Here is a 72,089-nt window from a genome sequence, read left to right as displayed (position 1 = left end):
AGTGAAGCAGATAGGGACCAGCATTGGAGAGAATATTGTCTCATGTCTAAAGTAAATTTCAGCAAATGATGTCAGTGTGGCTCGTTCCACCATTGCTGATCTCTCCAAGGTTAACCTAACAGTGAGCAGCCAGTTATGAACCACATCCTTTCAGGGGGGACGGTACTGACAAAATTTCATTTCTGAGTGGGAGGAATCCGTCAAAGTGTATCTGGTTAGGAGGGGCATTGAGGTATCTGAACAGACAGAGGAAGTATTGAACAAGCTGCGAGGGAGGGCGAGTGATGTTGTGAAAGTTGGGCTACGTAGCAAACCATCTTTAAACTTACAGTCAGACCCTCGACCCATTTTTGACATACTTAAACAACACTTCAGTGATAGTGTGACTTCTTTTATGCCCCTAGCTGACTTTTATGACACCAAGCCATTCCCCACTGAGACTGCTGTCGACTACTGGATTCGGCTTAACATAGCCATTGACACTGCTGTTGAGGGACTGAGAAGACAAGACACTTGACAACCCCTCCCGTGAAGTAACGGTCATGTTCATCACTCACTGTCCTGATCCTGAACTGTTGCTAGTCTTCAGCTGCAAGCCGCTTGAGGACTGGACAACCACTGATGTTCAAGTCCGGCTGGATGAACATCACCGTAAGAAGCGTCTCCAGAAGCGTCAGTCAACACGCCCAGTCAGTGGCTTTCAATCCGCCCAGGCAGCGGATGTTCTGCACAGCCATGTCCAAACAGCAGAGAGCCGTCCTGCTCCTCAACCAACTGCAGCTGGTAGGCCCTTTCCAAGTGATGGTCAGTCTCTTGAGCATGTTATCACTCTCCTGGAGCGCTTGTTAAAGCAAGAGTCCTCTCAGCGTTCCAGGCCGCCGAGACCCAGAAATGACAATCACACCAGGTTTAGGGGTCCGTGTGTCATTTGTGGCAGCAACGACCATGACACTGTGTCCCACTGTCGGACTGAACGGCAGTGACTTGTTCTGTTACCCCTGGTCCTGACTCACCTGCTGTTCGATCTGGCGCCCCTACACAGCAGGAAAACTAGCTGGCCCATGCAAGGAGGGGACTTGTGGAGGGCCAGACAAAAAGTCCCCAATTGATGATGTTGACCGTGAATCTGTTTACTCTCAGTTCTGTGCCTCAACAGATTGCAAATCCACAGTGGTATTTCAAAACACACAGAGACTGGCTGCAACACATCACCTTTTCTACACTGGTGTGACCATCCAAGATGCTCAGGAGCTGCGTGCCATGCTAGACAGCGGCTCGATGGCCTGTTCTCTGAGTTCACGTGTGCTTCCTTTACTGGAAAAGGCCAACATTGTTTCTCCTGATTCTATCTCTCCCACATCGGTTGTTCTGATTGGATGTGGAGGGTTGAGGACGTCCCCCGTCGGAGTGTGTGGGCTTCAGATGAAGGTGTTTGACTGTCTCATCTCGGTTCCCACACTTATTGTGGATGGTCAAAGCGATGACTTGATTCTTGGAAGCAACGTCATAAAACATCTCATTCGGGCGCTGAAGACTTCTGGAGATTTTTGGGAGAAAGTTTCACTTTCAGGTCAAGCGTCAAGTGATGAGGAGGCCCTGATGCAGATGTTGGCCACTGTGGAGAAATGGAGGGGCGATGAGATTCCTGACAAGGTGGGCACAGTTAAACTTAAACATGCTGTGACCCTGGAGCCCTTGAAAGAACATTTGGTGTGGGGTCGTCTGCCTCACCATAAGTGCCTCTCGGCTGGCAGCACAGTCATTGTGGAGCCAAGTGATTCACGTACAGTGCCAAAGACAGTTATGGTGGGATGCATTGTGACGCCATTGTGGGGAGATGGATGGATTCCAGTGAGAGTCATTAACCCTTCCAATAAGCCAGTGACTTTGAGACGCAACTGCAAGATTGCTGACGTGTTCCCCTGTGTGGCGCTTGAGGACTTTGACACTGACTACCTGTATGAAAAAGACCAAACTGACAACGTGAAATGCAATGTGACTAAGACTGTTGACCAAGCTGACACCGGCAGTGAGAAGAGTCTGACTGTTGACTCGGTGCATTCCAAACACAGACCTGGCAGCTCTGTGCTCCACGACTTAGGACTGCAGGACATTGACGTTGACTCAAGTGACCTGTCCCCATTCTGGAAGGTGAAACTGGTTGATCTGTTGGCCAAGTATGAGTCCATCTTTTCCCGCCACAGCTTGGACTGTGGAAAGGCCAAAGACTTTGTCCATCGGATTCGACTGAGTGACAGCAAACCCTTCAGACTGCCTTATCGTCGTCTGTCTCCTTCACACTATGAGAAATTGAGAATGGCTTTGAATGAAATGGAGGAACAAGAGATCACGAGGAAGTCTGCAAGTGAGTACGCGTCACCGCTTGTTCTTGTTTGGAAAAAGAACGGAGATCTGCGGCTTTGCACAGACTTTCGCTGGCTGAACGCATGCACTGTGAAGGATGCGCATCCCTTGCCACACCAGGCAGATGCTTTGGCTGCGCTTGGGGGGAACGCTTCCTTCTCAACCATGGACTTGACCTCTGGCTACTACAATGTGGACTTCCACATTGTATGAGGAGGATAAGATGTTCACCGCATTCACATCTCCTTTTGGACTGTACGAGTACAACAGGCTTCCGCAGGGACTATGCAACAGCCCAGCCACGTTCATGAGGATGATGATGGCCATCTTCGGTGATCAAAACTTCTTGAGCCTGTTGTGTTACCTTGATGACATCCTTGTCAGTGTTGTTGTTTGAAGGCCATGTGCTTATGTTTTGTTTTTGTGTCAGCCTATAGTTTCCACCCCCGAGTTCCATCTCCAACCACGCCCCTCTCCCCAGGCTCAGATGTGGGGAATTCCGGTGATCACCAGTGACGGACTTAAATACCCCAGCTGTCCTCCGGCGCGTTGTCAGTCCGTCCGGTTACCAGTCTGGTCACGTAAGTCTGAACACCAATTCAGTGAAGATCATTACCTATTTTGTTTTCTGTGTCTTCAGTTTGAGTGCGGTCGAGTTTCCCTCCCGACTCCGAAGGCTACCTGTCCCGGCCTCGGTTGAGCTTCCCTCCCGACTCCGGTGGAGATTATAGGAGTGACTTTAGTTTGCTGGACAGTTAGTCTTTGTTTTTTGTTGGCTCATTCTGTGACTCCTCCTGCACCGTTAAAATAAAGTCTTGGCTTGGGTAACCCTGCTGTGTGCGTGCGTTTGGGTCCACTAACTACACTACCACATAACAGAACGGACTGACCATGTCGGACCCAGCCGCCGCAGCAGATTTTCTTTCTGCGGATCAGCTGCAGAGGGCGATGGCCAACCAGGGCGCGCTCCTCGGGCAACACCATCAGGTTCTGCGGGACCTAGCGGACTCGCAGCGATCTATCGGGGCCCAGGTAGCGGAGATAGCAGGCCTGCTGCAGGACTTCACGCTACGCCATTCTCCTCCCTCGGAGCCGGCCCCTGAGGACGCATCCAGCACCTGTGAGTCCTTTGTTCCCTCACCGGTGCCCTATAATGGAGCGTCCGGGGAGTGTAGAGGGTTCATGCTCCAGTGTGGATTTGTTTTTAACCAGCAACCCCGCACCTTTGCTTCGGACAATGCGAAGGTGGCCTTTACGGTGGGGTTGCTGCACGGCAAGGCGCTGGTCTGGGCGGAGGCTTGGCTCAACAGGCGCAGCCCAAACCCTACGAGCTCTTCTCGGAGGAATTCAGGCGGGTATTCGACCACCCAGTTTACACCAGGGACGTTGTTCAGCGCCTGCTCAGTCTTCGTCAGGGTTCCACCAGCGCAGCGGAGTACACAGTGCACTTCCAGATTCTGGCCACGGAGTCCGGTTGGGCCAAGGAGGCGCTTAAGGGGATATATCGCCACAGCCTTTCGGATCTGTTGAAGGATGAGCTCGCAGTCCGGGAGGAGCCAGAGTCATTAGAGGAGCTCTACACTCTGTCCATCAATATGGATAACCGTATCCGGGAACGCCGCCGGGAGAGGAACTTCCGGCCGTCCAATCCGGTGCGTTAGTTGGCTTTCCGCCCCAGCCTTCATTTCCCGAGCCCGTCCGGACGGTACAGCTCTGCGCGCCCCCGTTCTCCTACCTCGGCCCCTCCCCCTTTCGAGCCGGAGGAGCCGATGAAGCTCGGGGGGACTAATCTCTCTCTGGAGGAGAGAGAGCGACGCATCCTCTCAGGAAGCTGTCTGTACTGTGGTGAGTCGGGACACCGCTGGGCCGTCTGCTCTGTTCGACCAAGAGAGAGAGAGCCAGTAAGAGTGGGGATGCTGGTGAGCGATTCAGAGAGAATTCCCCCTTCTAAGCCTCGTGCACTGTTTCCTGTCACCCTGAGTTTATCTTCTGGGCCTGTGCACCTGTCGGCACTCATTGATTCAGGGGCTGAAGAGAACTTTTTGGACACTGGTGTTTATTAGGAGTAATGGGATTCCCGTGGAAGCGTTGGAGTGCGCTCAGCTAGTGAGCGCACTGGATGGCAGTTCACTGGCAGAGATAACACACCAGACTCAGCCAATTTCCCTGCTCGTGTCCGGTAATCACAGCCAGAAGACCCGGTTCTACGTGTTTCCTACCCCTCAGACACCCCTGGTCCTGGGACTTCCCTGTCTTAAGGATCATAATCCACAAATCGATTGGGCTGGGGGTAAGATCACCGGCTGGAGCTCCACCTGTCACTCTCGCTGCCTCAGATCTGCGGTCCCCCGGCAAGCTCCTCCCCCCAGCAGACCTGACACCGGTCCTTGCCTCTCCGCCGTGCCCCGGGAATATTTGGATTTGGGAGAGGCATTCAGCAAGGAGCGGGCTCTTTCACCAATCCCTACTGGTATCCATCCACCAATCCCTCCTGGTATCCATCCACCAACCCCTACTGGTATCCATCCACAAATCCCTCCTGGTATCCATCCACCAATACTGCACGCTCATTCTAAGCAGGTTTTGACTCCATAGTGTGTTCATAGAGTGGCAATCCAGACAGATTGGTGTTTGACATTTTTCTGTTGAAGTTTTAGACAAAAAAAAGTAAAGTATGTGGAATTATTTTATAGTATCTTTAAACACGGCGGACTATAAAGGTTAGTATATATAGTAATGGGTATGATTAGCATGTAGTATGGAATCTTGTTCAAAGCAAAAATTCCAAAACATGATTGGCTCTAACTTCTCAAAACATTTGTTTATTGGGAAGAAACAAGACTTGAATAAACATTCCAATAAAAACGTGTTTATGTCTAGTCACGGTCTGGAAATTGTGATGGACATGTTTTAATTTGTATTGAGAATTTGTAATTCAAGCCATAATATAAACAAGAAAATGATTAGGTAAAAATAAATCATGAGCCGCAGCCTTAATTTGAATAAATGCACACTCCCTTTCTCAGAGGTTAAAACACACACACACTCACACAGACCCAGTGTGTTTCACACACCATTTCGAGAATATGTAAGAGGACGTTGTGGAGCTGATCAATGTGGCCAACACACAGTATCACTGTCAGCTCTCTGTGTATTTCAGTGTGTGACACTATTCACCGCATGTGAGGAGCGAAAAGCTGAGCAGTGCTCATTGTTAGGATTTTTCAAAGAAGTCTCTTGTTCCGGCTGGTCAATGATTTTTGAACACCTCGTCACCATTGTGTGGAGGGACCACAGTTCCAGAAAGTAGGTCATTATTTCCTCGGCGCTCCGTTCCGCACGCCGCTCCATCTCTTAAACATCATCCTCCCACGAAAGCCGCAGCCGTCCCTGTGTACAATATGACTAAAGCATCTCAGATCAAGTGAAGGATGACAAAAGGCAGGAAAACAAGGAGGATGTTTCACTCCAACATACCAAGGGAGCTGCTTTGTTTACCTGTGTGGGCTTATTACTCCATGGTAGCTGAGGCATAGAAACAACACCAGGCCCAGTAAAGCACACAAGTTGTGCTTTATTCTTGACGAGCATCCTCCTCCTCGCTGTTTTTTTGAAATGTGTAATTAATGCGTGCAGTTTGTTTACACATACGTTTATTTATCCGCTCTTCTGCCTCGTGTATTCGTTTTCATTCCCTCTGAATTGTCTGGAGGTTTGAATAATTGAAGTGATTTGTATTCTCTTAAAGGCGATAAAGGAAGGGCCCGGGGGAACGGCTGAGATTGAAAATACACAAGGCCCTAAAGTTTATCTCCAGCCGCCTCCTTAAACACCTCTTTTACTGTTTAAATATGTCTTATGAGTTTTTAATATGGAGGGAAACAAAGGGGAGAGAGTAAAGGATTGTAACTGGCATGTTTTTCAAGAGCCCAGATGATAAAAAGGAATAATAAACATTTGTTTTAAAAATAATCCTTGAACCCTAAATATAGACACTGCTATTTTTTTGATGTAGTAAGCTGTATATCGTTGACTGCCTGCAAGCCTCTCCCTAAATGTTGGCGGAGAAAGTATTATTCAAATGTTGCCTGGAGCCTTGGCAGCGTTTGAAAGGTTAAACAGCACTTTAAACGTAGGCTGTCCAAATGTTAAAAGCACAAAATGATTGCTGGTGCAGCCTGCTTATGTAAGGCACAAAAAACAGACGAGTGCCCACACAAACAGGCGAGAGCTGGGAGTGTAGACAGTGATGTGTTCCAGCCTCTGACAAAGGTAATCACATTACACCTCCTGTGTAATCCTTGAGTAGAGACGTGTCTGAAGTATGGATACTCATTTATACAACAATAAACAACAGCTGCTTAACCAGCTTAAGATTTACGTTTCTCTTTTCATCGAGCAGTAGCTAGATATGTGTTAGCCAACGCAACAGTTAGCTTGTCGTAGCGGCCCTGAAGGACCCGTACTGGGACTCAATCTCAGGTTAGTGGAGTGTTATGGTTTGTGTTGCTTAATTTTTCGTTTAACAGAAGAAAGTAGAGATGAGTAGCCAACTAGTGTAGTACTAATACTCATTTTATTCATACAGCACTTTTTAAGCTTAAGCCCGAACCCCCCGGGGGGGGCTGTCGATACAGTTTACCATATACCATCGAAACAAATGCACTCATCATGAACGAATATAATGACGTCGCACACCAAATGAAACTGCAGAACCTGAGCTACAAGGATATGTAAGCCGTTTGTACACTCTAACACAGGGATTCCCAAAGTGGGGTGCGCACACCCCTGGGGGTGCGCGAGCTGCCTCTAGGGGGTGCGCGAGAGGAAAAGTGTAATGGCGGTCTGATGGTGTAATAATATTAAATATAAAAAAAAAATGTAATTTTAATTTAAAAACTGTCAGGTGGGACATCTGAAGCTATCAGTCGTAAAAGAGGAGAGGGACAGAGAGAGAGAGAGGCATCGGAGGCGAGGGGAACGGAGAGGTGCGTTGAGGAGAGACCGGGAGAAGAAATCGAGCCAGAGTCAGAGGAAGATGAGACAGAGGAGACCGAAAAGGAGGAAGGGATAGCACAGACAAATCGGGAGCACATCGGCCCATCGCGGAGTCAAGGTGAAAAAAGAGGAAACGAGAGTCAGCATCAGAGTCTCATTCATGTGTTGGGTCTATAAATGACGCACTACGGGCTTCATATCTGGTTACAGAATAGCGAGAAAGGGGCTACCGCACACAATCGCCGAAGACGTGAGCTTGCCAGCTGCCAGAGAGATGGTGGACTGTATGATTGGGGAGAAAGAAGCAAAAAAGTTGGACATGATCCCGGTGTCCAACAACACTGTGTCTCGCCGCATCGATGCTTTGTCCGAAGACATCCTGGCTTCATTAGTCGGTCATTAATTGTAAATGAAATGTGATAATCTGCCTCTGAGCCTGTGCGTGTGTGCTCGCATCCGTATTGCTCTTTAAAAGTGACGCCTTGTGTCACTGAAAGTTATTGAAACTTTGTTGCAGTGTTTCAGGGCGTTTTCACACCTTCAGTTCGTTTGCTTTGTTGCAGTTGCTCCTTTGTTCGGTTTGTGTTCACACTGCAACATTTAACAGCGGACAAAATCTTGTAAACAAATGCCACGCGCGAGCAAACTGCTCTCTCATTGGTCAGATTCTTATGCGGCTATGAAGGCTTAAAAGGCTCTGTTGCTTCTTTTTTTTTTTTTTTTATTAAGGGGGGGGGAGGTGCGCGAACCCGGTCGGGATGTAGAAGGGGGTGCGCGGCCTAAAAAGTTTGGGAACCGCTGCTCTAACACTATCACAATCCATCTAGCGCCCCCTAGGCAAACCACTCGCCACATTTCTGGCTCTACCGCTGTGCTATTTCATGCAGTACACACACATGATAGCTCAAAAGAAAGCAGACAACCTACGGATTCCGCACATATAAGTCATATTCCGCAAACACCGAGATATGAGCCACCAAACACCAGCAACACAAATCGCTTTATCGATTATGATCAGAAAATGCACCTTACTTTTGCAATAATACCCCGCATTTTCACCATAATATATGTTCAACAGATATCCTGTGTGTCACTCAAATCATTCTGTCAATTTCCGTGGCTTCAGGGGGACCAGGGGTGGGATTTCACTTTCAGCATATCAGATTGTACGCCTCACAGTTCATGGCACGTTGTTGATGGTGACCGGCTAACAGTGCTGTCAATCTTTTCCACGTTGGTATAGCTCAATTCTATTGGCTCTGACGTGTCGAAACCTAATCAAATTAACTAGAGTTTATTCTGTGATCCGTCTTCACTCTGGTATGAAACTCCAGTCAGTCAGTCCGATCGGCTGCAGTGTCCAATCACATAACTGATGAACAATGAGGGGGCGTGTCGGCCATTAAAAGACTTCCTGGAAGTCTGTTCTCGTGGTTCCTTGCTCATGGCTCCTCCGAGGTCCCTCCTCCACCCTCCATCCTCCGAGCTACATTAGAGCTTTGGGCCGGCCGTCAATATGGCGGTGCAGAAACAACTTCCGGTTCAAGCGAGGAGCGAGGAAACAACACTTAAGAGACTTGAGAGGTACCCACAGACAGGGCTCAGAGATGTTTCTGGCTTTCAAAATAAAGCTAAAACTGCTGCATTTGGATGTATTGAACACCATTAGTGATATGCAAGTGAAATATATAGTTTGGTAGATGAGACAATTCAAACAGCACACATGGTGCCAAAATTACCATTTTGGAGACCTCGCCTGAACTCTCTGTACTAAAACCTCTCTAATTTTGTTCTGTTTCACTTTATCAAACTTTGCAGAGCAACTGTTCACATATTGTGCTATGATTTCCGAGAGGTTTTAGACTTGCAGCTGCATTATTTTTTTAGGCAAATCTGAAGATTTTTCATTTGTGCTGTGTGCCATCTTCGTTTACTCTTAACCAGTAACATATATACTGATATTTACACATCTAAACAAATCTCACAAGTGTTCCCTTTATTATAACAACAAAATTATTCAAATAGACCTTGTCGTTGTAGATATACAGTATTTTTAGTATGTGCATGCATACTAAAAAATAGGTCCGTTTTTAAAAGTGCTTTCCGTATTCAAAGATTTTACAGAATTTAAATTTAAGAATAAGAACAAGAGCACATGTCTCCAGCAGCACTGAACCCTCACATTAAATGGTGCAAAATAAGAGAAATAACTCAATCAATGATTTGAGTCACCAGTCGCTATGATCTGTAATATTCTTCTCACCTGAACATTACATCATGAGTGTAGTGATGACTCTGAACACCAACACAGGTCACTTATTATAGCTTGTTCAAAGAAAGGAAGATTAAAAACATTGAAAGTAATTTATTACCTCAGTAAACATTGTAAACATGATTTTATGGTCTCAATCTCTAGTTTCAAGTCTTCTTCAATACAGCATGATGTTCATTCAGTAAATGATGGTCCATTTAGAGTCAAACAGACCATAAAGCAGGGGATGCTTTAGGGCGGGGCTACACAGTGATTGGCACTTCTGGTGCAAAATCCAAGATGGCGACGGTCAAATTATTGAACTCGAGGCTTCAAAACTGTGTTCCACAAACCAATGTGTGACTTAGTGACTATGACCACTTCTAACATACGGCCTATGGTAGGACCTTATAAGTGTTTACTTCTGCTTTCTCCTTTTCGAACATATTCATTTTATTTATTTGTTTAATTTATTTTAAATTCTTTTCACTGGTTATTCTTGTTTTGTTTCCTTCAAATTTTTTACATGTTCAAAATAAAAATACAATGTCTTTTGCTGACATCATGCCTGCTGCCACAACCGTCACATGGAAGTCATGCCGGCACTTGCTGCTGCTGCTGCCATTCAGCATTTTAGAAGCCCCACCCCCACCCCAGCATCCACCTGGTCTACGTACTCCTCTCAGTTGTCATCTTCACGATCACTCGCTGCTGTGCTGATCTTTGTGCTTCATGAGTGGAGTGACGAGGTCAGAGCAGAGATGCCAAATGTCAACACTCTACATAATCTACATCCCAATAGTAATCTTTTCCACATGATTTCGCTCTCTAATTTGGAACTAAGTGGCCGAGCCTAAAGCCCTGAAAGCATCCCCAGAGGGTGGGCCTACGTACTTTACAAAACATAAAGTGGAAGTCTGAACTTATGTTGAATCGTTTGTACAAGGAACCATAATAAAATACCAACGACGCTGTAATGGCACATTTTACAGCTTGATAATGATGAACATGATTTTCATGTTAGCTGTAAAATGTACAGTAATGTAAAATGCATTGAGCATTGAATCCAAAGAGAATGTGGGAAAATTGCTCGTGCTTTGAGAACACAACAAAAACGCTGATGCAAGGCTGTATGCAAGGCATACATAAGGAGGATGCCAGAGCATTGTGACAATGAAGCATCTCCCATTGATTTTACAGGCAACATTCCCTTTGGATGGCCGCCATGCAGCCTGGCTGTAACCCTGCGGACGCATCACAGAGCCGGCTGTCTTATTCTGCTCTCCTCTGTGAAGCTGATGAAGCACATTTGGTCCGAATAAAAGACAGAACTGCCACCACTGGGACCATTGGGATGAGTAAGGTCGTTCCCTGTGTGCTCCCCCCTGGATAATCCTACCCACAATTCATAGCCTAATGGGACACGTAAAATATTACAGCACCATGATTTCTACAGTTTCTGGCAGCCACTGCTTCCCTCTTTTTTTGGATCCTGTCTCTCCCTTGTCAACTGCCAATCAGGAACATAAAAACGTTATATTTAGAATATTAACAATGTTTAGCCAATAAGCTGTCAGTGATTCGAATGCGCAACAATTTTATGAGAAATAATGAAATTATAAAATAGCTAAAACTTTGTGATTCTGTTTAGGCCAGCCCTGACGTCCCACCACTGGCATCTCTGATCATTTCTGTTTCTTTTTTATCATCAGTGGTTTTATACATCAGGATATACCTGAACAAATTGTCAGGAAGCCTTGAGTGGCAACACATATTGTTTTATCTCTTACTCGATACTCCAGACATATAACCCTCTTGTGATTTGATTGTAAAGGTTGTAAGTCACCTCAGGTCCAATATGGATATGGAACATTTGATGTTCGTACTACTTGACTCAACGGCAGCCTCTCATACAGTAGATCACTCTGTTGTTTTAGGGAGACTTCACAATCTGATGGGTCTCTTTGGTACAATTTTTGATTGGTTCAAATCTCATCTTACAGATAGAGAATGTTTTTGTAAGTATGAAGGAATGTTCCATTAAAAGCTATAAAATGACTTTTGGTGTTGTTCAAGGTTCACTTCAAGGTCCTTCACTTTCAACTTTACATGCTGTCACTTGAAAACGTCACCAGGAGCCATGACACAGATGTCTATAACTATGCTGATGACCCACAGCTGTATATTATATATCTATACGTCAGAACTAAACCCCATGGTGAGGTTGGTACTGTGGGAAGTGTGTTACATTTCATATGTATGAAAATGACGAATAAAATCAGGTCTGACTGATAGATAGGATGCCGGGTTGCTATTTTGGCATCCGGTCGATTTTCTCCACTTGCTGTGAGCAAATCTGGCAAGAATACACACTGATAATCTACTATAAACAATATAAATGATATATTATATGAAATAAAAGATCTCATTCTGTTGAAATATGCATCCCACGCTTTTGACTTCTCTCATCTCTCTCTCTGCTGTTCTCCTGGAGTTTCAATTCCCCCGGTTCCCCTCCCACATCATCAAATTTCAAAATCCATCCACCAAATTTGTTAGAATTAGCCCTGTGTCACTGCTGTTTGTGATTGTGGTTTTTAAATGATGTACTTAACACAAGCAGACAGAGATACGTCCCATAGAAAACAGCAGAGGAGCAGAATTGCTTGTTGATCGTCGCTGAGGAATGCACTCGTGGTGTGAAGATAACTGCTCAAGCAACAGTCCAGTGTGAACCTGCCGTTACTTGGTTTAAGTCACTGCATCTCCCAACAGGGTTAGCAACACCACGGCTGCATTTCAAACTGCATGCAGGTTCTTTTAGCACAACAGTAGTAATCGGAGCAGCTAATATTTCTTGGTAGCGAGAGCGACAAGCCAGTAGACGGCTGGGTGCACACAGAGTTTCTGCTCGCTCCACCCTCAGTGAAACACAGAGATCAGAGCAGAGGAAGGAGGAGAGAAACTAGTGCAACAGTTCAGTAACTAAACGTGAAGACTCACACTGAGCAGAAACCAAACCAAACTCCTGCTTATGTTCGGTCACTGCATCGATGCAGAGTCGATCACAACGCACCTCAGAATGCAGACATTCCCACACCTCGATCTTCTACCACAGCGGTTTGGATCGGAATCAGCCTCAGTTTCATGTTGGAAACCAACACACACACACACACACTTGCAGACAAATGGAACGACACACGCACACGCTTGAACGATAGCTTACCTGCAGTGCAGCTTTTTATTGAGCAACACGGTTTCAGTCATCCTGGTTTCTAATGATGAGCACTCTATCGAAGAGAGGAATAAACAGACACCACAGATGGTGTTGACTAACTCTGCTGATGATGGTGTGTATTTCTGCGTGTATGTGCCCACACTCATGAGCCCTGATCTACAGTGACACAGTGTTTTTTGCTGCTTTCATCTCAGATCCATCACAGTAAACAGGACAAATTAGACCCTCACATTTCACAGACTTTCACATTTCAGCTGTGTTTGTTTGATTTGCTTCACAGTGTTTTTCACTGGCACCGCTCCCAGCAGGCAGCCGGGGAGCAACAGGCACCTGGCACCACTTATGGAGTCTCTAAATGTATTTACAGCTAGCCCGCCAGTTGTTACAGTAATGTGGTTCTATTGTGTCGGACCCCGGGAGGTTCAGCGGCACATGTAGCTCTTCTGAGGCCTTTCTGTTGCCGTAAAATGGAAAGGTGTGGAAATTAATAAAGTTACAATTTTACTGGAACTGCATCGATCAGTAGGGACTGTGTGTGGTCATGTGGCCTTTAACAAAACACTCATTGATGTCCATCCAATGAGGAGGTGCCCTTTAGTGAGACACTGAACCCCAAGTTGATCCCTGCGCTCTACAGCAGCCCACTGCTTCTGACCATTAGGATGTGTGAAATGCAAATGTCATATTTCATGTATGCAGATGACAATTGAAATAAAGTTTCTTACCACACGATTCAAATGGGTCTTGTTTTGTATTCATAGACGTTTTACAGGCAGGATTTAGAAAATGGCCCAACCGGGCAACATTTCTTGGGCATTGAATTTTCCGCCCCAGATTGCCGTGGGTGTCAACCAATCAGGGACCACCGGGAAAATCCAAACATATTCCAAAGACACACACACACACACACCATCGGGCTGGGAAAGGTATGCCTCTCGACACACAACGATTCACGACAATAAGTGAAATAGCAGGTTATATATGCAACATAATATATTTATATTCCTTTTGTGAACATGTTTTAATCAAGTAGACTGCACTTATTCACAGAGAATGGTGAATGTACTAGTTTCTCTCGCGTCAATTTCAATCGCTTCAATTGAAAATTGAAATTATTGTAATTGCGTTTGATCACCTCCAAAAAAGGAATATATTCAATAGTTATGTAAGAATTCTGAAATGGGTGTATGCAAGGTCAAAGCACCAGCTCTAATTTGCCCTGTTCACTGCGTGCCATGTTTAGTTTACTTCAGTGAACAATTCAAAATATCTCGTATTTTCAATTTTAAATATACTTGCTGTTTTTAGTCCTTTGAGAAGATAAGTTTGATGTTAAGTTTTAGGCCTAGATATAACAATGTGTTAGTACCAGTGGCGGGCCGTCAGGGCCTGCAAGGCCTTCTCTGCTGGCCTAAACAGAATCACAAAGCTATATCTATTTTATAATTTAATATTTTTTCTTAAATACACTACATGTATTATAATTTATAAAAATATTTTTCCAATTATCTTATTTTCTCATTGCACAGCTACTGTCTTCCTCAGTTGCTCTGCTTACAGTACAGCTTGTTTTAAGTAGAGCTTTTATCCAATCAGATCTCACCTCTGTGTCTCTAGGTAAGAAGAGAGCCAGAGGCCTGCAGAGTCTCAAGTGCATCCAGTGCAGATTGAACTAAATGGAGACGATATTGTTGATTGTCATATTCTTCAACCAATCAGAGCTTTAGTTTGACATGTTGGGCGTATTCTTTGACTTTGACGTGTCAGAGCCTGCGAGCTGGCCTATAATGACGTCAGCATTAGTGCAGCTCAGTGTCCATGTGTAGCTCTGCCGCAAAACTTAACAGCAGAGGCCGATGGGTAGTGAATCACATCACGTGATGCAGCTCAGCCAATCAAATATGGGCATTCTGACCCGAGTAAGATGTACCACACCATGACACAGGAGACTGAGACGACATTGCAGAGCAGTACGTTCAACGTTCAAGTTGAGAAAGTAAAATCCTATCATAATCTCTTTGGGTCGTGGCTTGTCATCAAGGAATGACAGTGGATCACACAGCAAGACCAGCTGAGAACATTATATTTTCCTGAATTTAGGCTTTTGCATTTACTAAATGCTTGAGCGTTATTCAAATGACTCGTACCGAACGGTTTAATACCAAGATGTACATAGTTACAGCCTTACAAATGAATAATAACTGTGGTGCCATAATGTGGTTATATGGTGATATTTCAGCTGCAGGACAGCAGTGAAGGCCCAGGTATAAAATGCACGGCCAGCCACTGGTTAGTACAGAAATCTCTGTCAATGCAAATTAGTTTTTTTACATTGGTATTACGGTAAATGACAAATAATGTGTTGAATCAACATGATTTTTTTTAAATAAACTAATGTCAATAAAATATTTTGGTTTGACGAAAAAAGCAAAATGATGTCAGTTGGCATGTGGGACTGATGTACACATTCAAATCAAGTAAATTCAAAGGATTTTTTATTTAGTGTGCTAATCAGGTTAGTATGAATGCCTACTGTCCACAGAGGATGCATTTGTGTGGTGTTGTTGACCCCAGGCAAAGACAGTGGACAGTGAAGGCGTATAAGCAGTATAATAAGAAAAGGAAATGGAATGGTTCAGTGTTTTAGATATTGCATAACGCACCTATAATGCTGAACCTTATGACCTCATGACATGATACGTAGAGATCTTTCATGATTTGTTGAACAGATCAAAGGACTGATGAAAACCTATCCGTCCGTCCATCTTTATATTTATTTTTGGAAGCCTGCAATTTTCAGTGTGTGGACTACTTTCCCTTTAATGACCCCCTGACCTTTCCTCGTTTGTGTCACTGATAAAAGACAAACCTTCAAATCTAACAGGGAGACAGACGTGACATTTGACGAGCAATTTAGCTGGTGCTTTTAGGGAGGAAAAGAGTGTAGTAAAAAAACATTTCCAGACAAGGATAGGATGGAATGTATTAATCCCCAAAGGAGATTTTTTTAGATGGGCCTCTCTTTTATGTGCCTACAATACGTCCACAGCAGTACGTTGCTCCTGTGCTGGTACTCCGGTCTGTTTCTCCAAACTCCATCTACTGTAGTAATACAGTCACTATGGACAAGAACCTCATACAACCACACTTCAAAAGACCCAAACTATCCCTTTAAGGATAGTTTGATCTGATCGGCACCGTGCATGTACTACATGAAAGAGAGGCTCTGTCAGAGGCCTTGAGAGACATGGAGTGAGAAATGAGGAATTAATTTCCAAGGCACCAAATCATTAGCAGCAGGCAGTTCTTCATGAATTAATAAACACAACAACGTGTTGCAAGTTTGAATTAAATTACAAACTAGGTCAACAGTGCATCCCAGATAATTAGACCTGCACAACAATAGATTATCAAATATTTCAGTGTAATTTAATCAAGAGCTCTTTGGCATGTCAGACGGAGGTTGATAAATGTCTCTATCTTTCTTTAATGTTGACAAAGTGGGTCAGGTGGGAGCTCATGATAATGTATCAAATGTCAGATAGGATTTCAACATATCACATCGTAATTTGGGGCAGTTGAGTTTGTTTTTGTGACTGATTTGTATCAGGTAATATATAGCCACAGAAAGACTAACAATTTGTTAGTTTGCTCACAAACTAGCTGACCTCTCTATCCTGTATGTGGCTCTCAGCCTTAAGCCTATTGGATCCTACTGAAGACATGGATCTTTACAAACACCTCACCAATGTATAGTTTATATTTAAGAAAAGGCTCAGTAGAACTGCAGGACATTGCAGTTTTCATGACACGTCACTCAAACAGGAGGAATCCGTGCTTTTGTTGGGGACTTTTTTTCCACGAGTGGTGCTCTAGTGACTATATTGTGGTAGCAGGACAGTATTTCTGGGATCGAGACCAAATAAACTGCAGTTTGTGTGGAACACGTCACACAGTGCATCAGTGGGGCTCATGGAAGGGATTTAATGGAGCTCTATAGCACAGTGGAATGATGTATGAAAAGAGCAACAACAAAAACAATTCTCTGGGCAGATAATATGGTCGACATCTTCACATTAAAAATGTAACATGAGGAAGTTCAGCATCCTTCTGCACAACGGGCCTGATGGATAAACTAAATCTCTCTGGGAGAAAAACAAAGATCCTTTTGCGCACCATGGGCCAAGAGAAAATTGTGGACAGTTGTATCGTATCAGATTTGGAAGTGGCTGGATTGGATAGTGGGTCGTACTGCAAAATGCCAGACATCTTTACTCAACATAAAATGCCCGTGAACAGGAGTAACATCCCACAACAGCAACACCTGCACAAATGGCCTCATTTGAAACAAATCCACCTGCCCGAGATAGACGCAGATGTGGTGCTCTTGATAGGCATGAATGTGCCCAGAGCTTTGGAACCACTCAAAGTCATCCGGAGTGTGGACAAAGGGCCATACGCCATCAAGACAATGAATGGACCACTTGGTGGAGAATGCTGTGATGGAGCTGTGAGTCATCCTGCGGTGACTATCAACAGGATTTCTGCTGTAACTCTCGACGAACTCTGGAAACAGCAATTCAAAGGCGACTTACAGACAGGGCCGTCGAGGGAGGACTGTAAGTTCTTGGAGACGGCCAACAAGACTGAAACTTTTGGACTGCCACTACAGCATTGCTTTACCTCTAAAGAACAGAGAGACGAGCATGCCTAACAACTGTGAGACTGCAGAACAGCCTGCCCATAACCACGATCTGCCTTCATCAGGAGTCTGTTGAATCCCGATTACCGTACCTTGACGACATGACTTTGATTGACTTGACTTGACTCGAGTGATGGTAAAGATCACTCTCAACGCTAGGCTAAGTGCTAGAAACCTCTGGCCTAGAGAAGAAAGAAGACTTTTTTGTTGTTGCTTTTTACCTTGGACTATTCTACATTGAAATGTGTATTCTCTTGCACATAAAATGCATTTGTAATAATTAGGGGCCGGAATGTAGGGGCCAGATGTGGCCTGTGTCATTTTGTATGCTCTTTTTTGTCACTTCCGGTACACTTCCAGTGATTGAGTCACGTGGTGCTGGGAATAGTCACAATGGGGGTTTATCAGCTGTCAGAATCAGACTAGGGGAAGGATTGTAAGGAGAGGGGGTGAGAGAGGGAGCCTTATTTTTTGTTGAGCATTATTTCACGTTATTCACATTAGTACTGTCATTATCTGAGTTATAATTGTATGTTATCTGGAATCAACGTTTATTTGTTGCCCACGAAATAAACACTCCAAACTCATCCACGGGATTCCGGAAATCATTTAACGTTACAGCCAACGCGTCCGCAAGTATAGATCTCCCCCACTTAGCCTCTCGGTGACTAAAAGGAAAATTGCCGCAAGTCACCTACATTGTCAACAAAAACAACGGAATTACAAGTACAACGAAACTTACGGAGCCACGTCACTTTCGGCATTGATGAACCAGACGCGGAGGATCGTGATTGCCGTGTCGATCCTTCACGTTGCTCCTGACAGCTGTGCTGGCTGCCCGACAAGACCGCGAGCTGAACGGTGGTATGTAACCTGCGTTTTCTACTGTGTGCGGCTTTTGGAACACAGTTTGAATCGGTTACTGCCGCATGTCGAAGTGGCGTATTGTTACCCTTTCTGTGCGGGGTTGCCGCTGCGTGGATTAACGTACCTTGTGTTTGGAGCCTTGAAACAGACTGTGGCGCGCTGTGGTCTCGGCACATTGGCGCTAATACGGCGCCTTCATTCCAGTGCAGTCCAGTTGAGGATGCTGGCTTCAAATTGAATTTCTACTGTGCCGGTCATTGCCTTGGTTGTTGAAATGAGCGCCTCAAGGACTGGTTCGATGGTTGGCACATGGAAAGAAGAAGATAAGAAGTCTCTATCTGGTCAATATGATGTTCAGGATGAAATATTTCTATGTGACAGCATATCAAACCACAGCAGCAGGAAACGCACTTCAAAATCAAACGTTTCCACAACATCATCTGCACGTCTCAGAGCAGAGGCTGAAATGGCTGCTGTGCTCGCCCGTCGAAGGTTACTGACTGAAAAGCACGCTCTCGAGGAACAGGAAGAGCAAATAAGAAAACGTAAAGTTTCTACAGTTTGAAGCAGACATTGCTGCAGACATTGCTGCATCCATGGCGAAAGTCAACGTTTTACGAGCCTCTGGATCTGGTGTGTGGAGTGCTGCTTCCCAGAGATCAAACGGCATGGAATCATATTTCGAAAAACAGATGAAAACTTTCAAAGTGCTTAATATTGCAGAGACTATGCAGAGACTTTCATACCACATACTATTGGAAGGAGTGGAAACGGAGAACCATCAACTGGAAATGCTGAGTCACATTTGGGAGCGACAAGACCAAAGGAAGCAGTTAATGCTGTACATGTCCACCAGGAGGCACCAGAGCTCATAAGACAGAGCACATTTCCAATTGCCACAGCTCATCCAGTACCTGATCACAGAGATGTCCATACACCCTCGTTCATGAACAGCAGTAATAATCCGAATCAGTTAATGTCTATAATGGAAAAACAAAATGAAATAACTGCAACGCTGGTGCATCAACAACGTCCGTCATCGCTGCCTAAGAGAGAGATCCAAACGTTTGATGGAGATCCTCTGCAGTACCATGCTTTCATGCAAACTTTTGAGCAAATAATTGAGGGAAGGACTGATAATGCGGAAGATCGCCTGCACTTCTTGGAACAGTACACCAGAGGGCAACCAAAGGAGCTTGTCAGAAGCTGTCAACACACGACTGATGGCACTGGATATGGAAAGGCAAAAGCCTTGCTGCATGAACACTTTGGAAATGAGTTCATGATAGCATCTGCCTATTTGGACAAGGTCGCGTCATGGCAAACAATTGTGTCAGAGGACGGCAAGGCTTTACAGGCATACGGCCTGTTTTTGCGTGGATGTTGCAACGCCATGGAGGAGGTTCACAGTCTGTGCGACTTAAACACACCTGCTAATATGCTCACTGTGATAAGAAGATTGCCCTACAAGCTCAGGGACAAATGGAGAACGGTGGCCTGTGACATCCAGGAAAAGCATCGCCGAAGAGCTACGTTCATTGATATTGTGGTTTTGATTGAGCGTCAAGTAAAGATTTTAACAGATCCTGTATTTGGAAACATACAAGATGTTCCAAAGATAATGGTGCACAAAGAAGACAACAGAGCAAAACCTTCACCACTCTCGAGGGCTAAAGGAAGTAGCTTTGTCACTACAGTTGAAAGAAAGACCATGTCGGAGAACACTGTTGTAGATGGACACTCACCTGAAAGGACTTGCCTGTATTGCAAAGGTGGACACATGCTGGAGTTGTGCGCTTTATTGGAGAAGAGGGCACACAGTGAGAAGATCGATTTCCTGAAAACGAATGGACTTTGTTTTGGCTGCTTGTGTACTGGGCACATCAGCAAGGACTGCAGGAAACATCTGTCTTGCGAAACATGTGGTTTAAGACACCCTAGTATGCTTCACATCCATCCTGAGGAAAGAGGAGCATGTCCGGATAAAGGCAAGAGCAACTTTGAGTGTACAGTGGACAGTTCTTTGATTGCAGTCCAAACCAGCGGTCTCACTGGGGCCGGTGAACAGAACTGTAAGCTAGCTATCGTACCAGTAAAGGTCAAATCTACGAAAGGTCAAAGGACAGTGGAAACCAATGCCTTCTTGGACCAAGGAAGTTCAGCATCCTTCTGCACAACGGGCCTGATGGATAAACTAAATCTCTCTGGGAGAAAAACAAAGATCCTTTTGCGCACCATGGGCCAAGAGAAAATTGTGGACAGTTGTATCGTATCAGATTTGGAAGTGGCTGGATTGGATAGTGGGTCGTACTGCAAAATGCCAGACATCTTTACTCAACATAAAATGCCCGTGAACAGGAGTAACATCCCACAACAGCAACACCTGCACAAATGGCCTCATTTGAAACAAATCCACCTGCCCGAGATAGACGCAGATGTGGTGCTCTTGATAGGCATGAATGTGCCCAGAGCTTTGGAACCACTCAAAGTCATCCGGAGTGTGGACAAAGGGCCATACGCCATCAAGACAATGAATGGACCACTTGGTGGAGAATGCTGTGATGGAGCTGTGAGTCATCCTGCGGTGACTATCAACAGGATTTCTGCTGTAACTCTCGACGAACTCTGGAAACAGCAATTCAAAGGCGACTTACAGACAGGGCCGTCGAGGGAGGACTGTAAGTTCTTGGAGACGGCCAACAAGACTGAAACTTTTGGACTGCCACTACAGCATTGCTTTACCTCTAAAGAACAGAGAGACGAGCATGCCTAACAACTGTGAGACTGCAGAACAGCCTGCCCATAACCACGATCTGCCTTCATCAGGAGTCTGTTGAATCCCGATTACCGTACCTTGACGACATGACTTTGATTGACTTGACTTGACTCGAGTGATGGTAAAGATCACTCTCAACGCTAGGCTAAGTGCTAGAAACCTCTGGCCTAGAGAAGAAAGAAGACTTTTTTGTTGTTGCTTTTTACCTTGGACTATTCTACATTGAAATGTGTATTCTCTTGCACATAAAATGCATTTGTAATTATTACTACACAGAAGGTAATAATTAGGGGCCGGAATGTAGGGGCCAGATGTGGCCTGTGTCATTTTGTATGCTCTTTTTTGTCACTTCCGGTACACTTCCAGTGATTGAGTCACGTGGTGCTGGGAATAGTCACAATGGGGGTTTATCAGCTGTCAGAATCAGACTAGGGGAAGGATTGTAAGGAGAGGGGGTGAGAGAGGGAGCCTTATTTTTTGTTGAGCATTATTTCACGTTATTCACATTAGTACTGTCATTATCTGAGTTATAATTGTATGTTATCTGGAATCAACGTTTATTTGTTGCCCACGAAATAAACACTCCAAACTCATCCACGGGATTCCGGAAATCATTTAACGTTACAGCCAACGCGTCCGCAAGTATAGATCTCCCCCACTTAGCCTCTCGGTGACTAAAAGGAAAATTGCCGCAAGTCACCTACAATGAAGATGTAGGCTTTTATTCCTGTGACCGATCATCAGACAGCCAGCAGCATGATGGGTAGTGGTAGTAGCCTCAGGTTAGCTGGGTTAGCTTAGCTTCCATCTGGGCTCTCCTCCCTGTCTCCTCTCGGCCAGTTTGGTGGCGTTTGGTCCGGCAGGTCTAGCTGGTTGGTCGGCCGTGATCGTCTTAAGGGCCGCTGCACCTTCTCAGATGTTGGGTGTATTCAGTCATATGCCATAAGTGCTCCAGTAATAAACACCAAAAAACATAAAATGAAGACAAAAAACAGTGAGAGTGACATTGAGAGTGAGACAAAGGAAACACACTTGGCCTGTCTTTGAACCACAAGAAGGTAATAATGTAATCAGCCTCACTCACATCATGCTGGTTATTGTGAAATAGTGTGTGGCAGTGTATGTATGTATGGGTGTGTGTGCACATTTCACTGTGTGTGTATGGGGGTTTGGTTAGCTCAGTAAGAATGGTAACTAAATAAGGCTCAATAAAACTGCTTGGCAAGTGCACATTTACCTGCTCTGCTTTGATAAATGCCACGGCTGGCTGCGGAAAATTGGCTGCAAAGGACAGGGTGACTAATTCCCTTGCAAAATGTTGTAAGGGATTTTGTGTGCCTGTGCATGTGTGTTTGTGTGAGTGTGTGTGTGTGTGCGTGAAGGACTTACAGGTTGTTTGAATGAAAATGAGAACTGTTCAATAATACATAAGGCTGTCTGCAGAACACGATTACCAAAGAATATGTTTTATGAAAGCCCCCATAAATGGTGGCGCTGGATATTTGCACGCCACCATATATTTTACAGATTTGACAAATTGCAGACAGGAGTCGATATTGCATTTGGGTTTCACGCTTGGCCGCTTAATGTATTCCCTCAATTCAGAAAACATTGAAAAGCGGCTTGGAGGAAATATTAGGCGCATTTTTTTCATGACATTACATTATTCTGCTGGTTTGTAATCTATGACATCACTAAACATTATGAGTTCCCTTACAGCAGGATATGGATATGAAACTGCAGGTTAGCCTTCTCGCCTGGCATGTAAACCTGATACCTTCCTGTCCTGTTAATCCACACACCACTCTCATGTGCTCAGTTAAAACAGCTTGCTTGTCTTTTTTTCTTTCAAGCTGTAGTCACTGTACAGAACCGTATGTGTTGTGTGACTCTGCTGTTTCTCTGCTGAATTTCCTCACCCGGTGCAAAAAACTCTTCCAGTTCCTCAGGAGACACATCCGTCGCCTGGGAACGTCACGAACAGAAGAGAAAAAGTCTTCCTAATCCCGCCCTTATATCCGTTTGAAACTCCTCCCCTTCCGTCTATCCCAATTCCTATTGGCTAACTTCCAGGAGTGTAATCGCCTGTCTGTCTTTCAGTCCCTGCTCACTTAACACATTCAATGACTGTCAGTTATTGCTTAATCCCGCTATGATAATCCTTCAGTATAAAAGATAATCCTTTTGCAATTTTGGCAAAAGCTTCATGTCTCTAGTTCTACTTTTAGCTTCGAATCCGAAAACACTTTATGCTTATCTTAATTATGCATTTCCAAAACACTTATGATTATGACTAATTATGAATTCTTAAATATGAATCATTAAATACTTTTATTATAACTACTAAACACACAGTTCTACACTCAAATTTCCTACAATACAGACACAACGCCTCTCTTCAGCCTTTCAAACCCACATGGCCGTCAGCGATGAGCCTTTTGTCAACACTGAGAAGGAAAATGGATGAAAACTAAACAAAGAAAGGTGGGGACACTTATTTTGTAGGCAGCAAGGTAAGACAAGTATACCCAACAACGTGTGCAGGAAGAAGAGAACATTTCGTCAATACGAGTTAAAGTGAAGTCTTTGTTTGACAAACTAAGTTAGCAGACACTAAGCGCTGACAATATTCACAACTTGGATACATTATTTAGAAAAAAAGAAGTTGTTTATTTTGATTGGTGGACTAAAGGATTATAAATAATTGCGGAATGGACGCATATTCAGACTTAATGACCTCTTCAAAGGTAGTCACCACTGAATGTATCTCTCTTGTTTACAATGCCGGTAAATCTTAATAAATAAAACTTTGGTGCTCATGGTTTCTGATAAATTGAATTGTGGAGGATCAAACCGATGTAAAGGTGTGGAGCATGTCCTTATTGACAGAGGTTACAGGGAGTCTAACTGAGACCTAAACTTGTAGCAACCCCCAGCAAGTAAAAGGGATCGGCTTTCATTTGATGTTTTGTTCTCAGCCTTTGACAAGGATTGCTTTTAGTTGCATTTTTCACTCATTATAGGTTACAGATTTGTAGTTCTTTGAGTGGAATTTCAACCTCGTTCTTTTTAATCGTCTGCTGAGCTCTCTGAGGCTACAGTCACCTGTCACCATTTTTGATAATTAATTACAGTTCCATGCAGGGCTGTAGTCAAGACCAATGTAATCAAGTCCAAGACCAGGTCCAGTCGAGTCCAAGTCAAGAACGGTTGAGACCAAGTCAATACCGAGTCCAAGGCAGAGTCCTGTTGAAGACCATAGTGTCCAATGCTAATATATTGATTAAAGAGTTAGATGGACAGAACTATTATATCAATAAATAATATTGATCTATCTTCTAATATCAATCTATTCATAGGATTTAGGTTTTAGGACCATACTTTTTGTTTTCATGGTTCATGTTTGTAGAATCAGGCAATGTTCAGTACAACTGTTCCCAAATCAGCAGCCAGGAACAACTTTTTCTCATTAGCCAAGACCAAGACCAGTGGCAGATTTCATAAAAGTCTGATGAGTCTGACTGTAAAAAGAGTGGATTTACCTTGAACTGGCCTCAGTATTCATCCCTAAATGCTTTTGTCAAAGCACAACAAGTTTCATGCTATAGAGTTATTTAAAATGGTCAATACACTGAAGTAAATAAACAGGTTCTGGGTTTCATTCAAACACTTTGAATGAACTTTTAATGAAAAGTATGCTTGAAAGTCATTGTCATGATGTTGAAGCGCTCTGTACACAGTATGTAGAATAGTTAAAAGTGTAAAGAGTAAAGAAACTTTAAAAGTGTAAAGAGTAAATCAACTGAAAGGATTCTACATGAGATAGCTTAGTGATGTCATTGTCATGACAACAGAGCCAGCAATGAAGTCAGAATTCAGGGTAAATAAACTCTTTCAGATCATATAGAGTCAGACTAATCACATCTCAACACTACAGTAACATTCACCCAAATAGTTTGAGAAGCCTTTATTTAAATAAATAACATCATGAATAGATAATGATATAATGAATCATTACATACAAATAATTCAGTGCTTGTTTGCCCATTGACAGTTTATTCACGTTCAATTGTGGAAAATTGGCAGAAATGTGACTTTATCATAGTTATATATTATGTTCATTATTTATAATAATTGTTTGTTTCTTTAATTTAGCTCTCCTTAAATGAATCACTGGAGCAAACACATTTGAAAAGCCGCAACTTTTACTTTGAAGGCGAGCAGTTTTTGTTTACAGCTCTCAACTTCCTTTCCTCAATTTTTTCATGATTAAAGTTGCTTAAAGGAACAAGCTGAAGTTTTGGTGCGTGGAATTGCATTGCACGTTCATTCAATGATACAATAACACATGGAAAGAGTTAACCGCGTTCAGGCAGCATCCGCTATCGAACATCGAACTCACACAATCAGAATACATTTACATGAACACAAGCAGACCAATGACATGAGGTAATACCCCAAAACTACTATTGTTCATTATACAACGTGAACAATCGCAAATAATTATACTTCGTGCACGGACCCTTCTCAAAGGGAACTGCATTATATCTGGGTTATATTTAAGTATTAATGTGTGGTTTTTGACTTCTATATCTAGAGTTCAAATGAAAAGCCCATCTACCTGAGACTGTTAATGCTTTCAGGGGCCGCCTACAGAGCGGCTGACTGTAAACTGCTTTAAGAAAAGTAATGAAATTGAAGGTGTGCGTTTGTAGTGACTTAGCCTTGGGTGTTAAATAGCTTTGGCTGAAGGAAGTTGCACGGACTCAAGGTTGCAGGTACCAGTGAGTTTATCCTTGAGCAATAGTCTGGTCTCAGAGAACATTTATCAATGTCTAGTGTTTCTCCCGTTTCTCCTCTTTGGGCTCAAGGGAAGTATGTACTGCTGTCTGTGCTTTGGTTCATTTGTTTGTAGATTTGTTTACATTTTCAGGTTTGGGGCAGATATTGTAAAGGGTAAAATATATATATATATACGTATATGTATATCTACATTGTTCATGGAGAGCATCTGAAATGTATTTGTCTGGGTTTGAGATACCTGTGTCTGAGATTCTACTTCCACTCGAATGCTATGATGGTAAATGGAATATCTGCAGGAATTACAGCAAAGAAAAACTAAAGGAAAAAGTGTAACTGCAATATCTTCTTCCAGGATAATCAACACTGTAATCACTTTCTTAGAACTACTTTCTTCAGCAGAAATATACACTATGAAATATGTCAATATGATATGGTCATTTTGGTGAAGCCATCTGAGAGAATAATATGAGGCTGGAACCTTAATTATCAAAACTCAGCTGATTATAGGTAGGATTGTGTCACGGGAGTTCACAGTTAGGACCCAATAGCAAGACCACAGGAGACAGAAGTTGATATAAACAGGTTTTATTTAGCCTGAATGAAGAGGACAGGAAGGTGTGGAGCCCGTGGTCCGACACCAGAGAGTAGGCAGATCGACGGTGTGAGTCCCGTGGCTCGACACCGGAGGGCTGGCAGCTTGACGGCGGGTGTAGTCCGTTTAACACAAAGGAGGGCAGAGCGGCGGTGTGTAATCCATTGAACACAAGGAGAGCAGCGGATGCCACAGGGTTGAAGCGGGTGAAAGACGGTACGACCTGACAACCCCAGACTGCAGGACCAGAGTTTATATCGTGTCAGGGGAATCGTTAGTGGGACCTGAGTCTGATGTGTCAGGCTGCAGGAGGTGATTAGCTGAAGTAGCTGCAGCTGTGTGGCCATGGGAGGTGTCTGGTCTGACAGGGATCATGACAGTACACCCCCTCAAGGAACGGATTCCAGACGTACACCGTCCAGAACAACAAACAAGGGTGGGCGGAGGGGGTCTGGAGGAGGGATGTCCCAGCAGATACAAAGCCAACCAGGGTGGGCGGAGGGGGTCCGGAGGATGGGTGACTGGATCTGACCGGCCACGGGGCCACAGAAGAGGTTCGGCCACAGGTGCTCCGGCGGAACTTGCTTCGGGCACGGGTGCTCCGGCGGATGGCCGGGCTGGCGCCGGACACGGGTGCTCCAGTGGACGGCCGGGCGGGCAGAAGGGCTCCGGACACAGGTGCTCCGGCGGACGGCCGGACGGGCAGAAGGGCTCCGGACACGGGTGCTCCGGCGGAAGGCCGGACTGTCGAACTTGCTTCCGACACGGGTGCTCAGGCGGGCTGGAATTGGACTCTCTGAGTCGGGGCTCCGGGGGAATAGGATGCTGGTCCAGCGGTGGCAGGCACTGGAGGTCGCTGCTGCTCCAAGACAGCAACTGAAGGTCGATGCTGCTCCGAGGCGGCAACTGGAGGTCGATGCTGCTCCGAGGCGGCAACTGGAGGTCGATGCTGCTCCGAGGCGGCAACTGGAGGTCGATGCTGCTCCGAGGCAGCAACTGGATGTCGATTCTGTTCCGAGGCGGCAACTGGAGGTCGATGCTGCGCCGAGGCAGCAACTGGAGGTCGATGCTGCTCCGAGGCAGCAACTGGAGGTCGCTGCTGCTCTGGGACGGCAGCGGCCGGGGCTGGAGGTCGCTGTTGCTCTGGGACGGCGGCAGGGTCTGGGAGAGGCTGTGGCTCGGAGGTGACGGGGGCGGCCGGGACTGGAAGTCGCCGCTGTTCGGAGATGGCGGCAGCTGGGACTGGAGGTCGCTGCTGTTCGGCGGCGGCCGGGACTGGAGGTCGCCGCTGTTCGGCGGCGGCCGGGACTGGTGAAAGCTGTGGCGCAGAGGCGGCAGGAACAGGAGCTGGCTACGGCGCAGAGGCGGAAGGAACAGGAGCTGGCTGCGGCACAGAGGCGGCAGGAACAGGAGCTGACTGGAATGACGTCCGACTACGGGGAGCCGGAGTCGGCCGGGCCACAGAGTGTTCCGCTACACTTGCTTGGCACCGTCTCCGGCTGAGCAGGTGCTTAGCCATATAATCAGAGTCCACCAGAGGGTCAAAAACCCTCATCAGATCCTCCACAAAGTCCACATAACACACATTATTAGGCCGATCAAAACCTAATGTTCTCGCGGCCCAGTCCAAAGCCCTTCCTCGCAGTAATCCAACCACGTTTCTGCTGGTGTGAGTTTCAGCCCTGACACCTCAGGAAGCCTTCAGCTGTTGGTGCTCTGCAGCAGTGTGTAGGGCAGCAGTGGAGCTGCTATGTTGGTCACACATGGCTGTGTTTCCTTGTTGGGGTTTTATTTCCTCGAAAATGCCAAAGAACATGTCACAGCTAACCTTTTCGGTAAATGCATGTGTATGTGTGTGCACTTCCCAGCAGCTTTCCGCAAAACAACAAGCTTTTTGTGCAGCTACCCTCTGGGAATTGAACAGAGCAAACGAAGGCTGCTTTAGCGAACTTAGCGAAGTGAACTTTGGCCTCTCATCCAGGTCTACAAGAACATCTTTTGCGATTCGTTACATTTGTTTTCTCAAACTGGTTTTATCCTCAGGAAATTAAGGCTTTTGTTCAAATTGCACATCTTTATTTTTTGTGACATTTTCTTTGTGACAAAATACACACTCTTTCATCTATGAATAATTTTCTAATGCAATTTGATTGGAGAAGCAACAATTGAAGCCATTATAACAAAAGCATAGGGAAATTAATTGAAGTAAGAACTGAATGCAGACATTAAGAGGGGCCACGGTGACACACACAAACACTCACACATACACAATGTGTGAAAAAACAGGAATGTTGTTATTTCTTCTTGTTAATGCTCCCAAGGCTGGTTTGTCTTATTTGTGGTGGTGAGGAGTTGTCCTTGAGTGAGGGTCTCTGCACTTTAGTTTGTGTGGTCCTTGAGTGGTGCACAAACAGCACGATTATCCTACCTCGATATGGGTTTCAAATGGATTGTTGCATGTTGAAGTGAGAGGGATGGATTTAGGAAGAGGAAGGAGGTGGGGGATGAAAGGATGGAGGGATGAAAGTGAGTCAGCCATGGAGTTTTTTAAGCTGGGATGTGGGAGGCTCGGATGATGACCAAGGTGACCCTCCCATGAACTGCAATATATATCTAGACAATGTCACCATCTTTTGTTAATGATTTCTACCACGGCGCTGCTGTCTGAAGATATTGCGATGGTCTTTTTGGATCATTCGTGTCCCGAAAGAATGGCTGCTTTGACTATGTGAAACATTTTGGAGATTGTGGAAGAAGGAGTGAGGGATGAGAATTCGGGTGGCCATTTGGCTGAGAACCAGTACTGGCGTAGAAGCCAAAGAAGCCAATGGAGGGGGCTGCGTCTGTAAATAGCTGGATGCCTTTCGGCTTGTCTTGGTCATCGTAAAAAGAGATGCCATTCCATGAGGAGAGGAACTGGTGCCACAATTGTAGCTCCATTTTGCATGCTTTGTTAAGTGTGAAGTGGTCATGGCGATTCAAAACGGAGGCAGCAACTGAAAGGAGGTATGACAAGAAAGATCATCTTTGGAGGATGATGTGGATGGCATAGTTGAAGTGGCCCAACAGAAAAAGTAGGAGAAGTAGAACTTTGGTGCATTTGAGTGACAGTCCAAAGCACACCGAAAGGGTGACAGTAGACAGGGTGGATGGGAAGTATTGAATGCAGAAGGTCTCCCCTAGCATGAATGACAGCCACCTTTTCCATGTATCTGTCAGGACCCAATAGCAACCACAGGACACAGAATCTGTTACGAACAGATTTATTTTCAACAGGACAGATGACAGGGTATGGTTGTGTGGTACCCATGGTCTGACACAGGATGGAAGCTGGATCGACGGTGTGGTACCCGTGGATGGACACCGGAGGGCAGGCAGATCGACGGTGTGATTCCCGTGGATTGACACCGGAGGCAGGCAGATTATCAGGTACTCTACACCCTTAGCAGAGAGGAGAGAGATTAGCACAGGAATCGTCAACAGAAAGTTACGGACGGCGTCTGCAGGACCAGGGTTGAACTACTGCCAAGATGTGATGAGTGGAACCCGGGTCTGGTGTGTCAGCTGCAGGTGGTGATAGGCTGGATTGTCTGCAGCTGTGCCCCAATCAAGGATGTGGCCATGGGAGGTGTCTGGAGGCAGACAGAGGACAACACAGACACATGGACACAACAACAAACAGGGAAATGACAGAACACATGAGGAGAGGAGATCGGGTGAAACAGAGGTAAACACACAAAGGGTCAGCCAGTGTGCCACCATCAAGTTCCAGCTACTTCTGCCAGTTTGGTCTGTTGGACACGTTATTAAAATGAAATGGATCACCAGCTCCCAATGAAAAACCTTCTTATTTGTCTTGTGATCCTGTATCGTTCCTGACGCGAATGTTGTGAACCACTGGGCAATACCACTTGTTGACAGCCAATACAAATGAAACATTGTGGAGGTGAAGCGATAAGATTAAGCCATAGTTTTAGATTTTTTTTTTTCTTTTTTTATGTATTCAGCAAATTTCTAACAGCATACTGAAGCTGGTATCAGCCTATAAAATGACCACCATGTGTAATGTAAAGTCCTCCAGGAAGAAATACCAAGAGCTCTGTTTAGCTTTAGCTTTGTAGTTTAGCTTTGCAGTTTAGCTTTGCATTTAGCTATGGCCCTAAAAGCCATCTATTCACCATGCTCAACATGGATTCAGCCATTCATGAGCATGTGTTATTTGACTACTAGGTTGCCTTTGTCTGAGCCCAATGCCAAGACCATGTACAGTATGGCCTTGTAGAGATCATCCATCAAGATTATCCACCAGAGAATAGTGCAAGGACATATGGACAATAGAAATATAGACAATGAGAGATCAGTTTTGTTGTTTGTTTTCAAGTTTTGTGTTGGTTTGCACCTTTCTCAATGTAATGATCTCATCCCTGCTCAACACATTTATGTTGTAACATGTCCTTAACGTTGTGAAACCTTCACGATTTATGTTGTAACACATGGTTAGTGTTGTAACACGTGGTTAGTGTTGTGAAACTGTTGCGGTTAATGTTGTAACACGCGGTTAGTGTTGTGAAACTGTTGCGGTTAATGTTGTAACAGGCGGTTAGTGTTGTGAAACTGTTGCGGTTAATGTTGTAACACGCGGTTAGTGTTGTGAAACTGTTGCGATTAATGTTATAACACGTGGTTAGTGTTGTGAAACTGTCGCGATTAATGTTATAACACGTGGTTAGTGTTGTGAAACTGTCACGATTAATGTTATAACACGTGGTTATTGTTGTGAAACTGTCGCGATTAATGTTGTAACACGTGGTTATTGTTGTGAAACTGTCGCGGTTAATTTGTAACACGTGGTTAGTGTTGTGAAACTGTCGTGGTTAATTTGTAACACATGGTTAGCGTCATTGGTAGGTTTAGGCAACAAAACTACTTCAGTTCAAATTATGAAACAGCATTTGTGACATAATGTAAGCTACAGACTCTATAGTCATCATCAGTATGAATAACAATTTTTTTGATTTTACACAGGACCAGAAAGGCTGGTTACGTTGTGTTGTGTCACAGTTAATGTTGTAACATATGGTTAGCGTTGTGAATTAGCCACAGTTAATGTTGTAAAACGTGGTTTGCGTTGTGAAATACTCAGGTCTACTGTATATATTTATAACCTATAGGAGCGTTTCTTTGAATGCTGGTCCTGCTGGTATTGGTACCACAGTATGATGGAAGGAGAGGAAGGCCAGTAAATTCTCCCTAAGCGCTCATAAACAAGCAACACTGTCACATCAAATGAGTGAGTGAAGCTGCCATAACTCTGCTTGTCAGGCTCTTTAATGGGCTTCAGCCTGTGCAGGTTTGTGTGTGTGTGAATTTGTGTCACAGCTTGCTTGTGTAGATGCTTTCAACATCTGTGGATGTATTGTCGATGGTGGTTCACCCAAACCATTATCACTAAGGTAAAGGGAAAAGGGTGGGCCATTATCTCTCATTGAGCCCCTGTGCTACTACAGTGCACTGTGTTCATGTACTGCTCATCCTGAATCGCAGCACACATGTCACCTCCCTCTGCTCTACTGTACAGCTGAGCACCTGTTCACAGCTACTGGGCTTCTACAAGTCTGAACATCAGCGCTGAACAGATGCCCACTGTATATAAACAGTTGATCGTTTGTTCAGAACATTCTATTCCAAAATACAATATAGATACAATTAATTATATCTCCCTACAACTACATTATAGTGTGTTACAAACCATTTATTCATTAATTGATGTTCATTCTTCACCTTGAGAACAACAGTTTAAAAACATTCTCACCATGAGATCCATTCAGTAGATGCTCTTGATGTTTTGATCATATCTCATGGCTTTGATCAGCAGGTAGAGATTGCCCAGTTGTAAAAGAACTACAGCTCTTCAAATGAGGTGGCTTCAGAGCAGCTAATGCACCGTAAACATGTATTGATCATTTATAAACTGCTCATAAATTGTAAATAAGGGGTTACAAAAGAGTGCCACCCAATGCCTTTGGATCAAAGCACATAGTTTGTTTAAATATTTATGTAAATTTTTGGTTTTCTTTCTTTTATAAGTTTAATCTTGTCTGGTTAGCATGGCCATTTTATACTGCTGTGGGGCCACTGGGCCAAAATGTGTTGTAAGGGCCCCTGTTGGCCCCTATTATCCATGACAGGCATCATTTCCTCAGGTGCTCAGACACCAGCAAGTGCCAGTTTAAGCATTTGCATATGTTTAATGTTCTCTTAGTTTATGATTGTACATTTTCTAAAATAGAACAATGTGATTGCCCATGATTAGTGTAGCCTCTAACAAGCCCACCTATAATGCATCACAATGTATTCTGTCCGACCCCATCCTAGATCCCACTACGCCATATGTGTACCAGGTGAACCTTGCAACCACATCACCAGAAGTGCATTGGCCCCGATGCATGGGGAGGGCAGAGGGTGTACTTGACTGCAATCTGCACTGCCCCACGGGGGTTCACCAAAATGGAGCTCCAAAGGTGTGAGAAGAGCATGTGTCCTCCATCGGCACTGAGTTTCAGTTTTCGGTCATCCAGCATACTAGCAGTTGTTGATGACAGATTCCATTGAGAGGAGTCATTATTGGTGTTAATCCAGTATAGCGTTGAGTCTCAGCCAACGAAACGAAAGAGGAATACAGCATCAACATGTGAGCACTTTGCATGATGGGCTTCCCATGCATTTAGAACATTAGTTTCATATTGTAACTCAAGATTGTATGAGTAAAGGTGAATCCATCTCAGCTGTGGGCCCCTCTGGGTCCACTTACAGCAGATGAAGAAAAGCTGGTTTAATTGTGAGCAGAACTTTGGATGCACAGCTGTTTTATGTTGCAAGTGCAGATGAAAGAGAGGCATGTGAACGGCACAGGGCCACAAAATGATCTTCACACCTGCGCATGAACCCAATCGTGACAGCTCTTAGAGGGCTACGCCTGTATTTATAGAATTGGAGTTTCAATTCGTAATTTACGATTTAGGGCTGGTTGGTGTAAGTACTTTGATACAGCCACCAGGTGGCCTCGAGCAGACAGAGTTCCCTACAGTGCAAGTCAGCTTCTGTAAGATGGCTGCTGTCTGCTGCTTAACACTCCCTGTGTGTGCAGCGCAGGACGGATAAACTACTGCTTCTGTCACGCCTGTGGTGTCCACACTAACAAGAGATGCTGCAACTGCACTCTGCTGCTGTCACCCCTCTTTGTATCGAGTTTGTCTTTCATAATGGGCAGAATGTTCCATTTCATTATATAAATGTAATTTATTTATTTTACACAGGAAAAGGTCAAGAACCATTCACAATCCACAATTAATGGACGTACACGTCTTGTGTTAACAATTGAGGAGATTCTATCCACAAAAAGATGCTCGAGGGGCTTTTATTTTGAGACGGAAACAGGAAATGCTTAAATGCAAATAGTAATGCAACAAATAGTAACGTTGCTGGTATGATATAATATACTGTCAAAAGAGTTTGTGCGTATTTTCAATGTCTATTTTGTGGAAAAAACTGGACGAGACCTCGATTCTCTAGAAGACACTCAGCTGACACGCAGCCGGGCTGCACCTGAGCCGCGCTGCTCATGCAGACGTTGTGGAAGCTCTGACCTGTCAACATGGGCGCAGCCTGTGGCACGAGACCCACAGGCCCGTAAATAACTCAAATCTGAAACCTCAAGACGCCATGGTTTCAAACAGTATAACATGCATATCTTCTATAAGTAGACCAAACTTTTTACATCTACCTCACAGGTGGGGAACGGGCTTTACCTGTGCCTCCTCCGATTAGAACACCCACTTTATGATTATGTTTTAAACAGGGACATGTACAGACATGTAAAGGAGCTGTTGCCCTAATCTGAAAAAAGAACATCCATCTCCAACGAACGTGTTTTAGTTGTCTTTTGAATTGTTAAGACCAAGAAATATGTATCGATTTTTAGGACTTCAGGACATTGTACTTCATAAGGGGGAATCCTGTTTTTTGTATCTTTTTTATAAACAAGCTCTATTTTGATGCTTTTTGATGCACTCTGGCATATTTACATCCAAAGTACATGAATGCAGGACTTTTACTTGTAATCTGTAACACTTGTATGTTTTACACTTTTAAGTTAGTAGAGATATGAGTACTTCTTCCACCACTGTATCTTAACATTAGCTGTTGTTGAAAAGGTTTTCTTCTACTCACACACACACACACAATTTTCAGCCAAAGTTCATGCTGTGTAGCGCATGCATCGTTCACCTCTCCATCATCTGATGCTGCCTGTCTCTCTTTTTCCACGGTGACGTTATGTGCGTTGGGTTTTCATTGACAGTAAAATGAGTCATTCCGCACACTTTGTCTTTACATATCACAGCTCTTTAGCTCCACTAACATCATTCAGGGACAGAGTGTATGCCGGGGCCACGGAAGAGAGGCGAATGGGCTGTTGCTCAAGCTATTTGAATCCAGGCTTGTGCACATTCCTGGTTTTATAATGTGATTGAAAATTACACATTTAGAGGATTTACAACAACTTCCGGTGTCTATGCCTATGTAAGTCTGAGCATTGAGGAAATAAACAGATACTTATTGCCTGAAGCTTGAATTGTTAAAAACATCAGTTTTTTTTTGTTTTTTGTTTCTTCGTATAAATGTTGTAGCTTCTGCTGCCTTTGGACTACAGCAGCACACCATATGATCCACACAAGGATCCCCAGTTCAATAAGAGAAATCAAATCCATTTTTTGCAGTCTCTCAGTAGCTTCTCACTCTGCACTCTGCCAACACATTTAGTAAAACCCCAAATCCTTTTTTGCTCACATGAATGAATGAGTGAGGGTGTAGAGGTGTTTCTTTTTTCTCTTTGTTCTCTGTTTGAACATTAAATCTTTGGTACTCAGCGCCCTTAGAAAAACATAGCAAAGGGACTCTACAGCAAAAATGAGAGGAGCTGGGGAGAGGGAGGGCCAACTAGAAGCAGGCAGAAGAAGTGAGTTTTCAAATAAGACAACTAAAGCAGAGTTTAAGGCAGGAGGCAAAGAACACACGGCGTGTGTATGTGTGTGTGTGTAAGAAGAGGAAGCAGAGGAGGCGACAACCTTGATCTAAAGGGAAGAACACATCCTCCACTTCCTGAAAGGCAGGGAGTTCCACAGCAGAACAAAACGCTCAATGGCAAACGTCTTCAAATGGTCTCAATAATTCATTTGTCTGTGAGGCACTTCTGAAGATATGGCTCCTTTGAAGTGGGGGAGGCACAGAAGGTCCGACCACTGCAACACACACACACACACACACACACACACAGTAAGAACACTAAATCACTGTACAAGCCAACACATGCACAGAGGTGTTCGTACCTGACATACGACAGTTTACATGCTCCTGTTTCACACCTCTATCTCTAGCCCGCTGACACACGCGCGCGCGCACACACACACACACACACATAGACAGTCACATTAGCACCTGGCACACAAAATAATATATGTTACTGAGGGTTAAAAGTAGATCTACCTGTATCTATTGATGTATGGATGTATATTGCACTGTAGTAGAAAGGTAGGTAGGAAGGTGGGTAGTTAAGTAGGTAGTTAAGTGGGTAGGAAGGCAGCTAGGTGGATAGTTAAGTAGGTAGGTAGTTAAGTAGGTAGGAAGGTAAGTAAGTAGGTAGATATGTAGGTTAGGCAAGTAGGTAGATAGGTAGGTAGGTAGACAAGTAGGTAGGTAGATAGGTAAGTAAGTAGGGAAGTAGATAGATAAGTAGGTAAGTAAGTAGGTCGATAGGTAAGTAAGTAGGTAAGTAGGTAGATAGGTAGGGAGACAAGTAGGTAGGTAGATAGGTAAGTAAGTAGGTAGATCGGTAAGATGGCTGACACTTTCCAATTGTGTAGTTGGGTTCATTTGGTCTTGACCAAGGGGAAAAAGATACATTGTTGCATTTCAATTCTGGTCCGGTTCCTATTCACACAGACTTTTTACAAATGGACCAAGAGGACAACTTGTTTATTGGACGGTTTTGGCGATTGTCACTTTGCATCATCAGGACCCACGAGGGGAAATCCAGTTCCAGTGTCTGACAGAAGTTTATGCAGCACTGTATTGCTTCTGTTGTGTATATTTTTGAAGAAATAACTGATTATGAGCTTTATTAGTATTACTAGATGACCTGCATCTTATGAGTAATGACTAACAGAGAGACTGTACAAGGCCCCTTTACACTCTCCCAGATGACTGGTGTGAAGGTGGAGGAGCGCAGAGACACGTGCATTAGGCGTCTGTACAGTAATGATCCAGAAAGATTATTGTAGGATTACTGTTACACATTCTTTAATGTGTTTCATGAACTGAGTCGGATACAAGCGCAGCAGTTTTAGCAGCTTTTTACCTGTTATTCAAGGAAAATACCTGCGCTGACGTGCATATGTGTTACCATGGTTACCAAATGATTTGCATAAATAGGGTATGTATATGACCTCGTAATGATCAAATTGTAGATGGCTTCCTGAACTGACAGAATATTGGATTTATTTAAAGTTTAGCTTTTTGAAATCATGCCAAAATCCCATATCTGCTTTCATGAAGAAGTCCTGTGGTTAAGGTGTGCTTTCACACCACAAACAAACTCACCAGAGTCCACTTAGAAGCAGACCAAGATCCACCCTTTCAGGCGATCTTGGTCCGGTTGTGTCTGGATCAAGGTTCAATTCACAGCTTTCACACCAGCCCCAAAAAAAAAATGGACAAACTGACCTAACAGCCCTGAGTTAGTTTTCACCAGACCAAACTGGTTAGGTGTTTACGCTTTGATTTAACCATTGTCTTTCAAATGTGAACACTCCTCACACTCAGCTGGTCCGCAGGGTATTATCCAGGCCAATCTGTGCCGACCCCAGTAAATAGAAGTACACTTTAAGCTACAGTTGGTAGCTTTAATAAAAATAACTGTCATATCTTCTGTCCCTATATCCTGACAGTCGTACATGAGACAAATATTCTGTCTCCTCTGCCTCCTTTTAGTGCTCCTCAAAGCATTTACAAAACTCCACCTGCCCGAAGAAAACCACAAATCAGAGCAAAGGTCTTTAACACAAGGCGGTGTTTCGGCATCGCCTCAAATGTTTCAGTGACATTTTGAGCTGATGAACGTGCATCTTCATAAAAGTTAGATTTAATGTTATATAACTTTAAATTGTTTAAAAAAGACTAACAATAGTACATGTTCATTATATTGAAGAATTATCTGCATTTTCTTATCAATGGTTTACATAATAATTTGACGGTATGTCGAGCACTTGAGTGTAACTTTGACAACATGCCTGAAAAGAGAACCAAAACTCAAAAATACATTTGTTTCTTCATGTCTTACAGAACAAATAAAGTCTTTGTTTTCCCTGAATAATTGTTCTCTCTCTTTGTTTCAACAGCTCACACTTTGTAGTTCAGCTTACATGAAAACATTTCCTGATATTGTCCTCGTCATGTGAATGCTTGGACTTATAAGGATAACATTTTTGTCTGCTGACTTAACATAACTCAGATCTTTAAGATTTCTGAACTGACATTTTTGAGTAAGCTCAGGTTTACTGCAATGAGTTGCCGAAGCAAAGTTATTTTCAGCTTTAACAACTTAAAATGAATGAGTAACTTCACTTGAAACATGTGAGGCAATAGGTTTCCTCATTTGTTTTAAGTAAAGTCAACTTATTACAATTTACAGTGTATAAAGACAAAATTAAGATACAAAATATTAAATTGCAAAAACGAAATGTTTTCCACAGTGTAGGATTCCGGGGAATATATTTTTAGAAATGGAATATATGCATAATTCTTCTTGAGTGTAAAATCACTTGAATTGTGATTTCAATAGGTTAGAATGAGGCCATGTCGACACTACTCCGTTTCGATTTGAAAACGCATATGTTTTACTACGTTGACACTGAGCGTCCACACTACGCCGGGGTTTTCGAGCACCGAAAACGGAGGAGTTTGAAAATGATGACGGCCACACCCGCGTTCGCTACTTGATTGGTTCTTAGCAGTCATGACGTATCCTTCCCTGATTCGTCACACACCTATCACGTGACCGTTTCTCGGAAATCATAAACAACAACATTGATTACTGATCGACTACCAGGTTAATTCAACATGGACAACTGATTAGCGAGCTGCGTGTCCAGCGGTGTTATCAGACCTACGAACCGGCCGTCTGAATTCACGGTTAGCGGCTTTAGGGAGGGTGATGGACACAAAACAGAGGACTTTCCTTTCCTTATTAATGCTTATTTCGTTCTGCAGATAAATTGTAAAGGAACAAAACGGTAATTGCTCTCCAGTAGGACAGATAGTTAAGCCACCAGCAGAGCTACGAGTGAGAACAGACAACGAAACTGAGAGGGAACGAAACCGAGAGGGAAGGAGTGAGAGACCCATAATCTGGTAAACCTTTATGTGTAAGTGTTGATTTTAAAGGACATGTGATGTGTGAGAGAGATATAGAGCAAGACCCGCAGCGCTGTAACTAACGTTAAGTCGGAAAAATAAAACGTCTAAAACTTTCCACTAAACGTGTCTGTTTGAGTTCATAGAGGAAGATTTTAGAGAAGATCTTAAGTATCAAGCACAACCTTTCATTATTAAAGACTACTTTATTACTCTGTCATATTCTTTTTAACTAAGCAACCAATCTACTTCCTGTTTACACCGTCACCCACACGCATGCCCAGTGTACGTGAAGAGTCACGTGATATTGGTTTTCAGGCGTTTTAGTCTGGACGGAGATCATCCTGAAAACGATGCTGAAGCGCCGTGTGGCCGGATATCGTTTTAAAGGGAGTCGTGTGGACATGGCCTGAGTCCTCTCTATAAAGGGAGCAGGTCTTCTGGCTCTAGATAGAGACTTTCATCTTTTATGTAACCTGAAGGTCACTGTTAATAACAACTGACAATGTCATTTGTCATGAAAAACAATCATTTGTTGAAATCAATGTCAGTCAGGTTATGTGTTGTTGTTGTTTTTTACCTCAACACAATACTCTGGCCTAAATATCTCTTTTGTTAAATGTATTTGTGCAAACGTTAATCCTATCATTGTGTAATGATGCAGTTCAAAGTCGTTCTTGTGCCAGTGTGAGAAAATCAAACTGGAAGAAACAAAGCAAACATGGATGTAGAGAAGAGGCTGCTGCTCGCTTCATTATTTGACGGTATTGTGAACCGATGGGAGTAAGATAGAGTTGGAGGATGAGAAGGATGTGCAGGTACAGTAGATGCAGTGAATCCCTGCTCGCTGCTTTGACTCAAACTAGGGTGTATTCGCCGTTCTCTCCTCAGTGTCTATCTGTCAAACTCTCCATGTAAATGAGCGCTCTATATACTCTCTGTAAATAAGCGCTCTATATACTCTCTAAACTGCCTCTATTGTCTGCTCTCAGTCCCAGAACAAGGTGGGATTCCTCCAGCAGGATTGAAGCTGCTTCACTTGTCAGCAAACAGACGGGATCATTGCGTTGTACTGGAGCCCTGTTATCTCTGGCTGTGTGATAAGGAACTCCACAGAGTTTCTCTACCTGGAGGAAGAAGAAAGACGACCCCGAGGTAAACCCAGATTATGACAAGAATTTATCATTGCCATCGCACCTATTTACATTGTTTGTTCCTTCTCACACACACTCGCAGGAAGACAAACATGTGCACTCTGCTTTGGCTCACGTGTCCACACTAGACAGGCTGATATATCATCGTATTTACCAGAGAGACAGTTCTTCAGATATTTTAATGTTAAGAAACAAAACATATTTATTCTTCTTCAAATGAAAACTTGAATGTATGGGCATCTCATCATAAACAGGGCTTTGTTGCAGTGGTCCTACTTGGTTTTGTATGACCAGAGGACTGGCCAACGGTACCTCCTGCCGGGGTCAGGGCTGTGTTCCTTCAGCATCATCCTTGGCCATGTTATCAGTCCATAACTTTTTGAGATATCGTGCTATATTCAACAACAGACAGACATTCTTGCCAGTAGCCTACTTGTAGCCTTCGTCTGTTGGGTTGGTTAGGTTTAGGCATTAGGATTGGTCAGGGTTATGGTCAGAATATCAGGGGACGCCAATAAGAGTCGGGTGGGAAAAAATGATTGCGGCCAGGAAGGTTGTGACGTCAAAGACGACATCATTCAGCATAATAATTATCCACATGCTTCTGTTTGTTGTGCATTTCGCAATGCTTTATTCTTTCTCACTGATAGAATAAGGCGAATATACTGCCATACACCCATAATAATACACCTGCAGCACATTAACCGAACGGAATACGCACAAAATGATAGTCAGATATATCATGCTGAAGATTAAGCAGTTATGAATCTATTCATTTACACATTCACAGAGTAATTTGTGCATGTCTCATTTTAAACTGTGTAGCTTTCAGTCTGGATTATGACTATAATGTCTTCGTATTTTCGTAATATTATCTAAAGATCCTCCTACTGAGCTTTCAATGGTCAGTAGGCGGTGCTTCTATATGACACAACCTGCTCCAGAGCAGGTCAGTTGTTCAGCATCAGTTACCATGGTGACTCATAACCCAGACCCTGATGTTACCTCGCTGACCCCAAATCCTGCTTCATAGTACTGGGTCCTGGCCTTGAAAAGTCTCAAAAATCGTTGCGTTTATTTCATTTCTGATTGTCTGACATCATTACAGAGGTCGGAGCTGCTTTGTAGAAAACTCCTGGGTCTACTTCTTAGACCCCTTTTCACAGCAGTCCTTTGGACGTGTCATAGTAGGGTAAACACAGGTGTAATTGTTATTGTGGCGAAACGTGGACGAACTGTCTTAGAGCGCACAACAACGCCACCCTAGGAGTTGCACCTAAAGATTCACTTATCCCCTGATCTGTATCAGGTTCCAAAAGACACTCAGGTATATTTATACAAATTTGTATATTTGTATATTTATACAAATGAGCAGGAGACGTGGTTCCAATACAAAATTATCTTTATTATACTAAACAATGCACCGTTTACAGTTCATACACGAAATCCTAAAAGAGCCGTTATACATTTAAAAGGAGGAGGACTGCGGCTTACCAGTGGCGAGGTGGACCAGTGCAGGTGAGGATCCCGAAAGAGGAGGCACCCCGATCACCCGTGTACACAACACTCACACACACACACAACCACACGTGAGGGTCTCAACCCGGGGCACACCAACCGACACAGCACACAAAGGGAGACACCACCACCTGGAAGCACCAACCCCACCACCTTGGCTTAGCAGCTCCTACAGGGACAAAGAACACAATTATAAAAAGGCTCTGGTTCTCAGGAAAGGAAATAAAATTAAAATAAGCAAAAAGGAAAACAACAACAATAGCTCAGGTTGGCTGATCAGCCACGGTGGGTGATCAGTAACCCAATCTATACACACTAAAAGCCAGAGTGGGCCTTCACATCCGTTGGTCAGAATACACGAAGTGAATGGCTCAGGCTAAAAAGAGGTGGTTCATTAAAACAAGGGTGCTGCTAACACCAGCACAAGACAGGGCGCAGTGCTGATAACAGCAGCGTCAGACTCTGTAGGCGACACAGCGCCGGTCAGAGTACACAAATCCCGTAGGCCAACGCAGTTAGTTGAACAAAGGCCATAGACAAAACACCGGGACACAAAACAGCAGCGTCCTTAATTTACGCCGAGTTGGCTGTAGCCGCAGCTCTGGCGGCGTTCCGCTTGAACCCAACCAAAAGTCCCCTGTAATACGGGATAGCATAGAATTAATAAAAGGATAATTAACACAAAGTATATAAACTAACAGAATAAAATCACCTTACCGATCAGGCAATGTGCGTCGGCTCCAGAAGGGGGGAGGAGGGCATGTAGCGTAGCTACCGGCAGCTATACAAGCAAAGCACTGTCACTAACAGAACACGAGTATATTTAAATCAGCACCAATCGAGACTCACCGACAGCTCCGCAGGTGAATCACCTGTGCAGGACGAGGGGAGCCCCAGAGATAGTCTAAAAAAATAATGAAAGCCAATATAACGCCAGACCAGTATGACCGGGAGAAACAATGCTGCTGCATTCCTGCATACCTGCACAGCGGCGGATGTCCGGCAAACCGGAAGCGGGACACGCGTTTGACGTCAGGACGGAGCAGAGGGGATCCCTGGCGCATTTATGCGATGCCCGCCCACTGTGATTGGCCTGGTAATTAAAGGGACACAGAGGCCCTGCGAATGGTCATGCTCCCTTCTGCTACATTATGATGTGGTGTGTCCATGGACCCGAATGCAGACTCAGACAGCAGAGTTCTATTTCAAAACCACGATAATTTATTGCTGTCAGTCAAGGGAAAAGACAGGAAATAGACAAAGTCAATAGGAGGCGTCTCCACGCCTCCGCACGGTTCCAAGCCGGAAAGTGGCTAATCCTGCTGAGCGGCACACGAAGCCGACAGGAAAACTGTCAAACGTCAATACGGAGGCGCGTCCTCGCGCTCCGCTCGGATCTTAGCCGGGAAGTGGCCGGTCCGCGTCCGCGGCTGGCAGGCAGGCTGGATCGTCTGTGTGACACCCGAGGCTCGACACAGGAACGCCAAGACTACACAGTTGATCTCCGAGGAACTAACTGGAAGGCTTCCTCGTACAGGTGAAAACCCGAGGCTCGACACTGTACGGCAGGCAGGTTGAAAAAACGAAATGCATCGTTAGTAACGGATCTTCAGAGAGTGAACAAATGGACTACTCACGGGTCGGAATACCAGGTAGGTAAACGGACGGACTGACAACTGGAACTAGAAAAAGCATTTCCTGCTGAAAATGCGTTGGAATGCTGAAAGCTGAAATGAATCTCAAAAACATTGCTGAAAATAGATATCCAATTAAAAACCAATTGCAAAAAGCTGAATAATTCAAAAAGTTGAAAGATTACAAATATGAAGTTATATCACCCCTCTCCTGAAAGAGCTGAACATTTTGATATTCGAACGGTTTCTGTAGCTTAAAAGAATTCCAGTAGTAGTAGAAGTATTATTCGCAGTATAAGTATGAGTAGCATTTGAATAAGTACTATGTTGGGAACTAATGGAGCGTGTTTGGGTTATCAGCGTTTAAGAAACTGAATTCTTGACATCAATAGAATTATTAATGTATGTAACAATTATTAATGATTATTAATAAAAACGGGGCACCACCCTGCGAACAGGGACCAATAACCAAACGATAAAACTAAGTCTCATAATTAGTAGTCACTCATAATGTCAATAGTCTGCGTATGACTATACATTCAGTGACAGTGAAGGTTTTAAGTTCGAGCACAGGCTACTACATACAGTCTTATCAAATACATATGCACAAGTAATCACAGACGGCTGCTCCTTAAAGTATAACAGAGTTTATTAAATCAAAATAATAAATGATCAAATCAATTAATATTGCAACCAATGTTCCCTCTAATTTTTCATGTGTCTGGGCATACACACAAGCTCCCTGAGCACACTGAGGACCACTGTGAGCAACATCAGATGTGCACGCTGTGGCCACACACCAGTATCACACCTGTTCAAAACCTTGGATCATAGCAAGTTACATGGCTTATTAAAATAATCAAATTACAGCAGCAATTTTCACTAGTTTACTTTTAATATAAGTGATTTGACAAACTTTAAAGGAAAAAGACAAAAATCTTGTTGTTCATGAGATGTGTAGTAAGTTTTATGTGAGAGTCCTGCTTGGCCATGGGAAGAGTCCTGCTTTGGCCATGGGAAGAGTCTTGCTTTGGCCTGTGTGAGGTCCTGTTGTGGAAGAAATTATACATATACACCTTTCAGACATAACATTTTGTTCACATTAAAACATTCACATTTTGCACAATGACGTGTGCTGTAGCTTGTGATACAGTGTAAATTCCTGTAACTCTGTCTGTAAAATATGTAATTACTCAGTTTTTTATTATCATTTCTACTACCCATAAATTATCTAGTAGTAACATAATTTAATGATTAATATCCATAAGTAAAAAATCTTAATAAATGTCACTAGAATATGCACAAATCTGACTTAAATTTTACCTTATTTTTCACGTCTGTCCTTCTCACTTCTCCAATGGTTGTACACTTTGTCCAGGTTGATGGCTTCGTCTGCTTCTTGCTTTGACTTTATGTCGCTGCCCATTAGTTTCGCCATGATAAGGGGTTAGCATTTGCGTCTCGTAACTCCGCCGCACTGTTGTTAGCTAGCTAACCTGCACGGCGCGAATGGGCAGGGCAATAGTGTCAATGCTATGATTGGCTGCGTAGCGTAAGTGAACCGAATCGTATCATTGGCTGGACACCTGTCACTCACTGAGTTACGTTGCAAAATAGTACAGAAAACAAAATTATTATTATTATTATTATTATTATTGGTTTAATTGATTAGATAAGATTAGGACTAATATTAGATATTAATTAATACGTTTATGTTGAATTTTATTTTATGCGCTGCATAGATTTTCTTGTGCGCTGAGAATGTGCGAGCAGTGCGCGATTGCTCAAGCGCGCAGCTTAGAGGGAACATTGATTGCAACCAACAAACGTTATCATACAATTTTATATGCCTAAACTAAAGAATGAATAAAATGGATGAGGGTGTATGTCTGTGTGTGTGTGTGTGTGTGTATGTGTGTGTGTGTGTGGGTCTGTGGGTGAAAAGGAGGGGGAGTCTTACAGCTACCGCTAAAGACTACAAAGATGGCGGCGTCGAGTGACGCGGGCCAAAAGGGGAGGGGCCTTAAGATACTACAGCTAAACTACCACCAGATGGCGGAGTCGAGTGACTCGGACAAAATGGCGGTGAGACTGCTATACGTAATCACGTGTGCCTGGGCAGCACGTGATGTGAGGCGATCGTTTGAACGGGGTTTCCCCAGGGGCAGAGAGAAGAAAGAGAGCAAAGGTGGGGGTCATGAATCAAACTTCTGCGTGCGGTCCGCGTTGTAGTGAGACTGGGGAAGTTGGTCGTATCGTACACAACGTGCCGTTGTCGGTAGAACTGCCAGCAGTTATGTACGATAGCCGAGATTCCACACTTCACTCACAGAGCTGATTTAATGAGGAGAGAATACTACACGAAGTGTAGTAAAACAAATGAAAATAAATCAAATAAATCCCAAGCAACCAGTCATAGTTAATACACAAATACAGCGGAATTTCTCTGTTCCGTAATGATTGCGCAATATCTCAATATCACGCGACAGTAACTTAAACACACAAAAACACGGGAATATCAACATATAAATGAATGACCTGAATTAAACTTACATTAATTTAAGCTAAGCTATGCCCAGATGCCAAGAATCGTACTTGTCGATGCTTCGTTGCAACGTTGAAGTGTTCGTGGCAAAGTTGTCCTTTTTCTTCGGCAGGAAGGGGGACAGGGGGAGCTTGCGGGTCGGCGCGGCGTTTGAGCCGGCTTCGGGCCGTCGTGTTGTGGCTCGCTCTGGAGCGAAACGCAGACGTGATCTCTCCTCGCTGCAGGGAGGACAGTTTAACTTCGGCTGAGACGACGTGGTCCGTACGTCTCCCGGTAATCATCGGTCAGGAGAGGATTAGACGTCTTCCTGCCGGAGTGTGCACAAAAAGAAAAAGAAGCAAAAAGCGGAGAACGGATCGCTGAAGCAGATTCGTTATCGCGGGCGGAGTGGGCTCAGCGTGGAACACTGTCGTTTCGACCAGCGAAATGGCTTTGTGACCTGACAGGGTTTGATGAGGGTTTGAGGGTTTGAGGGCCTCGGCTCCAGCGTCACGCTGGCGGGGAAAGTTGGTTCTTCTGTGGCCTGGACGGGGGGGTCCGGGCGAAGAGAGCGTTGTGTGCTCCCTGTCTCAACCGAGGTCGAAGGGAAAAAAAAAAGCGTGGAGGTCCGGGGCGAAGAGAGTGTTTGCGTGCCTCCTGTTACCCCGGAGGGATAGTTGGAAAAAGCGTTGAGGTGGGGGCTGCAGGTAGTTTTGTAGAACAGTGGTCGAACCACAGGGGTCCTGGGGTCTCTTGGCCTTCGGCCAATGAGATTGCAGCGGTGCATTCAGGTGACTTCAGGAACCATAGTTTTTTTTTGGGGGGGGGAATTCACACCCTAGTGTTTTCCTCTCAATTAACGGCTTCTGTGTCAAATGTGGAAATGTGTGGGATTCCACAGTAATTTTTCTACGACAAGGACAATATTAGCTACTTCTACATCCAGAAATTATGCATGAAGAGTGAAGATTGTGGACACAGTGGCAAAATACAAATGTTTTTTTCACAAGAATCTCAAACTGCTCTTCACTCTAGCGGTGACATCACGCACTCTAAGCTGCGCAATACACACCCATTATGAAGTCAGAAAAGGGCTGAAAAATCATAAAAGTTAAATTGCTGCAGTTCAAAAAGTTTAAAAGATTTCAAAAAGCTGAATCATGTTGGCAATAGTTGAGGGTTTTCTCAACATTTGAAAGTTGAAATGGTGTCTGTCGCTGAAAGTATGAGGAAGTTGAAGGATTTGAAAGTTGAAGAAGTTTTTGAAGTTTTTGAAGGATTTGAAAATCTTCTCCATAGAAACCCATTAAAAAAAAAGTTGCAAAAAGCTTAATAATTCAAAAAGTTTAAAGGTTAGAAATAGAAAAAGTCATAGCAGACATGAGCTGAAGGAGCTGAACATTTTGATAGTTGAACGGTTTCTGTAGCTTAAAAAATGAAGAAGAAGAAGCGTTGCGACGAAACGGGGGACGGAAGAAATAGTGGAATAAAGAAACAGGATAACAATAGTTGGAATGCTTAACAGCATTCCAACAATGAGAGTGACAGGAGTATTTATGTCAGCTGGAGGCGATCACAGGAGATGAGGCACAGCTGTGTCTACGGAGAGAGGCGCGGCAGTAGGAGGACTCGTAGGAGGACCCTACTGAGGGAAATACAGCAGAGTTAGACACAAATCCTCACAGTAATAGATCAAATGAATCATGGTCCCGTTCTAGTTAGTGTCGCAGTCATTCCAGTGAGCCAGATCGCACAACACCATCATTAATGTATTAATCACACCTGTGTTTACCCTGCAATGACATGCCAAGATGGCTGCTATTACATCAAGGGACACATGATTTTAGGTTATTTTCAAAGCACTTAACTGAGATTGATTTCAATGAAACATTCGTTTTTTGATGAAGATCCTCTATCCGTAAATTATTACTTTCATTCTAATAATTAAAAAGAAATAAACACAATAATACAAATATTCCAGATTTCATTGCAGAATTTTAATTGTTGCTCTGTAACATGCACAGATTATAAACATATAGAAATATGTACATGCACACACACCAAAAAGCAGATCCAGAAGAAGCAGGGGATCCATGTTAGACTAACACACCTTTACTCTCAATAGAGGCAACAGAGACCATCTCCAAATGTCAGCTAGATTTTTCCCAACAGGGTAGCATTGCTATCTGTCCCCCCATTATTATCCTCCTCTTTCCCACAATCCTCGGGGGCCTTGGCCTGACCACCTCACAGGGCTTTCTATGTTAGAGGAATGTCGGACAAAAAAGAGTGACCTTCTGCCTCTCTCTTGGCTCAGCGTAACGGCAATCAGGATGAGGAACAAGGGCTTCTTTTTTACAACTTCAAAGCCGTGACTGTTACGTATATGAGGCCTCTTGAAACGCTGATACCCGACGCAGGGAAACAACTTCAGCACCTGTGTCTCTTTGAAGATGAATATGCTTTTATTCCAAAACCTTCAACTCCGCGTGTCCCCTGATTCCAAACCTTTAAAGCAGGTAATCTTGATTCCAGATCCGTCTTTATTCAACGTTATCGGACAGGTGACAACAAACAGTTTGACCCATGAGATGAGGATCAAGACTGAGGAAAAATGAAAATAGAATGAGAGGAAGGAGCTACAGTGAAAAACAATTCTCAAACTCTGCATCTCATTCAGATATTTTCCCTGGAATATCAAGACATCTCAGTAATTTCCCTGAAATATTCAGCTCCCTCAGTGCAGTTATTGATGTATCGCGAGGTCTGTTTTCATTGTAGCTTGGAGTAAAAGCACAGCACCCTCTCACTCATACCCTCAGCGGATTTATCACAGAGATACGGCAGGCTTTTGAAAAGACTGTAAATCATGGCGGAGCTTTTCCAATATCCTGTGTCTCATGCAGAGCAGGGGAGCTGAGCGTAATCATCGAGTTTGTGGAGAAGTTGAAGGATGATTAGGATGTTAAAGGCTTTCTTCCAGATCAGCGCATGCAGTTCTTTAGTGCATGCTTTGCTGGGGAGAGCTTAACTCAGACACATGAACTTCTCAGAGACACTCACACAACCAGGCGCACACACACACACACACACACACACACACACACACACACACACACACACACACACACGCTGATTGGACAAGGAAAGAGTTGGGCTGGGTAAGAGCACCATCAGTCCCCGCTATGCACTAATGGCTCCTCTAGCAGACTGACGTTACGCAGCCTAATTACTGAGAGCAAGGGGGGGAACTACACAACTAGCCACCACAGCTGATGAAGTTGAAAAGCACCCACCAGGTTGTTATCCATTTTAGTCCACAGCAGACATCGAGAGGGTCCTCTCCCCAGTTTGTCCCTTTCATCATGCAATTATCTCTATTGCTGTTATTTTCAGGCTTGCTAGCAGCACGGCTACAAGGAAGGCCAAGCTCAGTCAGTCAGTCCACCACAATGTGCTGTAAATGAGAGAGTAACACAGTGAGTGTAAATCATGTTTCCTACATTAAATGATCTCTCCGTGTATTTCATCGGTAGGGTAAGTTACGTAGCATCTTTGTCTTTCTGTTTTAGTACTATAAAACATTATGAGGTGATTCACATTACCAAAATCATTGGTTTTGGATGTTATATTTATTCTCTCATAAAATTATTAAAATTTGCCTCGAGGCCTTTACACACCAGAGGCACTTTTGGGGGCCTAGCAATCAGCCCGCTCCAAACGAGCGATGCACTAATGGGCTTATATTGTGAAATAACCAAAACTGTTTTAACACCAGCATGACATCTTGTGTCCATGTAGGACCCCATTATTCATAGTAAGAAGCAGATTGAGACAATATGTTTCTAGGGCCTTAATGTAAAGTATATTGACTTCACTTGTAAAACTTGAATGGAGACTAAGCACAATGTAAAAACCACGGCCACAATATGCAACCACAGATTATTCTATCACCATGTGTGCACCAGGGGTGCAGTTGATAACTAAAAGTTACACAAGTTAGCATAACCATGTGTTATAAGCTACTAGCTAGCTAAAGTACTTGCAAAAATGATACTACATGGCTTTCTGATGTATCCACATACACACAACAACCATAACACAAGTTGCATTCTGTCAAAATGCTTTAGTTTAACCGACAGAAGTGTAGTATCCCACAGTCTTCCTGCTGATGCCTCACTTTTGTACTTTACCCTGTTGGTTGTGCATCCCTTCATGCAGCAGCTTTAAGGCATGTGACTGTTGTTTTCTAGCAGACGGAAGTGACAAGGAGGCACCTACAGACAATACAAATCCATGGAGAGCGATGATTCTTTTCTCCTCTGGTGTGGGCGGGATTTAAAAGCACAAAGCCTATCAGTATGGAGAGTTGTTGGATCAAAAATGGAGGAAAAAAATACCATAGCCATCTGTGGTCAGCCAGAGCTCCAAGATAGGACTTCGTATTGTTACAGAGACCAAACCAAACTATGTGTATCAACTATGTCACCACTGTATTTATGCTGAATTTAGAGAACGTTATTTTGAGTGTCGATTGGAGCAGCTACGATGTTAGCATAGCAGAAAACAAGCACTTAAACTTGTTTGCTTGTCTTCTTGCCGACAGAACTGACAAAGCATGATTTCAGACTTTTTACAATTCAACATCATTTTGTGGTTATTTTTGCATCCTGTTTTATTCATTTATTGCAATTAAATCACAGTATCACAGTAAAATCAGTTTAGTTTGGGTTCATTCCACTGTAATAAACCAGATAATTCAGTGGTGTGAAGTGGTGGACTTGGTGAACAAAGTGAGACGCCTCCTGATGATGTTATGAACCCAGCCACGACGGCGTTTGGTTGTCCAACGTCAGCAACAGTGGTTATTTCGAACATGGTTGATGATGGATATGAATAGAGGAAATAATCGTTATGGGTATCAAAGAGGATCTGAACCACCTGTTGGTATCTACATGGAGGTAAGCTGGCACATGTGTGTAAGTGGAAGGAGTAATCAAATATCTTAAATAGCTGTGTACTATCCTTATTAACAATCAGACATTCTGAGAGCTGACCAATAGACGTTGGTAATGAACATATGTCAGATCACAGGGGATGTGAAACCTTGGATGTTTGATTTTTGACAGGCAAATGTTCTGATTGAAGCAGGACATTAATGTGATGCCCTCCTATTTTTACTCTTTTGCGAGTAATGAGACCAAATGCACTGTCACTCCTCATTGACAGGGAGATCGTGTAATTGAGCTGGAGAAGCTTCCAATATTTAACTCCCCAATACTCAGCTGACAGCGCTGGCAACATAATTAGAAAGTCATTTGACAATTTTCAGGTGTGAGAGTCGGTACGAGAGTTGGACTGTTTCACTGTGAGCGGAAGCTTTGCGAAAGGAAAACAACACTTATGGTGTATGAGCTGTGCTGGTTAAGCCCAGTATCTTCAGCAATATTTCACATTTCTGAACCAAATGATTTTTATCCTCTGCCAGCGTAACCCCCCTGCAGCTGTCGCTTTAGAGACAGTGCAGAATAGACAGACAATAGGGGAATTATCAAGTCTAATCCAGGTTCGATGACCCCGCGTGGCTCATCCGTCCAGCGTATGACTAGCAGTCGACATAGAGCTCTGAGACAAGAAACTACAGTATTTTCTGTCGGTCACTCGTCTGACTGCTGCACAGACAAGAAATATCCACCCCGAATTACACGAACAACGGTTTTAACAAAGGTTTAATTAGAACACAATTTAATAACCAATACTACAACAATTTGACAATTCCACACATCAAAGTGTCCAAGCAGGTAATATGAAAATCAAAAACCTCTGAGATCTCAGGAAAAAATTGAATTAAAAAAAATTATAAAAGAAAGAGTTGAGTTCTCAAATGTCCTCCGGCCCCCCTCTGCACAAACAATGTTCAGCGAAATGGACTCCAGGTGAACCGTGATGTCCGACTGAGAGGACTCCCTCAGGTGAAGGTAGACGGTAAGATGAATGGCGATGGGGTGAATGGTGGCAGGCAGGACGGTGGATGGACGACACCTCTGGTTCCAATGAAGAAGCTATACAAAGAACCAGCCTATACACATGTGCAGGACAATAGTTCATTACTAATCCAATTTACTCAACTGGGCCTGCAACCCGCATGGCTGTAAACATCACACACAATATGGTGTGACGGATCAGACGGATACAAAAATAGATACAAAAAATGCTAAAATGGCTAAATCGCTAAAACTAAGGGCAAAACGTGGGCAGACGTTATTATACCTGGGTGGCCCCACCTAAGTAAAGTCTATGTATGGGGAACACTGCATACGCAGCAGCACTGCCCAATACACCCCCCTCCATCCCACCTCCTTGCTGCTTACAACATTGATGTGTTTAAGGGAAAAAATAAGAAAACATTTGTCCAATTGCATGATTCTACTACTGATCAGATGTCAAGGGCCTAACAGCAGCTTTCCATAGGTGACAACAGGATGATGTTGCTCAAATAAGGTCTGGACCTTTTTGCCCATTAGATAATACACACCACACCATAGAGGCCCTGCAGTGTGAGGAGGACTTATAAATGAAGCCTTTAAACGTGGGCATTTCCCTGTGGACGGAGGCAATGGGAGGCTTATAGTATGTCCACCAAAGAAAATGAAATCCCTGTCCAGACAACAGCTCCCAGTGGGCGTCATGGCGTCTGGAGATACTGCTGCTCTGCTACAACATAGACAAAGGAGGAGGAGGGAAGAGAGGTCCCCTGAGTTAAGGATGTTTTCAATTTTAGAGAGCCGTGATTTCAGCCAACAGCCTGAAGCTTTCAGTCAAAATGACAAGGCTGTGTTTGTGTGCACGTATCAGAGAGCACCACACGCACACACACACACGCAGTCAAGAGAGCCATTTAATCAATCTCCTTGCCTGGGCCTCAAGCCTGCACACTCATATACATCAGGTGTGGCGTGTGCATACTTCATATCGCCCACTGAGATAGATTTATCATTGGAGGTGAGGCCATGCTTCATATTCCTCTCCAGCCATCGATCGGCCAGAATCCTGCTGCCCCGCACTTCCACTGGGAACCACTCCATCTGGAGATGGAAGTCATGAGCTTGTCACCCTGACGCTCTGAGAGATCAGGAGGCATTTTCTATGGGCGCTCTCAAACCTTCTGTGCTCACTAGCTGCTGTGATGGATGAGCTGGATTCGATGATTTCTTCTTTCAAAATACCATTGTTCAATTCAGTGAACTGATGGGTTTTGCTGCTACAGTCTTCCTTGAAGCTGTGATTCAATCGGCCGGCTGTCAGCTGGATACAGCTGGGGCGTATGACTTCCGTGTCCTGCATGAACTAACGCGATGCTTCACGAATTGGATAAACGAAGCAACATGTCAAGTCAAAGTACGTTGCATAATGGTTCTCTCAAACCACTGCTCTTAATGTGACATTAAGACTGCTGGCCCAGTCCACTGTAGACAGATAGCAAGGATGTATGCATTGAAACACTTTTGACGTTTGATTGATATCATGCCGCGTATTTAAATCAGTTATCAAACCAGTATCTTAACGAGTGCAAAGACATGAACATCAGCAGTCCATCAAAAACCGTTTACAGGCAAAGAGTGTCATTCAGTGAGGTTGTGAATGACAAGTTGATTATCTTTTTGCATGAAGATCCTGTGTTGACATCCACCAGCTTTGTCCCTAATTAGTGTGTGTGTGCTGTGTATGTGTGGAGCTCGCTCTCTGCTGTTTAGGAGACTAGAATCCTTTGGATTCATCTTTTAAGTTTTAATTAGTCTCTTCCTTTGCAGAGAAGAGTTCCCACAAGTGACCATATGGGCACTATAATTTAATTTGGACAAATTGCAAGCATGTACGGCATCTCAAGAGTTAGGGATGCCGCGCTGTTCAGTGCTGCAGCGAAAAAAAGGCTGTTGTATTTTTATACATGAATGTGTTTGGTACAGACTTGACAGTGTCACATTGAGAGTGTAACCACAGCCATAGACATCAATATCAAGGAATGATTTCATGTCAATCTTCATCTGACACATCCAATTTGTCAAAGGGCTCCCAATTATCCCAAATACATCATTATGACTCAGAATGATGAGTGTAAAAGACAGTAAAATACCTCATGTATATGACCAGAAAAAAAAAAAATCCAATCAAAAAGATGATTAATACTTTGGTTTATGACCAAATAATCTCAAAACTAGTGACATCCCCCATGATGACTGGAACCCAACACATATTGTTATACACACTGAACAGGCCTGAATAATAAATATGTACAGATGTCATTGCATGTAAGACTCTTGTAACTTCATGCAATCTGATTCAGTCCCTAAAAAGATAGTGCAAGACAAATGTAATATTTGTTACGTCACTGAAGCTTGGGCATTAGTGACAGATCATTTATTTATTTAGTTCCAGAAAGGATTCCACCTGAAGGCTACATGATTTCAGAGCTGACAAGCTCAACATGAATGGGCCTTTTCAGATGGAGGGGACCAGTATAAGCTGTTTGCACTGGTTAAGCCCTGAGCACTGTGATGTGTCAAACCCGTAAAGTCAGTCGGATGTGAATTACTGAAGAAACATTGATTTTATCTCGCCTCTTTGCTCATCGACAGGGGATATTTTGGGTTTTAGCTTATGAGTTTGTGTTATGGAGCTACAGGCGGCTTTGGAAAGGTGTTTGCTATTTTCATGTATCCTAAGCCCTCGCTATGTGTCCTAGAGCATCTGTTCCCGCATCACTATAGAGCCTCTTCCCTTGACAGTAATCAAACGTCTGTGGCCATGAATACAAATTCCCGCCTCAGAGATCCTGAGACATGTGTGTTTTATGTGTGTTCCAATCCTCTGCAGAGGAGAAATAAAGCTCAAACTGTAATGGTTCTGGGGCAGAGCAGAGATAGACACAGGAGACCAAGTGAGGTAGAAGGCAAGGTCTTAGAGGCACCAAGCAGTCATACACAGGAAGTCCGTCTGTACAGAATCAGAACAACTGCTCAGACAAACAGATAATAGTACTTTAAACAAGTGTAATATAAGTGTATATAAAAGTGGCAAGTGTATTTAAATATGAAGGGATGTGCAGGGGAGTGACCGGTAGGTAATTGTCCTGGGGATGACAGAGTCAGTGGGGGTCCCGGGCTCTGTTAATGCGGAGCCCGACTGCGGATGGGAAGAAACTGTTCATGTGTCGTGAGGTCTTGGTCCTGATGGACCTCAGCCTCCTGCCAGATGGAAGGGGCACGAACAGTTTGTGTCCAGAGTGAGAGCGGTCGGCTATAATCTGTGTTGCTCGCTTCAGGGGCCTTGAAGCGAACAAGTCTTGGAGGGACGGCAGATCGCAGCCAATCACCCTCTCAGCAGAGTGAATGATGCGCTGCAGTCTGCCCTTGTCCTTGGCAGTGGCTGCAGCACCAGACTGTGATGGAGGAGCAGAGGATGGACACAATAATGGCGGTGTAGAAGTGCACCATCATTGTCTTTGGCAGGTCGAATTTCTTCAGCTGCCTCAGGAAGTACATCCTCTGCTGAGCCTTCTTGGTGATGGAGCTGATGTTGAGCTCCCACTTGAGGTCCTGGGATATGATGGAGCCCAGGAAGCAGAAGGACTCCACCACATCGACGGGGAGTCACACAGAGTGATAGGGGCTGGTGGGGCTGCGTTCTTGCGGAAATACACAACCATCTCCACTGTCTTTAGAGCGTTGAGCTCTAGGTTGTTCAGACCGCACCAGGTCACCAGATGGTCAGTCTCCCACCTGTAGGCAGACTCATCCCCACCAGAGATGAGTCCAATGAGGGTGGTGTCATCCGCAAACTTCAGGAGCTTGATGGACTGGTGACTGGAGGTGCAGCTGTTGGTGTACAGGGAGAAGAGCAGAGGGGAAAGAATGCAGCCTTGGGGGGAACCGGTGCTGATGGTCCGAGAGGCTGAGACGTTTTTTCCCAGCTTCACGTGCTGCTTCCTGGCAGACAGGAAGTCTGTGATCTACTTTCAGGTGGAGTCAGGCAGGTGCAGCTGGGAGAGCTTGTCCTGCAGCAGAGACAGGATGATGGTGTTGAAGGCAGAGCTGAAGTCCACAAATAGGATCCTGGGGTAGGTTCCTGGGGAGTCCAGATGCTGGATGAAATTAAGCTGGACCTGTTGGCTCTGTAGGCGAACTGCAGGGGATCCAAGAGGGGTCGGTGACGGTTTTAAGGTGGGACAGGACAAGGCCCTCAAAAGTCTTCATAACCACAGAGGTCAGGGCGATGGGCCTGTAGTCGTTAAGTCCTGTGATCCTTGTTTTTTTGGGGATGGGGATGATGGTGGAGACCTTGAAGCAGGCTGGTACGTGGCATGTCTCCAGGGAGGTGTTGAAGATGTCTGTAAACAACAGGCAAACAAATCCGACAGGGTGCAGGCAAAAATCCGAGAACAAGGCAAAGTCACAAACCATAGAAACTAACACGAGAGAATAATGCTGGAAGACGATGAACACACGGGGTAGAACAAAGACAATCTGGCACCGGAACAGGGAAAGCATGGGAGTATATGTGTGTGGGGTTGGCGGCAGGAGACACACACATGGGACTAACGGGGTGTTACACAAACGCTCAAAGTCACACTCTGTTCAGCCACCTAGTGAAGACTGGATTGGGGAGCAGTTGTGTTACCAGGTAACCAGTAGAGCTAGACTGATAAATCAGCATTTCCAATATCGTTGGCTGATTTTTAATTTTCATAATACACATTTGTAAGATATGAAATAAGCTTTAGATAGGAAGGAATTACAGTACGGGAATGAGCATTTTATGAATTTACAAACAGTGTCGTCTTCATCATAGTTTGCCCATCAGAGAGAGACAGGCTGGATTACTGCAATATGTTCTGCTCAGAACATGTGCCTATCAAACCTTTCTCATAATTACCACGTTCAGACAGTTTCTTTAGTATCAGAAGTTATCCAGAGTTCATGGTCAGTGCAAACGGGAACTGCAGATGATGCATCCTGACTTTCACGGCGCTCATTTACCAAACTGTTAACAAATACTGAGAAAAAGGGTGGTTTCCATGGCAACAATATACATCCATGAGCGTAGAAATCGATTATTGACTTTGGCAATAGTAACAAAAGAAAACCTTAATTTAAGGTTAACTTACCAGCTTTCTTTCTAGAGCCTTTATGGTCTTCATCAGAGTTATTGGTGTTGGGGTCTGGCGCCAGCTCCTGGCTGGCTGAGCTCCTCACATGTTTTCCTTCCTCACAAAGCCTGACCTGGAATCAGAGCATTGTCATCTGCCCAGATGACCACACCCCCAGCTCCTGCCAAACCTGATGCTTGACCCTCCATTGGCCAAGAAAAGGCACCCCACTGTTTGTGAGACCAGGTTTATAAGCTCGAACACAGCTAGAATCGGTCTCTTCGCACCGGGTCCGTCCTGGCCACATGAAGACACATCAGCTTTCCCCTCCAGCACGACGCTGGCAACCGAAGGCCACGAGGAAGCCTCGGCCTCAACCCTCATCAAATCCTGTCAGGTCACATGCCATTTCGCTGGTCGAAACAACCGTGTTCTGTTCTGAGTAAGGCCCCTTATCCCGCTAGAACGAATCCGTTCTCCGCTTTTTGTGTACACATTCCGGCAGGAAGACGTCTAATCCTCTCCTGACCGACGATTCCCGGGAGGACGCACGGACCACGTCGCCTCAACCGAAGTTAAATCATCCTCTCTGCAGCGAGGACAGATCACGTATGCGTTTGCTCCAGAGCGAGCCACGCCACGACAGACCGAAGTCGCACCAGCTCACAAGCCGTGCTGAAAAGCAGCCCCCCCCCCCTTTGCTCCTCAAGGAAAAGAACAATTCTTCCATGAACACTCACCACTTTGCAACGAAGCGTCTCAAAGTAAGAGTTCACGGTGTCTGGGCGTAGCTTAGCTTAATTTAACCTAAGTAATTCAGGTTATTCATTTATATATTATTCCCGTATTTTGTCGTGTTAAGTCACTGTTTCGTTATAGTGAGATATTGCGCAATCGCCGACGGACCACAGGGCCCGTCGTATTGTGCGCTTCCTGCTGTGACTGTTTTGTTTGGGGATTATTTTCTTTCATTTTGTTCTATTTCCTTAAATCGACTCTGTGAGTGAAGTGTTGACTCGCGGCTATCGTGCATAAGCGCCCTCAGTTCGCGACGCGACAACGGCAGACGTGTAAGATACGACCAGCGGCTCTCATTTTCACTACAACGCGACACCGCACACAAAAGCTGTGATTCCTCCCTCTGCCTCTTTTTATTTCTCTTGTTTTCCGTAACTTACATACACATAGAGCTGCGGCTGATTGTTGGTGAACCTCTCGCCTATTGCCCCAACACACGTGCTGCGCCGACACACGTGATTACACCCAGCTATCTGCCCCACCATTGTGTCTAGGTCACTCGACTCCGCCATCTTGGTTTGTAGTTTTCGGCTGTAGTTTTAAGGCCCCCTCTCTTCTCACCCACATAGACCCACACACACATACTTGCATACATACATCCTCACTTATTTTATTCATTTGACTTTAGGTAGGAGACATAAAATTGTGTGATAGTGTTTGTTGGTTGCAGTATTATTGATGTGATCATTTATTATTTTGATTTAATAAACTCTGTTATACTTTAAGGAGCAGTCGTCTGTGATTACTTGTGCATATGTGTGTAATAAAACTGGATGTAGTAGCCCTGTGCTCGAACGTAACCCTTCACTGTCACTGAATGTGTAGTCATACGCAGACTATTGACATTATGAGTGACTACTAATTATGAGACTTAGTTTTATCGTTTGGTTATTGGTTCCTGTTCGCAGGGTGGTGCCCCGTTGTTATTAATAATCATTAATAACTGTTACTTACATTAATAATTCTATTGATGTCAAGAATTCAGTTTCTTAAATGCTGATAACCCAAACACGCTCCTTTAATTCCCAACATTGGTCCAGTCACCAGATCAACATGTCGTATGTCAGTCATTAAGACAGTGAAGATGGAGACTACTAGACCGTCATTTGACAAGATTATTTTTATGAAAATCCACTTCATCTTCTTCCAGAGCTTTCGAGGAAGATATAGGACCTTGTTATAGGATTGTGTCTAGATGGCACCTCCTTCAACAGTCAGACTAGGATGCAAAGCCAGCTCCTCAGGCCTGTTCTTATGCGGCCCAGTGGTTAAGTTAGAGCATGGGAATGGATCTTATATATACTCTGGCTACAGGCAGTCTGCCTTGGGAATACAAACCAAAAACAAGGACACAGGGATTGGGGGAGAGAAGTCCCTGCAAAGATTTCCCCAAATGATACCAGGCAGTTCAAAGCAAAACAAGTGGCAGAGCAAATATTCCATATCCCAGCCCGAGCCTTTAGCTTCAGGCAACAGCAGCACTGAGATCTGGAGAACTGAAGAGCTTTATCGATTTGGACGTTCCTTAAAGGTTACACCATCTCACATCTGCCTTCCCTGCAGACAAACAGAAAGAGAGGCAGAGAGAGACTTCCAGGAGGACTCGCCAAAAGGCAGCGCAGCCAGGACTATTTGAGGTATTTTTTAATTTCATGCACGACAGGTCTCATATTGTCACACACTCTCACTCTCACACACACTCTACCTTTCCCCCTTCTTCCCATCCCCAGGGTTTGATTTAAAATGATGCTGCATCCTGAGCCATCCGGATGGGACAGAGGCACGGAAACAATGTTCATTTTGTACCTTTCCTTTATGAGCGAGGCACTTTGGCCTTATGCAAGCAATTTATTCTGCAGTGCTGATGCAGAGTGATGGGATGCAGCTCGTACACAAAAATTACAAGTCTTTTGAAACCCGGGCCTCACAATTTATATATGTATTAAATGGCATTGGTCACCTATAAATGCTGCATCCTGTCATAATTATGTGAAGGTAATAACCTTCTCTAAGTTATGGTCTCTCCTGAGTTGTATTCTCAGAAGCCTCCGGGTGAGAGAAAAGCTGACGGATATGTGTGAGGATATGCGGCATGCTGCAGAGCCGGGGACGGGGGGAGGAGGGAGCTGTGTGTCAAATGTGATTACAGGGAAAGAAATAGGTAATTAAGTGTAGCGATTTTGGCTGGAAATTCAAGTCGAACCTTTTGACCTGGAGTGCTGCCAAATCGCCCTCGATTCACTCGCCAGCCAATCGAGCAGGCAGGATCAGCAGGTCGTAGGGGGCTCCGGCGGGGAATGAGAAGTTGGACTATGCGAAGCATGTTTGACCCCTGACTCTGGTGAGTTAACAGCCTCGAGTTGCTTTCCCAGCTTCATTCTCACAAATGGAGGAAAGTGGAGATGACGTCTCGCAGAGAAAGCTTGTGTGGTAGAAAGCTCTGTCACTGAATCATTGCAGAGCTCATTAAGAGACTTAATTAGTCCAATATGGCTACACTGATTGCTCCACACAGCGTAGAGCTCCAGTTTCACTGTGCTTATTAAAGCCAGCACAAGGCCCTGACAGGTACGCGTTTCTCCCTTCAGGTGCTCTCTCTGTTTGCCTGTCAAGCTGGTGCTAAGGGACCTCCCGCCTCTTTCTGCCGATCAAGGCTTTCGCTCAAGGACCCCCTTCAACTGTGCCTGTCAAATTAGATTTTTGAATGTCACTCCAGCGCCTTGGGTTAAACGTTTTAACAAATCCAAGATCCCAACAATCTGCTTGTCAAATGAAGCCACAACCGGCGCGTCGTTCCCCTTCATCCCCTCCTCTGCCTGCCGTGAAAACAGATAGCAGGGCTTGTGCATGTGCAAACACAGTCACAGTGCTGTAACAGGCACTAGTCCCACTGCTCATCTTGCCTCGGCGTTCTGTGTGCAGGTCAATCTCAGGCCGCCTCCCACTGGCTTCCCTCTAGCTCTATTCTGCCGCTTGATGCTGCTGCTTTGTAATAAAGCAGCCAAACCGCAGTGTGAGCCCTCACAGCCGCAGCGTTGGCTTCGAGGGTAATTGCGCTGGAGTCTCAGAACGCTCCAATTCCCTTAATTATTAACGAGTGTTATTGTAAATTATGGATTATTAGCCCCCCTCCACGACACAGAGCAGCCGGGGCGCCGCCTTGTGATGCCGGCAATAGCAGGAACAGGTGAGGAAAAAGAACTACGGACAGAGGGAGCTAAATGTGGACAGAAACTACACCTTATTGAAGGGGATGTGTGGAGAAGCAGGGGAGAAAAGGAAAGACTGTTCTAAAGAGGAGCCCCGACTCTATTTAATCACTCAGCTGCTGGGTCTGCACCACCTATCCCAACAGCTGAGCTCGCTGCAAAAATTACTTGCAAATCACTTGTGTGATTCTTCATTTCGATGCAGTTAAGATGAGAGAGACTTAGCAGAATGGGATGACATGCCTGCTCGTGTGTGTGTTTTGTGTTTGTTTATTTTCCTGCCAACACCCCTTTCATCTTGTAATGTGGGGATTTCTTTTTGGGGGCGGGGGGGGGGGGGGGCGGATGTGGGACTAATTGAGTGGGTCAATTGCAACGCGAGATGGCATGCGAAACCCTCATCATTAAATCATTACAAAGCATTGAATATGGATTTGTGTCATTTATTTCACAAGAGGAGGGAGGCTTGCCGAGATGCTAATTGAATACAGTTCACGCTGATTGCAAATAGTCCATGAAGAGAAATAACTGCTTTGTTGGGGTGTGTCTGCATGCTTGTTAATTGAGTTATAAGTCTTGCATCTTCATCTTATCAGTAGTTGCATAGTTGAGCATCTTCACATTTTCTTTGACTGAATTTGGTTAAAAATCGTTTTCATTGGCCGAGACCATCTGAGTGCAGCAAGACCATCTCATCAATATCGCCCTAACCTCTCAGTTTGAAGTTTTACAGACTCTGAAGCCAAAGTGCTTTTATTTCCTCATGTTTATACTATTAACTTTGCAGAATGTGACTCCTGACACACACCAAGTAGAGGGGATATATGGAGCCATTTGTAATGTCCATAGCTTGCCCCTAAATTATATATCTGAGTGGCTCTTCCCTTTTCATGCTGCACAGTCTGAGGTTCTGCTGGCAGTTAATATGTCAAAGTTTAAGACTGAAGGCCGTCACAAATGACATGGACAATCCAAAAGCTTGTGTGCGAGTTTTATATATCTGGAGCTTTTATTGTGTAGGGTTGGGAATACTCTGCCTCAGTGTTTCATGAAAATAGGAGCAACTCAACTTGTTCCTCATGTGATTGGTTGATGCCTTTCTTTGCTCTGAGAAAGCTCCGAATTTTTTCTTTTAAAAGATAAAAAAAAGTCACTTTTTGCAGTATAATATTGACGTTCTGTGAGAGTACTCATGATAAACATAATGCATCATAACCCCAGAGTATAGACGGAGCCAAATGACGGAGCATCATTGTTAAGGCTCTCTTACATGGGAATGCCTTTATTTAATCATGTTTTAATGTTTCATTGATTTTATTTTTGCCTTTTGTAGTGGTGCTATAAAAATGATAGTTATTATTTAGTTCTTGCAGCTTTCTCCGTGCAGCAGAACAAAAGCAGGATGGTTGGCTTCAGGCTTCAGCACGGCAAAAGATTCTATACCAGATTAGCATCTCTGCAGCCTTCCTCCTCGAATAAGATGTACAAAGTCAGACTGGTTCAGAGAAGAGACAGAACCAGGAATGGAAATATGGAAAAAGAAAGTATTAAATATGTTGAGAGAGCTGAAGGGAAGATAATAATCAGCTTGGAACACAGGTACAGACTAATCATTTTCCAGACGAGATTAGGAATTAGAAATGATATTAGTCATGCAGGATGCCCAAGACGTAGTGCTCATTTTCCACATCCGCATCAATCTCTGAGCCTGTGTCTCCCAGCCTCATTAGAAGCACGGTTTTATATCGTATTACATCAGCTCTTATTGGTCAAAGAATCAAAGGCAAATCCGTACCACTGCTTTCTCTTTCATGTTTGTCCCTTTAGTCCCACTTCTCCTTTTTTATCCCCCCTCCCGCCCCTCTGTCTCTCCAAAGGATGGTAAGAATTTTAATGACAGCTGAGAGGATTTCAGAGATTTAATAGGAAATTGCAACTGTCACTCAAAGCATCTGGGACTATTTGGCAGAGAAAAACAGGGTGAGGAGTAAGATACAGAGTGGAGAAGGAAAAATCCTAGTTTTGTTTAAACAAAGAAATTAACTGTTTTTTTGCATTCAATAGCCATGCAGGCTTGACTACAGGAGGCAACCATTCACACACACACACACACATGCAGCACACACGGGAGCTCTGCAGCCGGTAGACTCAGTAGATTACAGTGTTTCCGACGAAGCAAAGCCGTTCTCTCTCACATTCACCAGCGTCCGTTGGGAGATGTGTGTATATTATACGCATAATGTTCATTATTTCAAGTCTCTCAGTGGACAGCTACACTTCCCTTTAAATGTTACTGTTACTGGATGAGGACTGGATCGAGCCCGACAGCCGGTACGTCCTGTTCATTAGGCCGAACAGCCAGCCTCCCGTGGAGAGTTATGTTTACCGTCAGCACGGCAACAAGCACACATGCTGTGATTATTACCATGGAGACCCATGCTATGGGCCGACTAGCACAACGGCACACAGTGGAAATTGGTACTGAAAATGATGCTAAACAAGAGTCATGGGTACAATCATCCCCTAAAAATGCAACATGTTGTGGTGAGTCCCATTTGAAGAGCGGGGTGTTGGTGTATGCGGAGATAGTCAGCTGGGAGTCAGTATCTGTGCACATGTCAGCCACTGGACTGTTGGAGGGTCATCTGTGAGTTTGCATGAGAGAAGCACGCAGCCAGGCTCACACACAGAGTGCTACTGCCACCTACTGGACCGATGCAGAACAGAGACACCCACACAGTTTAGTGTTCTCTGTGTGGCAGCATGCGTGTGTCAACCTAATGAAAGAGAAAGTGAACAGTGGTGAAAATATCTGGTCCACGTTTACTGCTTTTTCTCTCTCATGAACAACTATAGAGCTCATTCATTGTGTTTGCAGTAGCATATGACTGAATGCAGTAAGGAGTTCACTTATGGCTGACATTGGCAGGAGGAGGGGAAAGAGTGGGGAGGAAATGTCTGTTCTTTGTGTTCCAGTAACCAACACTGCATGGACCGGTACCATCACTCATCACAGGTGCACCTGACATCAAATCCACACTCAGTTCATAGATGCACAAAGAATAGCAGATGAAAGCAGCCCGCATGTATGAAACATGGCAACGACCAGCTCATCTTTCATTCATTATTGATGGAGATGAAGTCAGGAGTTTACCTTTCATTCAGTATAAATGTTATAGAAGTTCAAACCATGACTAAATGATGAGAGAAGGCCTGGTTGTCAGTTTTAGAGAGTTAGATTCTCAGTTTGATGCATACTTAATTCTTAAAAAGGTAAGATTATTAAAATATTGCAATTCCACACTGAGTGACCCAAAACTCCATGTTGTTTTAGAGTTTCATCATTCTATCACATTGAAATATTCAACATGTCTTGTGCATTTCTTTAGACATAGTTCCCCAAAATTCAGCATGACATTTTTGGTATTGTTAGTTATTTTGGGATCTCCAATACAATACAAAATAAAGTTATGTCGGTTTTAATAATGTATGGTTGCACAGCATGAGTCTAAAGATTGACCCCCCCCCCCCCCCAGTGAGCTGATCGTTCTTTTTGATTGGATAGTCCATCTGTGATCGAGTCATGTACATTATGTGTTGTCTCTGCAGAGTACCAGACATAATCACCGTTTATTATCTCTGCCTGATGAAGATCCTCTGATGTTAACAACGGTCTGTTTTAAAATGATGAATACAGTACATCTGACGAAATAAACTCTGTGCGCTGCCTGAGAGTGTCTGTAGATCGTTTTAATCATCAGGTTCTCTGGATTTACTGCATGTGCATATTTGGTGATTTGACATCATGGACCAAACGTTGTTCTTTCATCATCGGCCTACTGCAAACAGTGTAAGGCAGTACACGAGGAGGAAAGAGGTACCATCACCAACTCAAAGTTCATCAAAAGGACTTCAGCAGAACTGAGATATCACATGGTGCTGTGGCATTTGATTGACAGGTGAAGTGCAGAGCACAAAGACACTACTCAGCAACAAAGATGGAGAGAATGAAACGTCTAATGAGTGCATCTTTATATGAAGAGGAATTGCTACTTTGGGGAATGCAATACAATAATTAATAATCGACAAGTTAATTGTCCAATTAAAACATTCTGACATAACGTTGTTAGGGATCACAAATGGTTTATGGTGCTGGCATGACTCAATGATATGAAAAAGAATGTGACGATTGATTATGAATTTGATGTTGAGGTCATTTTTTAAATTTCTTCAAATTGATGATTTTACAGCTTTTCTCAGTTTTATCATTATTGTAAACTGAATATATTTAAGTTTTGTTTGGTTGGACAAATAACATTATTTAAATTTGCGAAATTTAAAATTGCTGAATAAAAAAAGAACAGGAAGTCAAAGAAGCTCCAATCTGTAGGCTACTTATATTTTGCAGACCTCGTTTTATTTATTCATGTGTTAGTAAATGTGGAAATGTGTGTGTGTGAATGATATTGTATGATATCCTTTGTTCTTTTTGTTTCTGCCTTCATGAGACTAATAGCCAACAATCTAACATTAAGTATTACAACTACACAGAAAAATTTAACTTTCTACAAAACGTGGTGTTTGTTGTCAAATCTAAAAGCCAATCAGCTCTCTGATCTGAGGACAGCCAGGCTGTATTTTATAATCTGTCAGATGAGCATAACTGTGTTCATGACAACTTATATATTTACTATTCATTTACTTCACTATGTAGCATAATGGGACAACGATCAGATGTCACGCATTTTTAATTTAACACACATTTATATTGTAGGCGTTCAATCTTCTATTGTGTGAAGCACTACAAATGCTGGTGTGAACGGTAAGAGATTGAGTGATATATATATGTATATGTTAGTGCTGTGCAACAATTACAAATTTTAATCGCGATTAATCGCATGATTTTTTTGTGATTAATCGCATTGTTATGCGCAAAATTCAATAATGAATTAAAAAGTAGTGTATTGAGTTCTTGTCTTTTAAAAGTACTGCTATATGAACAAAAGTGCAATAACATTTGGTTTGCAAACACTTTAAACAAATTAGGTTATTTTTAACAGCAGTATACCCTTTACACAGTAGCAGTTATAATACAGTTATGATGATTCTGATAATGGATATTCAGCCGGTGTTCACAACTTTATCTTCATGTGTGGAAGAGATGCAATCTGAAATATACACCTTGAAAACTGCAACCTATCTACGTCATGTTTTTATCTTCTTTTTTTAACGTTTGTTAAATTCTCAGGAGCGATAACTAAATGATATGCTTGTTATATAAAACTGCGTTAACGCGTGATGAAATAATTGCCGGCGTTAATTAATTCATGCGTTAACTTGCCAAGCACTGATATATATCTATATATAGATATGATATACACACAAACACGGTCCTGTCTATCTATATGCTAAATGCAGCAAATTAGTGCTGAATGCAAGAGAATGTTATTGGTATCGTAACATGATGACAGAAGATGCTTGCACTCGTAAACATCATGTCAGGATTATAGCAGTTGAATTAAATGTAGCCTACGTTCAAGATAAAAACAGAAGTCACGTTAATATCACGGTGAACGTCATTATGGTACGATGGTATTGTGTTCATGGTGAAGAAGCAACATGTGTCACCAAGTGCAAAAGTCTTGTTCATTGATGTGTTTTTTTATGTGACAACAATGGAGCTCAATGAGGAAGACGATATATCAGAGTTTAATTCACAATACTTACTAGAATACTTTCATGGTAGTTCAAGATAAGCAGGAGAGCAGCAGGGGAAATACGACACTAAGGGGTTGCATTCATACATTTATATAGGTCAATCAGAAATATTGCTATAATCTGCCATAAACTCTCATTAGTCATCATATTGGCATACTTGTGCCGTAGTTTAGAAGAAGGTAGGCAAGCTGTGCCTAGATTTGTGTTGTTTCATAAAGGTAAACTGTAAAGGAGTTGACTGAAGGTAGCATATATATATATATATATATATATATATATACATATATCTATACATATACATATATATACATATATCTATACATATACATATATATACATATACACATACATATATCTATACATATATATACACACACTGTATATATACAAACCAGAATACATCATCATCATCATCATCATGGCCCTTCAGGAGGGGAGCAGGCATTACTAGTGACCACAAGGACAAATGAAAGGAGCACAAAGGGAGGGGAAGGGTCAAAAAGGTAAAGAGAGAAGAAAGAAAAATAATTGAACAGGTTTTATGTGGAGGAGGAACAAGCAGCCTTCCAGGTCATGCCATTGCATAAACTGTACAGAACTCCTGCGTCTGCTTCCTTTGTTCTCCACACCATAATGCAAACTCTTTCAGCACCAGATCCCCTGCAGAAACACTGGCATGCATGTGCTTTTGAACACACACACACATACACACACACACACAGGCTCACGTACGCATTTTACTTCAAATTCCAGCCATTTAGCCTGAGTACCACTCCTGCAGAGTACCTGTGTTGCCATAGCAACCGCATCCCAGCATGGCAGAGGATGGATGGACGAGAGTGAGAGAGAAGGATGGAGTGAGTTGGAGAAGTTGAGCTGACTTGAGGAGTGAAAGCATTAAATGCAGAGAGTGAGAGAGTAGGAGAGTGAAAGTCTGAGACTGAGTGAGAGTGGTGAGGAGGGCGAGGGAGGAAAAACCATTAGTGGGCAGAGAGAAACAAGCAGACGGAACATACAGAGAGGAAAAATAACTCATGCTACTTCTTCATGGTTTACTGTATTTTTGGGGAAACATGGTAAAGTCCCTCCTTTAGCCATGTCTGTGTTGGGCTGAGCCGGCACTTTCTGTCTTAACCAGATGGAAGTCATTACCTTTACTTCCTTTACAGAAACCAAACTAAGAGAATGTTTGGGTGCTTCTCATCAACTGGTGAAGTTAAAGTTGAAAAATAAAACAAAGGGATTTGTCACATCGAACTAAATCGTACATAAACAAAAAAAACTGTTTGCAGCAACATGTTTTAACCTAATTATTTTACACTTAAATAATAACAGAGTCAAAGTCAACCACTGGGGGGGACTGGGAGTGACCAGACTGAGGGTCCTGTTGAACTTCATCAGACTTTGGGTTGGCGATGGAGCTGCAACTTAATTCACACCACCCGGAGGACAGGCATGAACAATATAAAGAAATAGTTACAATATCTCTAACCACAACCCGGACAATAATGTGATTACGACTGATTCCACAATCCAATTCTGACATAAGAGACATTTCTGATCCCAACAATACCAATGCATACACCCGTATCAACATTTGAACACAACAATATTTCTGGTTTCCTGGTTTCTGATTACAAGACACACAATACACTGAGCAATTAACCCTTTAAGTAATCTTCCTCTGCATGACTTATGGTCTCTACAGGCAGGCTGCTGTAGTGATGGAAGACGGCTGCAGAAGCTGCACTGCTTCCACTAATGTCGAGTACATAATGAGATGCCTCCAACTGTATTCAGCCCATAATTCTTTAACCCATGGTGAGTTAATACAATTTGCACCACGATACCAATTTGTCCAATGTTGTTCAATGTTGTTGGTCAGTGACGAATGAGGCAAGCAGTAATGGAATTCATATGCATAGAACTGTATTCTATCTGATATTAGACCCTGCTTGGAAGATTACACTATTAGAGTATGATGATGAGACCACTGCTGTGGCAGGAGGTTTAATAGCAATGGGAGAGGTTACACAGAGAGTCGATTAAATAAAGGACAGGAAATGAGTATGTAGTTTTCATTGGTTCCCGCCAATAACCACTGGTGCAATAAGGCCATTCTGTTGATCCTCTAATGCAGTGGTTCTCAACTGGTCTGGCTGTGGGACCCACCATCACCCCGTAATGACAAGCTACGACCCAAATTGAGGAAAATCTTCAACTTCTCAAATGTATTTAATGAAAAGATGGTGCAGTTTGAACCTGAGCTGAACATGTCCTCTGCAGTAGTAGTAGTAGGGAGCTCTCTTGTGCAGATAAATTGTTCCTGTAAGTCTCCGTCTTACACGTTTCACGTAAACGAGTAAAACTGCTTTGTTTGTGATGTCTGTAGATTCGGCCATTTGTAATGCAAAATGACCACTTGCCTAGATTCGAGCTGTGGTGTGTTGTTTGATGTCATCCGATATGTCTTCAATTCGTCTACTTATAGTGTCATTTGACAGAGGTACAGTTTTCAGTTTATCCGTTGCAACCTTAGTCCTCAACATAAGAAAATCCATATCTCATGTCGTCGGCGTCGTACTTGCGTTTTGTTCAATTAGCATGAAAACAAACTTTGTGGGTGTTCTTCTATGCTGGGAAATGGCAGGTGTCTATTAGCATTACAAGGCATTAACGCTGTTGGGATCTGGCGACACCTCCTGGCTGGCTGAGTCTCTCACATGCGTTTTCCAAACAGGAGCAGCCATGTTTTTCCTTCCTCTCAACAAACGCCTGACCTGAGATCTGCCAGAGACTCCACCTAGGATGACCACACCCCCAGCTCCGGCCAAAACCTGATACTGGCCCTTCATTGGCCAAGAAAGGGCCCCCCACTGTTTGTGAGACCTGGTTCATAAGACTGAGCGCAGCGAGATTCGCTCTCTTCCCTCTGGACTTCGTCCTGGGACAAGAAGACCCACAGCCTCTTCCCTCTGGACCTCGTCCGGGCTACAGGAAGATTCACGAGGACCGCCGGCCTCATCAACTCTCAACTCAGGTCGCACGTGCCATTCGCTGGTCAAAACAGACTGTGTTTTATTCTGAGTTTAAGGACCCTATCCCGCGAGAACGAATAACTTCCGTGATCCGTTCTCCGCGATCTTTGTGTGCACACCACCGGCAGGACGACTAACCCTCTTTCCTCGCCGAAGATTACCGAGAGGAACGAACAGACAACGTGCCTCAGCCGAACTTGAAACAGGTCCCTCTCTGCAGCGAGGATAAGACCGAGTCCGCGCCAGCTCCAAAGCCGCGCCGACACCAGCCCTCATCCCTGGAGGAACGAAAGATTCCTCCACGGAAACTGACCCCTTTCAACGAACCTTCTCAAAGTAAGAGTCACGGTGTCTGGGCTTATTTTAGCTTAATTTAACCTTAGTTTAATCTAGGTCAGCGGTTCCCAAACATTTTAGGCCGCGCACCCCCTTCTACATCCCGACCGGGTTCGCGCACCCCCCCCCCCTTAATAAAATTTTTTAAAAAAGAAGCTACAGAGCCTTTTAAGCCTTCATAGCCGCATAAGAATCGGACCAATGAGAGAACAGTTTGCTCGCGCGTGGCATTTGTTTACAAGATTTAGTCCGCTGTTAAATGTTGCAGTGTGAACACAAACCGAACAAAGGAGCAACTGCAACAAAGCAAACGAACTGAAGGTGTGAAAACGCCCTGAAACACTGCAACAAAGTTTCAATAACTTTCAGTGACACAAGGCGTCACTTTTAAAGAGCAATCAGGATGCGAGCACTCACGCACAGACTCAGAGGCAGATTATCACATTTAATTTACAATTAATGACCGACTAATGTAGCCAGGATGTCTTCGGACAAAGCATCGATGCGGCGCGACACAGTGTTGTTGGACACCGGGATCATGTCCAACTTTTTTGCTTCTTTCCCCCCAATCATACATTCCACCATCTCTCTGGCAGCTGGCAAGCTCACGTCTTCGGCGATTGTGTGCGGTAGCCCCTTTCTCGCTATTCTGTAACCAGATATGAAGCCCGTAGTGCGTCATTTATAGACCCAACACATGAATGAGACTGCAGTTGTTTTTGGCTGTTTTGTAACTCCTCCGATTTCGATATAAAATATGTAAGGGGCTTTTGACTTGCACTGGCATGCTTGGTGTTCAGGTGACGATGTAAATAAGAGCTTCAGACTGTTAGCCAGAACCTCACTGCACACCACGCACTGTGGCTTTGGGGAATCTGCGTTGCCAATCCAAGTGAAGCCCAGACACACATACTTTTCATCATATTTCCTCTTTTTTTCCCAGTCTGATGCTCACTCTCATTTCCTCTTTTTTCACCTTGACTCCGCGATGGGCCGATGTGCTCCCGATTTGTCTGTGCTATCCCTTCCGGTCTCCTCCGTCTCATCTTCCTCTGACTCTGGTTCGATTACTTCTCCCGGTCTCTCCCCAACGCACCTCTCAGTTCCCCTCGCCTCCGATTCCTCTCTCTCTCTCTGTCCCTCTCCTCTTTTACGACTGATAGCTTCAGATGTCCCACCTGACAGTTTTTAAATTAAAATTACATTTTTTTTAATATTTAATATTATTACACCATCAGACCGCCATTACACTTTTCCTCTCGCGCACCCCCTAGAGGCAGCTCGCGCACCCCACTTTGGGAATCCCTGGCGTAGAGGACCCGCTGAAAACGGGCCCGCGACCAACCAGTTGAGAATCACTGCTCTAATGGGGTTGTGTGCAGTCGGCCTTCATAAAGTTGCTCTTACCGTTATGTCTTCCAGCTGGACTGGCTGGACCGTAGTGAAATGGCAGTCATGGGGAAATGAACCCCTCTGTGCTGCTCAGGAAATTTGATTTCTAACCCTGAGACAGCATATTATTTTTTGATTATGTTCATATTCGTGTTGATATCATCGGTCTTTATAGAAGGAGGGGAGAGATCCCTCTTGGTGTGTGTATGTGTGTAAATCACATATCCATAAAGAGAAGATGATTTAGGGGTATTTTAACTGCTGCTCTCTTCAGCCAGGTGTAATGCAGGAATTATACTTCTACAAAGATCTCTGAATTAAAGCAAAGAAAGGTGTTATGTTTTAGGTTAAAAAAAAAATCCAGCATGTAACAAATAGGTGAACAAAAAAATAAGACAGAAAGCAAAGTCTCAATATTCAATTCATGCCCTTCCTGATGCAACCCATCCATTTATAGTGCTTGGGGGGTGTACATGTTCTGGAGGTGGGAGGAAACCCACGCAAACACTGTGAGAACATCCAAACTCCACACAGACAGACCCAGACCGAGGATCAATCCTGGG

Source organism: Melanostigma gelatinosum (genome assembly GCF_949748355.1).
Source record: "Melanostigma gelatinosum genome assembly, chromosome: 5".
Taxonomy (NCBI): domain Eukaryota; kingdom Metazoa; phylum Chordata; class Actinopteri; order Perciformes; family Zoarcidae; genus Melanostigma; species Melanostigma gelatinosum.
This window is presented reverse-complemented; position numbering follows the sequence as displayed.